The 71,527-nt window shown below is 37.6% G+C and overlaps 5 protein-coding genes across 5 annotated transcripts; 3 read left to right on the forward strand and 2 right to left on the reverse strand.

Moving 5' to 3' along the window:
• Positions 1-1,507: 1,507 nt before the first annotated feature.
• fjx1 (four-jointed box kinase 1) lies at positions 1,508-3,350 on the reverse strand. Its single transcript, XM_043245554.1, has one exon. It carries the CDS (start codon positions 2,981-2,983, stop codon positions 1,829-1,831), a length of 1,155 nt encoding a protein of 384 aa, XP_043101489.1. The 5' UTR covers positions 2,984-3,350; the 3' UTR covers positions 1,508-1,828.
• A 3,989-nt stretch (positions 3,351-7,339) lies between these two features.
• pamr1a (peptidase domain containing associated with muscle regeneration 1a) lies at positions 7,340-14,555 on the forward strand. The gene is made up of 11 exons (XM_043245534.1): positions 7,340-7,597; positions 9,203-9,379; positions 9,575-9,700; positions 9,817-9,931; positions 10,056-10,273; positions 10,660-10,851; positions 11,117-11,308; positions 11,394-11,460; positions 11,529-11,758; positions 12,510-12,877; positions 13,239-14,555. Exons 1-11 carry the CDS (start codon positions 7,462-7,464, stop codon positions 13,815-13,817), a joined length of 2,400 nt encoding a protein of 799 aa, XP_043101469.1. The 5' UTR covers positions 7,340-7,461; the 3' UTR covers positions 13,818-14,555.
• A 2,321-nt stretch (positions 14,556-16,876) lies between these two features.
• slc1a2a (solute carrier family 1 member 2a) lies at positions 16,877-28,946 on the forward strand. The gene is given in 11 exon segments (XM_043245547.1): positions 16,877-16,908; positions 21,635-21,771; positions 22,792-22,944; positions 23,378-23,628; positions 23,773-23,908; positions 23,998-24,124; positions 24,906-25,139; positions 25,308-25,502; positions 26,307-26,441; positions 26,679-26,898; positions 27,832-28,946. Coding segments are annotated over 11 exon segments (1,692 nt in total). The 3' UTR covers positions 27,904-28,946.
• Positions 28,947-29,882: 936 nt separating this feature from the next.
• Positions 29,883-34,722, reverse strand: cd44a (CD44 molecule (Indian blood group) a). Its single transcript, XM_043245552.1, has 8 exons — positions 34,528-34,722; positions 33,037-33,202; positions 32,764-32,903; positions 32,589-32,663; positions 31,611-32,054; positions 30,781-30,843; positions 30,613-30,691; positions 29,883-30,508 (listed from the first exon to the last, which is right to left on the reverse strand). Exons 1-8 carry the CDS (start codon positions 34,595-34,597, stop codon positions 30,313-30,315), a joined length of 1,233 nt encoding a protein of 410 aa, XP_043101487.1. The 5' UTR covers positions 34,598-34,722; the 3' UTR covers positions 29,883-30,312.
• Positions 34,723-39,266: 4,544 nt separating this feature from the next.
• LOC122349495 (APAF1 interacting protein) lies at positions 39,267-41,503 on the forward strand. Its single transcript, XM_043245558.1, has 7 exons — positions 39,267-39,447; positions 39,633-39,733; positions 40,460-40,508; positions 40,593-40,710; positions 40,785-40,920; positions 41,078-41,245; positions 41,326-41,503. Exons 1-7 carry the CDS (start codon positions 39,394-39,396, stop codon positions 41,423-41,425), a joined length of 726 nt encoding a protein of 241 aa, XP_043101493.1. The 5' UTR covers positions 39,267-39,393; the 3' UTR covers positions 41,426-41,503.
• The last annotated feature ends 30,024 nt before the right edge of the window (positions 41,504-71,527 follow it).

Below are 71,527 nucleotides of genomic sequence, written 5' to 3' on the forward strand. Positions count from 1 at the left end.
TTTTAGCGTTTTTGTTTATACCATGCATTCTTCTTCTTCATGATTCTTCGATGAATAGAAAGTTATTGGAAAAAAATCTTTACAGTCACTTTTGATAAATTTAATTCGCACAGAATTTAGTTCTGACCATAAACTTTCAACAAAAAAAACCCCTGCACATTTACATAAATTACTGTTTATAATGAATTGAATTAAACAGCTTGTTATCTATATTAAACACGCCACCAGCATCCTACAGCTAGAGTTTCACTGAAGAAGACTTACTGATATAGTTTACGATCTGCAAACTGTAAGAGTAAACATATTCAGCTGTGGTTGTGGGGTGTGTTTGACATGGAAAGTGAGCGATAGGGCAGGTGGCTGATCTGGTATAAACATTCCCCTCTGCTTAACCTCTGACCTCCGCTTAATAACTTCTGCCGCTCCCTCTACTGCATGTAAGCCATAGGACTCCAAATCACCGACATGAAATATTCAAAAGATATGTGGCATAGAAAAGCATTTAAAAAAGCTCACTTTGTTGTTGAGGTTCCTGATCCCCAAGCAGTCAAGATAAAATAGCTTAAAGAGGCCATGAGTGATGCTGATGAAAGCTGCAAATGTCTTTGAAACCGAGTCTCCCTCGACACAGGCCATGAAAGGACCGACGGTCCGTAGGGGAATGCGGGAATGGGGCCCTCTGTTCTACCATATTTGTTTCAAGACCCTCTCCCCAATTCTCGCAAAATGGCATTTCTTCCACGACTAAAAGATGCGCATCGCATTTGTACATCGCAAAGACGAGCTCTCGTGAAAATGTGCTACACGATCGCTTTAATATTTAGAGACAGTTCACCCTGCCTCCATCAGATCCGATTTATGAAACCAAACGTAACTGACAGATTTAATAATATAAATAAAAACATTACATTTGCAATTTTTTGCAGACAAGTCCGAATGCTTGAATGAATTTCTTCGCTGACACTACACCAATAACAATGTGGGGAAATATTGTAATAGAGCATAATTCTGAACTAGGAAAATAAAGCGTGTTCTTGTTTTTCAGGAAGGGTCTTGTAGAGTATATCAATCACGCAGATCAATATTACTGATAAAGATGATGGCATAGGAACGCGTTGCTGTCTCAGCATTCATAATAAGGTGCATCGAACAGTCATACATCATTCTGTCAGGCCTGTTCACATTCGGCCCATGCTAAGATGATCTCATCTACATGTAACAGGAATGAGAAGAATCACGGCGGGTGAATCATACAGATCGGGAGGGTTGCAACTCTTAAAAAATTCAATTCTACTGGAGCTATTGAACAAAGTTGAAAAAAAAAATAATAAGGCAATTTCAGTTAATGTTCTGTTACGACTCACCTGGGTATGGAGAAACAACAAAACTCAACAACTGACCTTCATACAGTTAGAGATAAACAAATGAATGAATTAATTCATAGCATGAAAGATATGAAACATCCAAAGTTTAGGACACAAGAAAATATGAGACGTGATAGACTGTAAAGATCCATTTACTCTTTATTACCGATTAATTTTTTGGACCCTCGTGAAAACAAAACATCTTAAACCAGCTTGCTGCCCGTCCGGCCCAAAAAGTGTCCCAAACTCAAAAGAGCAGCCTGGGAAACCAGTACATTTGCTTAAGCTGGTTTTTAGCAGGAGAGGGGGAATGTCTCAACCCATAGGCTAAACAATAGCGGCCTTTGTTAATATCCCTATTCTGCCACCGTGAATTCTACCGAGCAGTGTGTAAGTTCGCATCGGAATGACACGGCGACGTATTTATAGCACCTACAGAAAGAAACACCTGAGCTGGCGAACGCCTACGTGTTTTCTGTGCACTGCTTAACGTGTTTGTAAACCACGTCAATCCTGTTCTGCAGCGTAAGCGCGTGCTCTTCGGACAGAGAGCCCAGCTCGCGCGCCAACGGTTCCCTCGCGCGGCACAGTTCACGCAGCAGCCTCGCGCCGCTTCCGGAGCGCTTCAACTCAGAAATACGCCGGACCGTACTTCTGCGAAACACACACGACGAGCTCAGCAGCAGTCTGTGGTACCGTTCCCACAGGTCAAGCACCCTGTATCCGTGAACAAGCCCCGCCTCGTTGTCGATAAAAAGCAAATGCCCGTTGATCGTTTTGAGAAGGTTATTAGTCGTCCTCTCCATCACGCGCGCGTCCCACTGGAGACTGAAAATGTGACTGACGACTCGATCGAAGTTGGCTGTTAAATAATCGAATATAATTAGATCGCTCCACTGCATTAATTCAACCAGATACGTCGCGGTCATGTTAGATAAAGCCTCGGCAGTGAGTTGCAGACCTCCTCCTCCTTGCTGTTTCCGCAAATGCAGTGGAATAAACACTCCAGTGACATTTGGGACGAACTCGGTGAGAGACACAATGGCATTCGGCGACCACTCCAACGCCTCGATATTTCCTCGCACGCTCGCCCACTGCTCACTGGACAGGTTGAGTTTGGAAAGCGCCAAGGGAGGAAGGTTGGAAATCCCGAGCAGCTCCGCTAGATAATACGAGAGCGTTTCTCCCAGCACTTGATCCGCGTCGATGCCGTATCGCACGCATGCTCTCGTGCCGTCGGCGAAGGTCGCGAGGCGGTTCGTGGGTCTGCCGCAGCCCGCTTCCAGCACAACCACCCGAGCGTCCCGAACCCGCTCTCTCCACTTCCTCTCGTGCTCCACGCCAAAAACACGAGTGGAGAGACCGTCCAGCCACGCGCTCCAGAAGACCCGGCGCTCGATCGCGTTATCCACAGTATTAAAAGTTTTCAATCCCGCGTTCACCGGCGCGTGCCTTTTAGAAACATTCACCTGCTCGTCTGCAGCAGAAAAAACGACGTCCTGTACGAACACGAACCAAAGGTGCAACTTCACATTTCCAACCCAGGTGACTATTCCGAGCCACATGCAAAGCGACGCGCACAATTTCACCTTGTCGGCTTTCATGATTTCAAAACGCATTCAGTCCATTTCGCTTTCCATTTACCTCCGCTTACACGAGTCTCCCACGGCTAAATGTGATCATAATGAATTCTCCTCTCCTGTGCGATGTTCCCTGCATCTCCTCCCAAACTCTTCCAGCCTCCAGTACAGCTACAATCGCGTGGACGCGAATCATGTGACCAAAATCAGATCGTGAGACTCGACAAATGTGGTTTCATATTTCTCCGGGTGGGAACGCCAATGCCGAAAAGGTTAGACGAGGATGTTTGGACCTCTCTGGTAAATGCACAGGAAATAATTCAGATTAGATATATTTACAAACTTGTCCTTTAACGGTAGCTGGTAAACGACTCCAGAGACCTACGTAGCGTGATTAGTTGGGGGTTACTTAAAGGAACACTCAGTAACTTTTGCTTATTAAAAAAAGTTTTAGACAGAGGGATATTATATAACTAGCCATGCACTGGCCAGACCTAAATGTTCCTATCACCATTGCTTATCAAAAGCAAGGGATACAAGATGGAAAGCAGCCTCTAGTGAATGGTGTAAAAAAAAGTAAATCAATCAGCTTTGGCAGCTTGTGTAACCAAGTTATGTATAAATAAGTGATAAAAGTGTGAATGTTTCATTATTTTGAATTCAGAGAGTTCGAGTTCACTGTTAAAAGTACAATTCTTGAATGTGTGTCATGAAACAAGGTGCACATTCCCCAGGTGCATTTGAAGGCGGCGTTATTAGTACGTATAATGATGCTCTCTTTCTATACTGCTTTCAGCTAGTGCTCAAGGCGTTTTAACAAGCTTAAGCACGAGGAGTCATCTAAGTCAAACTAGCAAATTGGATAATGTAATAAACGTACACACAACAGACATTATTGAGTCTGGGTCAACAGGAAAGAACAGAGTGATACGGGTTGGCCCACCAGAAGGAAAAAATGAAATGTCCAAGGCGAAGTCATGAAACCAACGGCAATGATTTGCAGCTCTCGCACCACAGATTGGGAACAAATGTGGGGACACCGAGCGCCAATCATAAACACAGCTGCCACACTGCGAAAGGCATCCAGCAGAGCTACTGCAGTGAGAAAACTCACGGCGCACCAGTGACGTAGCATTTATTCGTATAGCACGTTCAAAAAGTCACCTTTAAACAACGCATTGTTGTCAGCGGTGACATTTTCAACAATGACATTTTCAGCGTTCATTTTGATGTGGTGCTGTTTGGTCACGACGTTCTGGGTTGTTTTGTCTGTTTTGACTTGTTACTTAGTACTTGAATGCGCCGCCAGACGTACAGCTGGTCAGACCATGTTCCCAAAATGTCTGGCCAGGAGCATGAAAAAGCTGCAGGTGTTGTGCCTAAATCCTCCCCTTGCCACCATTCTGTCACTCTTCACATGAATGCACACATACTGATTTTGGAGCTTTGCACCTGCTCAGAAGACTAGGATATGTTGTGGTCTGGGTGTTGGAAACCTGTTTGCAGGGCCCAGAAATTGGATGTTGGCTTAGGGGAACAAAGCCAAACCAGGAGAATTGTTAGCCAACTGATCGCTAGAGGCTATGTCACACATAGTTAAACTATTTTTTTTCCCAAAAACCATAGTTCAGATGTTACTTGTGTTAAGTTCTGCAATAAATAAAACCGTGGGGTAGTCAAAGTATTACACTGAAAACAGTTTGGAACATATTTATTTAATGATATGGTTTATCTGTAAAAACCTTAACAGGGTTGTGTGCCCTTTAGATATCAAGTGTGCACTGAAAAGTTGCTAGAAAACCAAATAAGCATATCTGTATAGAGCTGTTGTTATGTTTTATGACTATAAGGGTAGACCAGGATTGTCTTTGGTAGGTTGGGTTACAGGTGTTGTTCTTGCATTCTAGACAATTTGTCTGAAAGGGGTTTGGTGCAGAGACAGTGAGCTGGTCTTTGAGAACATGTTTTTTCATGTTGGATGAGCTCTACGTCATTAGCTTCAAATGCAGGGGAGGCAGCCTGGCCCGCTGCAGGATTTCATTGAGATCAGTGCAGCTTACCGTATGTGGAATGTCCACTTTTGGAGCCAGATGCAAGCTGTTCGTGGAAGAAAGTTAGAGACCTGAATGTCAACAACTCAAAAATGAACATTAATAAAATATTTAAAAAGAATGTTCGTGTGCTTCAGGCTGATTCATCACTGTGCCAGCTCAAACATAACCAGAAGAATCATATTAATCACTTAGACTTGTAATTTAGCAAAGCAAATAATCAAAGTAAGAAACTTTACTTTAGGTGATTTTGGCAATTAATCTAAAAAAAGTTTTACTTGCATCCAAAGGTTCCATAACAAGGGACGTTGTAAGCAATTTGTCAAATATTAAAACCATTACTTATACTTTATGTACACGAAAACTCACATTATGCAGACACTTCGTTCCATTTTTCATTCCACTCTATTGAAATGCATTTAATGGTTCATTAATCTTTTAGTTTGTGAATGCATCTTAATTACGCAGCTGGTATAAAAAGGACCAACATTAAAGTATAGTGACTAAATTGCAGAGCTGGCCAGAGCGTGTGCCAAAATGGCAAAGTACCGAAGTGTCTGTTCCCTCGGTGCTCCTTCTCCTTGCAAATGCACGTTTTAGCGAACTTTGTCCAGAATGTCCATGAATATTTTAGAGAGAAGCCCTTTTCCCTTCAGAGTGCCCTCGAGCAAGAGATGCTAAGTAGAACACACCATCAGCAATGCTTCTTGAATGTTTCTTATTTGGTAGTTGACTCTAACTCAAAATATCCAGAGGCAAGTCTAGGTTTTCAATAAGTGATTACGGTCTTCTTCTATCATAAGATATACAGCTGTGCAAGGATGTAATCCAATATTGCTTAGACGCTGATGGATTGTGACTGCCCCTGAACAGGAGTAAAAAGTTTGCGATAATCGAAGCAATCGTTCAAATGTCCCTTTAAACCTGACAGTGTGATTTAGTAATATTTGTCCAAGATAAACACTCCGTTTGGAAAGAGATGCTTATTTGAAAATATCTCTGAGACTCTGCTCTTTCTGTGGGATGGTGTTTGTATGTAGCTGCCACAGCTGAAACAAATTAAATGTCAGAGTTGCATGTAAAACGTCTCTGACAACCCCTCAAAAAACAAAACAAACAAAAAACGTGAATCATTTTAGTAAGCGTATTGTACTCATATGCTGTTTGCCTGCTGTTGGACACGTTGATGTTTGACTGCAATAGTCGTAAAACTGCTAAACGTTCTGGGGACATAAACAAAGTAGAATTTGTTTTCAATATGCACACAATCATGAACACGCAGAGCTGATGCGGTGTATGCATTTGGGTACGGATTTTATTGTTTGGAGGGTTTATATGGAAAATGAATACTGTATGGCGTAGAGAGGGTGGAAACAGGCGGTAATAAAAAAATAAACTGGAAAACAGTTAAGGGTTTTGGCAGAGATCCTATTTTGAACAAAAGTATCGTTATACTTGTCTTATGACAAATGTTGATGGGTACGATCAACTGTTGTTCAGCAGCAGGATCATTTTTCGCACTGTGTTCGTGCATTGTGTCGTCTGACACATTTGTTAATCATCACAGTCACAAGAGCCGGGGGTTTTCTTCATTCAGGCAGAATGAGTGTATTTGGGAACAGTTAAGAACATGGAAACTCGGTTTCCATGGGAACTCAAAACAAACGGGGGAAATGTTTTCCTCTTTAGTCTGTGCTGCTATACCGTTCTACCAAGCTAGAAAACATCTCGCGTCTGTCTTCGTGACACCGGCCGTAGAGGATATTCATTCTCAAATCAAACATTTTTCTCATATCGAAAGTGAAGGTTTTAGCAGAAGGCTGAGTTTCTAAAAGCAATGTAAAGAAAATAAACCGAGAGTATCAGTCGAATGGAGAAACAGATGGGGGAGGGGTTAGAGAGAGAGGCCATGAAAGAGAGCTCTCAAAGTCAGTCATTTGTAGAATACATTTCCACATCCTATTATCTGCTTGATCAGTCAAATGGTGCCAATTTATTATATATTTATTTATATAGGCCTATATTTCCTCGCAAAAATGCATTGTCAGTGCGTACATTATAACCTAAGCTATTACAACATAAGACTCCACTCCACTTCTCTAGAAACTACATGTGCAGTTTTTTGCATTTGCAACTTTTGTTCCAAGCCGCCACAACAATTCGGTTTGCTGGCAGAGTACGCTTAGAATATTAAGAAGTCACTTAGTAACTGTATCTGACAAATATACAAACATGGCATTGGTAAGAGAATGGGTTAAAGGTTTCCCCTCGCTCTGTATCAAACGACTTACGTCACAGCAACAGTTTAGCAGTGAAACTGCAACAGACTGTAAATTGAGGGAGAGAGCGGAGCAAGAGGAACTGTCTGAGAGAGTGGGAGAGGAAAGACAGAGAGACTGGGGGGCTCTAATCACTGGCCTCATGTTGCAGGAGCTCATTTGACACAACAGAAGTCTTGGCAGAAGAATGCTCTTTCCCTCAGGCCAGCTGGCTGTGAGCACAGGGATATGGATGTCCCCTAAGTGTGGATGCCATGCTGTTTCTCTCCATATCTTTCTTTATCTTCTTCAGCTTTTAGGCTTTGGAGCATCTTGGCCCAATGGTAAGAGCTTTGTAAAAAAAAGCTGTAACGTTTGCTTTTAAGAATAATGACTGTGTTTTTCTACCACAGACACTGTTGTTGAAATGCACTGTGTAATTTAAATACCACAGCCACTGGAAAGTGTGTTTATCTGACTGCGTGTTTAGTCCTTTAACACCACTTAATGTTATTCCGCAGGTTACATTCCATTAAAATGTGCTTTAAATAACAGCTTTAGATGAATGTTCCTTAAGTCTCAGCTGGCTTTTGTCATATGAGTGTCATTATGACTTGAAAATCGTGAATCTGTTTAAATAGTCATCAGCTGTCCTTGTGTTGCTTGCTAATTTGATATAATCCAAATTTCCAAAACAAATCCAAAACATATATACATACGTGTGCTTGATGTGCATGAATCTCTTTGGACATTTTTTTTTTCACAAATGAGAAAAACAGACTTGAAATAAATGTGCCAGGAAATGACTATAGGAACCTTTTTTTTTTGCAAACTCAAAGATAGCAAGACACAGACGGGAATCCTGCTCCCTCAAAAACAGAAGCAGTGTTATAATTATAGCAACGTTGCACAATTATCACAGTCACTCATCTTTTATCTGTATAAATTTAAACGTCTGAGGGGCGATGAAAGACCACAAACTGTAATTACAAGTCTGGCAATCAGATCTGTGACAAAAGCATGACTTGAACCTGCCAAGACATAGTTGAGAGCGTTAACGAAAAGGTAACCCAAAATGCAAATTTGGTGAAAATCTCTTTACACTCGTGCCACCCAAGATATGTGTGTGTGTGTGTGTGTGTGTGTGTGTGTGTGTGTTGCTTTCTTCCATTTGAACCTCTGAAAGGAATGGGTGCCGTCAAAATGTCTGAACAGCTGAACAGTTTAAACTTTAAACCATTTTGAATCCATAACCCATAAGACTTCCTCCAGTGAGGAAGTGAATCCCTTGCTCTTTTTCACATCAACTAACATGTTTGTTTAGTTTTCACTTGTAAACAGTGCTTGATCTGAGCATATTTCTCTCCTTATTCAGACAGAAGTGAGTTTTTCACTGGAGAAATCAATATTATGAATTATAGACACAGAAAGGTTAAAGGTTTAAAATGATCATCTCAGATTTGTTTACAAACACAATTGATGAACCAGAGTCATGTGTGTTATTGTGACGCTTTTATTAATGTTTGGACTCATTTCGATGGCACCCATTCACTGCAGAGGATCCATTTGGTGAGCAAATGATGTGATGCCAAATTTCAAAACCTGTTCCAATGAAGAAACAAACTCATCTACATCTTCAATGGCCTGAGGTCGAGTACAATGTCGGCACATTTTCATTTTTTGGGTGAACTGTTTCTCTAAAGGCGGTCTTTCTTGTCTTAACATTTTTCTCTGCCTCACAAACCCTCGCATTAGCTTTCGCTGACTGACTGTAAAATGTAATGACTATTCACTGTCTGAATAGGAAGATAAATTGACTTACTTTTTACCTCTAACATGCCAACTGAAACACTTCATTAGAAGAAGACTGCTCACTTAACGTCAGTCACATGAATTCTAGACAAGCGTGCAAGACATTATGTCTCTGACTTGTCGTCTGCTTGATTTAGTTTTTAGGTTGCAGGAGGATAAATGTCCCGGCCCACAGTGGAACGCCATGTGCCGTACCTGCTGTGAGTATGAGCGGATTTCATGTAAGTGCCCATCTCAGGGAACGAAAGTGGGCTACGCTGTACCTTGCTGTCGAAACGTTTTGGATGAGTGTGACCCCTGCATCCTTCACCAGGGTAAGAGGAAACTTTTTCAACTTTAGATTACCTAAAGTGTCATTTTCAACTTCATATTATGGATTTGTTTTTTTATTTTTATATATGAGCTTCAGCATACAGTAGCCTACTTCATTTGTGTAGTATTTATTTATGCTTTCTATTTGCTGTTTTCATTAACTTTATTTATGTATTAAATATATAATTTCCAATAAGGTTGCAGCATTTTTGATAACTGCAAGACTTGCAACAATGGCACCTGGCAGGCCAAGGATGATTTCTACATCGGAGGCAGGTACTGCACGTCGTGTCGTCGAGGGTGGTCCGGTGGAGACTGTCTCAGTGAGTTATCTGTTACTTTATAGAATCCTTTAAATACATTACATTTACCTTTATTGCTTTTTATTGTCAATTATATACCAATCATTTTACATACACCCTCTTTTCACCGATTTTAGCATGTGGAGGAGTTATACAGAGACCGCATGGTCATGTGACTTTAGAAAGTTATCCGATCAATGCCAAATGTGAATGGACACTACAAGTGGGCAAAGGAGCAACAATGGAACTCAGGTATAGACTAATGAATGATTTGTGATTTAAACATTTCTCAGCTGAATCACGGTTGCAGTTGTATTGCAAATTTGTACTATATGTTTTCTCAATACAGTTTTTCTCAATATTCACATGTGTTCAGGTTTTCAACAATCAGCCTGGAACCTGACCATAGTTGTCAATATGACTATGTCGAGGTGCGGGATGGGGACAGTCAGAAGTCACCTGTGATTGGCAGATACTGTGGGGATGAAAGCCCTTTACCAATCAGAAGTTCTGGAAACTCTCTGCATATTCGTTTTGTGTCAGATGGCTATAATAATTACGACGGGTTTTTTGCAACTTTCGAGGAAGTCTCAGGTACAAATTTAAAATAAATCATTGTATTTTTACATTTTATTAATTAATTAATAAAATTATTATTAGTTAGTTACGTATTATACACACGCACACGCAGTTAACAGATCCTGAAGCTTTTATATTATAATTTAAAATAATTTAATGACATTTTTATCACACACATTTTAAATATTAAAATATTGGAATAATTTGTTTACACATACTGCAGGATATAGCTCCTGTCCTTTCCTCAGTCTAGGTGTATGTTTTCCCTCATTTTAAGGACCTCTTTACTGGCTGTTTATTGTTCTTGCTGAGCGGGCTTCATGGATTCATGCTCGTTTAAAATGTGGTTTAGTTTTTAATGCTTACACATTGCATCGTAATATTTTACTGCTTTCCACAAGGACAAGCACCACCTCTCTGTGCAACCCCCAAGAAGCCTGCCCACGGAGACCTCTTCCTGCGGTACAAGGAAGGTGACATCCTCACCTCAGTTCAGTATCTGTGCTATAAACCGTACAAGCTCAAGGGAGCGTCTCAGCGGGCATGCCTTCCCAATGGAACTTGGAGTGGCAGTGCTCCTGTGTGCATAAAGGGTACGCTGACACTCGTGTTGTTATGACAACTGTTTTTTGTATAACACCCTTTGAGACTGACAAAGCTGCTTACAATCAAAGTCAGGTGTGCGTGTAATGCCTGGGAGTCATGCTTCTTTAAACCTGAGTTCACAGAACATCAGCTTCCACTGAGATCTTTCAGCATTTTAAAATGTATGGATTTTAAATGTAAAAAATGGTGTGGAAATCAGTTTTGTTGTTGAACCATTGCAAATTTTAGTGACCAGTGCTGATTGAATTACAGAAGTGGCCATAAAAGACTGTCCATCTCCACCGCAACTCAACAATGGATACTACTCTGAGGTTTCAGGCTCTGATGGCAGAATAAAATATGTTGAATACTTCTGTAACGGTACATACATTCTCAGTGGAGACTCAAAAAGAACATGCCAGAAGAACGGGACCTGGAGTGGCAGTCAGCCCCTGTGTGTCAGAGGTACCATCTTTACTTCAATGCAAAGCCTTTATGAAATACCTTTTGCAAACATGCTGTCAACACTAAAATCGAAACTGTTTCACAGCTTGTAAAGAACCTAGAGTTTCTAAACTCGTGCGGCAGAAGGTCTTGAAAAATCAACCTCCTCCCAGGTAAAATTTTTTTTCATTTTTCGTACTGTATAAAATTTGCATCTTAATTTTATACCTTGTAATGATAGGAAAAGTCCAGTCCACAAGCTGTACTCCGCTTCCAGTCAGGGAAGGACTGAAGCAGATGCGCTGGAGAAAGCCTTTTCTGTTTTTGGAGATTTGCCACCAACTTTCCACCATGTTTACACCACCATAGAATTTGAGTGTGTTTCGGCGCTTTACAAGCATTCTGGCAGCGCACGCCGCACATGCCTGAAGACTGGAAAATGGAGTGGTCGCCATTTCTCCTGTTTACCAGGTGGGGGAAGCACTAACACATGCACAGCACGCTATGGATTTTGTTCTCTTTTTTGCAAATATTTTCTATGCACTAATAACCCTGACAACTGTAACCCTGACAACTGGCTGATAAAACTGATTTACACAATTTGTCCAATAATCAAAAATACAAAAATTGTGTTCTACAATATTTACTTTTTATGTAATAGTAGTAATAAAAGCAATGTTTATTATATAGAGTATAGAGTATATTAGAAGATCGTATTTCAGTATTTCAATCTTTCTGCTTCAGAATTTCACATTTTCTTGCTATTTAATTGTTAATTCGTGTCATTATTTGTGAAATTTACTACCAGTTTCTAAATTTTCAGCATGTGTATATATATGAGTTTCTAAAGTTAAATGCAGCAAATATGTAAAAGATAAATAAATAATTATTATATTATAAATATTATTATTATTAAAAATTATATTATTATATTATTATTATTATTATTATTATTATTGTTACTACTACTACTACTACTTTTGTTTTATTTCACATTTAAAACATATTGTGGATGCTGTTTTCCTGTTTACAAATACATTAATAACCCTTAGAGATGAATATTCTGATAAAGCAGAATTGCACATTATTCCATTAATAGCTAACCCTAATTTTTATTTGATTTTATTTGATTTCACATCTAGCACTCACTAATAATCTGATATAATTAGAAATTTGTGCCAGAACTCACTCACTCACAGAACTGGCATTCGTTCTCTTCTAGTATGCGGTAAATTACCAGCTGCCAGTCCCCTGAATTTCACAGAGGTCCACTGGCCATGGCATGCTGCCATATATACCCGTCTGTACAATGCCAGCCCTCTTATGGCAAGGACCAAAAGACGGGGGGACACATTTGTCATAGATGAAGAAGAGGAGGGCGAGGAAGAAAAAGAATGGGTTAAGAAGGACCAGAGATGGCAGCTGATCTGCAGCGGGGCTCTGGTCAACCAGCACTGGGTCGTGGTGGCTGCTCATTGTGTGACGGAGCCTGGACAGACTGAAGCGCTCAGTACTGATGATCTAAATGTAGTGCTGGGGAAACATTACCTCACTGACCTTAGAGAGAACAAGAGACTACAACACATACAGGTAAGAGCTGTTCCTCTACAGATGTTCCTCTAAATTACCAATGCATTTCATGCTCCATTTGTGAGTTGCATATAAATTGCATGTAATAATTCTTAAAACACTAAATAGCTCCTGCCATTAACAGAATGAGACCTTTCCATAAAGCAAACAACAGTATCATATTTTATGTCTTCAAAAGTTCTTGGAAAGCCCAAAGCCATACTGAAGATACTGCAGACTAAATATACGCATTAAAACTCAAGGCACATTCTTATCGATAATCTATGATTAGGCTTTGCCAGGTAGTCTGTAGGATTATTCGCTTCTCAGAGCGACCAGCCTCTTTCAGTTCAAGTCTTTCATCATCTCTGCTCCCACACAGATCGCTCAGATCTCGATCCACCCGAACTACGATCCGCACATCTTAGACTCCGACCTGGCCCTACTGAAGCTGGCGGACAAAGCTCGAATCAGTGAGTATGTGTCCCCTGTGTGCCTGCCGCGTCTGCAGGGTGGAGAGGTCACTGCAAAGCAGGCCTTCCTCACCGGCTGGCCCGTAGCAGGCCAGCACGGGGCGCACACAGACTCCGAGGCCGTCCGGACCGGACTGGTAGAATTAGCCGATGTGGTGAAATGCGAAAGGCAATTCAGCAAACACGGCGCGCCGATCAGTATGACTGACAACATGCTGTGTGGACGCCAACACGCGCTCAGCCCGTCCATGATCTGCCCTTCTGAAACCGGAGGAATTATTCTTTCACTCTCTGCCGATTTCCAACCCGCTTTAGGGCTGGAGCCTCCCCCCCCCAGCAGATCAGAAGATGCTGATTCTCATCATGCTTGGGAACTGCTGGGGCTAGTGAGCCTCGGATATGATCTGCGGGGCTGTAATCCAGATTTGTACACTATCTACACACGGGTAGCGAACTTTAAGAATTGGGTCGAAAAGAACATTACATAGAGCTTTAGATGAAATATTATATAGCATGATTGTCTGTATAGCTTTTACAGTCATACTTTATTTTAAGGTCCGATTCTCACATTAACAAACCGTTAACTATGACTTTTGCCTCAATGAACTCCTGATTCGCTGCTTATTAATTATTAATAGTTAGTAAGGTAGTTGTTAAGTTTAGGTATTGGATTGGATTAGGGATGTAGAACACGGGCCATATGTGCTTTATAAGTACAGTCAATATGTCAATAATAGCTATAATAATGATCATTTAGTTAGTGGTGAGAATTGGTCCCTAAATTAAAGTATTACTGCATTTTCCATGTTGCAAATCATAAAAAATGGAGATGATGCACGTTGCATTGTCCTTTCAGATTACTTACTTATTTGACAGAGAACTTCTCTTTTTTCGTATTCAATCAAATAGTTTCGTATTCAAAAAATGTGATGTTAATTGATGAGAGAAAGTCTGAAACTTGAGATTTCCCAACTAGTTTATGGCCTTGCGTGTGTATGAGGATATGTTTTTGCATGGTAAAATGAACAGGAAGCGTTCCATCTGAATTTAGTCACTTGGTTTGCAGGCCTTAGCTTGTCTTTGCTCTGTCTTCGAGATGTTTCACAATCCGATTTGCTCATACTTTTTACACCATCGATATGTATGCAGTCCATGGCAACTAAAACCAGGACAGTGTATTTATTTTTCAAAAGTCTTTTAAATAAATGAAATTCTGGGGGAAAAAATACGAATTTAGTGTTTCTATGAACAAATGTTTCTTATTTTTGTAGTCATTTTATTCACTTTATCCAAATATTATAGTACACTTACGAGGATGGCCTCCTCGAGGACACACTAGTTCACAATGGCTGATTCCTTACTGGGATCAAACCAGCTACCTAACTAATATTGACCACTGGTGATATTTTAATTTTTTTAATTAATTGTTTGCGTTTCTCAAATCTATCAAAATCCTTAGTTTTATGCACATCATACATACAGAACCATTCAAAGTTTTGAGGTTTGTTCACATATTCTCACTGAAAAATGTGTTTGATTTAAAATAAAATGATGTGGTGAAATATTATTACAATTTAAAATATCTGCTCTCTGTTATTCTCGTTTGAATGGCAAAGCTTCATTTTAAGCAGTCCTATGATGTGTGAAGGATCTGAAGACTGGAGGAATGTGTTGGAGGAATCATGCTGATTCGGTGCTCAAGAAACATTTTGTGCTGTTATTATTGGGAACCGTTTCATTTTTGATGACATTATTGTGAGGATTCTTTAATTAGTAGGTTTATTGAATAGAACACCATTTATTTGAATTATATTGTAATAATATTTTGTAACATTAAAATGATTTTATTGTCACATGTGAGCAATTTAATACACCCTTGCTAAAAAAAAAGTATTAGCATATACATAATACATTATTTGTGTGTTTGTGTGTGTGTGTGTGTGTGTTATAGATAAAGACAGATACATAATATAGATAATGCAGATAAAGACAGAATGATCAGTGTAATATGCACTATTAGTATGACGCTTTTTTATTATTATGTTTTTGTAATATGTAATATTTGTAATATGTAAACCTAAATAAAAAATGTCATGCTAGATAAGTGTGAATCATGATATTGGATATTCCTGGAGATTGTTCTCTGTTTTCCGTGCTCTTCTGTGATGTTGTGTGTCTGAAAATAGAGGGTGTAGAAGCTAATCTGTTACTGCCTATAAACTGCAAGGTAGGATCCTGACCTTATGCTTGTGCATGTAGCTACTTGTGTGTGTGTGTGTGTGTGTGTGTGTGTGTGTGTGTTGTGTGTGTGTGTGTATGTGTGTGTGTGTGTGTGTGTGTGTGTGTGTGTGTGTGTGTGTGTGTGTGTGTGCGTGTGTGTGTGTGTGTGTGTGTGTGTGTGTGTGTGTGTGTGTGTGTGTGTGTGTACGTGTTTGTGTGTGTGTGTGTGTGTGTGTGTGTGTGTGTGTGTTGTGTGTGTGTGTGTGTGTGTGTGTGTGTGTGTGTGTGTGTGTGTGTGTGTGTGTGTGTGTGTGTGTGTGTGTGTGTGTGTGTGTGTGTGTGCGTGTGTGTGTGTGTGTGTTTGTGTTATGAATGCCGACAATCTGTTGGATGTTATTAGTGAAAGGGGGTTCTTGATGTCGGGCAAGCCTAGGCAGAGCTGTATGTTTATGTGTATGGTTTCTAGGTTTGTCTGTTTATCTAACTTATTTTGCAAGATAATCTGAGGAACAATGATAGATGTTGCTCTTCATACTAAGATTCAACTTTAAAGTCTTTCTCCTTTGCAAACATGTGCTTCATTTATGTACTTAGTTGACTCATACTTTGTAAATAGCATTTAAATGCATTTACTGAGAATTGTGAAAAGCGTGTTAAAGTATTAAAGCCGTCCTCTCAGTAATGACAAACATTGCAGAATTTATTTATGCTGACTAAGCATCACATGCGCGCCTGTTGCATTGTGGGAGGTGGAGGGAGCGGTTGCAGTTAAAACCTACAAAAAGTGTTTAAGCTGAAAGATTAAGATTAAGCAAAAAATCAATACAAGTATCGTCAAATCGTAGGTAAAATAATGAAAAAGTTTAAAATTTACAAAAGCTGTCACTAGGGTGGCACCTTTTCAAAAGGTACGCCTTTGTTCTCTTTTAAAGGCAGCCTTTTTGGTACCTTAAAGGTACATTTTAGTGCCTACTGTGTACATATTAGTATCTAAAAGGTACAGTACATATTAGTACATTTTATTACTTGTGTACCTTTGTTAAGAGCACAGGCAATACTCAAAACCTATCCAACTAGTTGACAATAATATGGATGTGAACTTTTTTTAACAAGGATTTACAGGTTAAAATGTATTAATGCATATGCAGTAATTTGAGGTAACCATTTCTATTTAGTCAATCTTAATTATGTATGTATGTAATCAATTGTTTTAACAATTTTAATCAATTTCTAGCTTGCTGAAGTTTACTTAAAACTGCCATTGAGCACTCTCCTATGTGATTTTTAGTTGCATATTATATGCAGTACATCTTTGAATTATTCATCCATGTATATTTCCTCTTGACCTCCTAATGTTCAGTCATAAAGTCATAACTTGATCTTCTGGTGAAAACAGTCTTCTCCTGTACAATGGGCTGATTAGTTAGTTTGCTTAAACCCAACTGACTACAAGTATTTGTGTTTGTGTGTGACATCTCGAAGTCTATTCTATTTTTTTGGCTTATCAGTTTCACTTGGATGCATGCCACAATATGCTGAATGATCCGTGGCTTCTCATAGTCCTGTGGTGTCACAAACAATATATTTAGTGTAATCAGATGTCGTATAATTAAACCTTTAATACCTGTACAAAAACAAAAAAAAAAAACAATACATACAACAATATCATATCAACCACATATTCCTGTAGCACTTGTTCAGCTTTAGGCTTACTGTAGCATGCTTGGTTCTTGTTCAGTGAAGTGTATTTATCTTGAAATTTATTTTTTATTTATTTCCACTGATGCAAGATTCATGAGTAACACAGACCACTGACCTCAGTGTGGCTGTCGAGGCTGGTACAGACCTGTCGGTTTTCTGAAATGATCCTCCATTACCTCTGAAACCGGTGAGTGGGGAAAGTCTGCACTTTACCCAAATTAGTTATTTTCTTTAAGGTGTCTTGTTAAAGTGGAGGCCTACTTATGGGTTACTGTTAAAAATATAGTTTAGTTTAGGGTTAGTTGCGTGCAATTGTGCATAATAACTATTATTACCATAGTATATTTCACAGTACAGTTTTTTTTAACCCAAATCAAATGAATTAAATTCCTATTATAAATACAGTAAATCATTCATTATACAGATGCACATACATTATTGGTAAAACTTTATTTTAAAGTGTTTTTGTTACGTACTACTATAGCAACAATAAAGTTTACATAATTACGTGCAAGCAACCCTAACCATACAGTAAGTGAATTCAGTGAATTAATATGACTCAGTTCTTAACTGTATAATTACGCTGTAAAAGGGACACATTCAAATGAAGTGTTACCAAATTATTTTATATATATGTAATGCTATACATAAACGATTAACTTTGATTGCAGAGAGGTTTGTGCAGTTTTAGTCGTAGCTAAGGTCAAATATCCAAGTCAGGTGGACAACACAAAGATTCACACGCATGTGATGCGCCGCATGCCGGCATTACTTAACCAAGTGCATGACCCTTGAGAACGGTAGTAACTGTACTTATTCTTTCCTAATAGGCAGAGCCATTTTCCACATAAAACATTGAGAGAAAATCTTTTTTTGGCAGTAGATTATTTGTTAGTCATGTTCAAAATGAATTTCATATTCCCAGAGATACGTATTATTGCACATCCTTCAACATAAGACCACATGATCAAGGTCATTTTAAAGTCTTATGTTTCCAATGCAATTATGTGCAAGAATATATAACATAATTGCATGCGAGTGAAGCTTTAAAAGTGACACTCATGCAGTACATGCATGTACTTTCACCTGAGAATGTGTGTGTTTGTGCGAACCATGTCTATGTATGAGGGATTAGAGAGGTTTGGAACAGATTAGTTAATTATAGACACCTGTCTGCTAAGCATGGAGACTGGAGTCAGGTGGATGAGCTCGAAGAGTGTGTTGGACGGCATTCAGCGTGGTGCAGCACAGGTGGGGGCAGACAGCAGATGTGAGACCATGTGCCCGTGCACATTCCTTGCATGTGGCCTCAGTCCAACCTTTTCACTTGCACAAAATAAGATTCAGTCTCAAGTAGGACTTGCAGACTGACTACAGACAGATTAAAATAGTGGCAGTGTTTTTTTTTTGGAATTTTAAAGGACACATTTGACAGGACGTCTTACGTATTTAGTCATTAATCATTAATGTCATGATTAATAACAAAAAGTAATGCTTCATTAAATGTGAAGTTTTGAAGTAAATAATGTTTCAATAAGAAAACATTTAATTAGTAAGCAGAAGTTAGGATTTTTTTAATATCATTATAAAAGGGCTCTCAGAGAAGGCCACTGTTCTCATGCACTACTAATCGTTTGATCTGTTAGCGTCTGTGCTTAGAGGTCATGAGAAGCCCCTGTCTATTTCTGTCATTTTAGGCCTGCATGCAACTGAGCGGTCATCACAGGTCAAGACGTTTAGGCAATGCTGTCTCCGTGGAAAGTAGTCTGTATAAATTTATACTATACAATCTGCAAATAATCACATATACAGCATGCACTTCCTGATTTTGCTGAGTCAGATGTGTTCCTAGGTCAACCATATCCCTACATCTAAACCTAACCTTAACCATGAGTAACTCTTAAAATCAGAGGAAACGATAGATGAATGATACTGATGTACAAACACCAAACCGTGATTTTGTAAACCTAAAACTATGAACTGGTTCTTCAAATCTGATTGGTTAATCACAATGTTGTCCCAGGGTCAACAAAGATGTTGATGCAGGGACACGTCAGACTCGGTAAAATCAGATTCTGCTATAAAGTACAAGTAATACATTTGTCCTGTTATGGTTGGGGTCTCATTCAAAGGACTCTGAACCCATTTTGCATGAAAGTTATAGTTTTACAGCTTGCCTGAATCTGTATCCATGTATCACTCTTTGATTCCATTCATTCGTTTCAGAGCTCATTAAAGAAGATCAGACCTTGGGAGTGAGATGGAGGAGGTGAAACAATGAGAGAGAGAGGACGAGGAGTCTCAAGCATATTAACTGGTACTTACACATAATCTCGGTGCTAGACTCCTCCTCCGTGTTGCCCCACGGAGCCCTTAGCAGCACCTCTTCGCCCATTTCTCTACTACTAATGGTGGGATAAGATCAATTTAAAGACAGAGGATTGTGCATTGATTCTCCTATCCGTCAATTCCATTGATCTTGCGAGGAAGTGTTGCAGATTGCATCCGAGCAATCACTTATTATATTGCTGTTCACCTGGTGCTTGGAGTTTTGACTGACTTTTCTAATGACCTGGAACGGATTTCCTGATGGATAAACTGTAGATTGACAGCGTTTCATTCAGAGCCATTTCTATCGCCCATGGCTGTCTAGCAAACTGCTGTGAAACTCTTCCTTTTCAATAACTGCACTTCAACAGGTAAGATGGGTGATAAAAATCCTCTTAGGATCTTCGTATTTTCATTTAGTAACTTTTGAATAGCCCGATGAATATTATAAGCTTTACTATTACATTTAGCCTACAAAGCTAGCATTTTGCTTAACTTTTGTAGGATTCTGTAGGCATTTGCAGCAAGTCAGTAAGAAGTCTGTAAGAAATGCCTGTGCAATAATAGTGTTGCTTCACATAATTAACTGCCTTAAATGAACTGATTTCTAAAAAAGACCCAAAGGACAAGCACTTAATCTGTAAATAACCTGCAGACAAGCTCTTATCGCTCACCTCAGACTTAATGTCAGTGAGATGGAGCTAATGTAGTCACTAATGAGATTCAACTGGTTTTACATAAAAGAATAATCAATTATCAGAATCAATTATTACGGATGAAATCGGGCTTGTTTTGCATCATTTCAATTAGTTGTGCTATTATAAACCAACGCTCGTTCGCACCCTTACTTTTCCTAAATGCTCTCAAACACAACACAATCACTGATGTGCTCAATGGCTAAAATTAACCAGTTAGCAGGCTTTTATCTAATTAGGACTGGAGCTGTTTGTATCAGACAGTCTCTGATTTCCTTGGCATCATTCAGCTTTTTAATCTTGTTCAGATGAGCCTGAGTGCAGCTACTCTACACAAACACTAAAAGATTTCTGTTGTTTTCCTGAGTATTTTGTTGGTTGTTGATTTTGTTCCATGTGTAGTAATAGTTTTTCTTTGCATTTCTTTTTTTTCATGCAGGTAATGATTACTGGATAATGCTGGCCCAAAAAAGGCCATTTGAGATGTATATATTAATTGTCATCCCGGTGCACTACTGCAAGAATGGCATGCAACTTGATTTAAACTTATCTGGACATAATAAAACACACTGTTGCATGCATGTGACTAATTACTGCAAGGATACAGGTTATGTAACTAAACAAGGTTATCTCTGTTGGGTGGGGAGGGGTGACTTTTAAGAACCTTTTAATCCAGACCGCAAGCTAAACAACTCTTGTGTCATGTGACACTGCATGACCGCTGGTAGTTGGTTTTCAAGCACGATCGCAGGCGTCTTGAAGTCATGGTATTCCTAGAAAGCACATTCCCCATACCGCTGATGTGATCTGTACACATTTTTAACTATTCCTAAATTTCAATAAGTTTAGGAAAAACCATTACAATTAAACTAGTTTAATATTTCAGTGCAATATTAGAAATCCACCAAATTCACTGTACAAAATATGTTGTGCTACTTTTTACCTTGTGGTTACGGTTTTACATTAAATATACCTGGACAGACCAGCCAAAACATACATCGTTTGGCACGTTTTGTTCAGTTTTGAAATGCGTATTTGCATTCCACTCTGTGGTTCGCAGACTTTGATTGCATCTTTGCAGAACATGCAGATAAAAACGTTAGATGTAAATGCAAGAATTGCGCAGCATTGTAATTCGGTGTCGTTGCACAAACATGTGTTGAAACAGTCTTGACACCAACGACGATTTACGTTTATAACACGAAGGAATGAATTTTTCATAAAGTGGTCATTTTTGGAAGGACGTGAAATGACAAACCAGCATAACCAGTACTGCTTATGTTTCTTGATTAGATATTTTATATTTTATAGATTTTATATTTACATACCTTACTTCACGCTCTACTTCTTTTATCCACCAGTGCCAACAATATGCAGAAGCAAGTGGAGATCAGAATGCATGAGAGTCATCTGGATCCTCCACCACCTGAAGAGTCCATGTGTGGAGGCTTCTGTGACAAAATCATGAAGAATCTGTTACTTACGCTCACAATTCTTGGTAAGTTCCTTCAGCATTTTTGTTTGTTTGTGCTGTGCTTTAGTTTGTATGGATGTATGTAGCTCCAGTGTGTCAATTTGCTAATGAAAGAAAATATTCATGCATATTGTAATTATAATAACCTGATTTTACAGCCATGCATTGCCATGCCATGCATATAAGGCTCATTAAAGCAGGCGTTCTCAACTGGTTTGGCCTTGGGACCCACGTCATCATGCCACGACCAACATATATACACACACACACACACACACACACACATGTAATTTAAATATCGGTCCCAAACTAGTTTTTGTTATTAAGCTGCTTTGAGCCACCACAGTCAGCACAAACATACAAAATGACAGTTAAAATAGGAAACAACAGTTTTTATGGAAACAACAGTTACCATGGTGAAGAGGATACAATACTGACATGAACTGTTAAGTAAACATGGAAACTGCTCTTGAAGAGAATGAATATCATACCTTCATGCAAATCCTTCCCAGCTAGCAAACGCAGTACCTGTTATGTGATTTATTGGTATTTTACGTTTGTTTCACGTGTTGCATGCTCATAGATTCTGCGCTTTAGTGAAGTGATACACAGCGCATCAGTGCAACAGTTTTCTTGAGAATAAATAATTAAATGGAATATTGAAAATATATTTTAGCTTCAGCTGACTGGTTCTTTCTGACTTAAATATCTTTAAATATGTCCTAAAAGCAAAATTCGATATCACGCTTAAATACAATTTTGCCAACATTCTTGCATCAATGCTCCTCAACCTTTAGGGATCCGTATATAAAAAATATATTAAAACAAAATCTATTGTTTGAGCTATTAAAAGTACACAAATGTTATATGCATGTATCAGAGTACATTTAAATGAGAAGGTTATTTTATATGGCTTAAATCCCCTACATTCTGGCCCTGTTCTGTGATCGTTATACTTCACAAAAGGTTTATTTAGTATTATTTCTCAGTGAAATGTCCCATTCCTGTACCCTGAGGTTCACTGTGATGGCTGTCTTTGTTCAGGTGTGATCACTGGGTCAGTAGCTGGTATTCTACTGCGTTACGCATCACCACTCCCCGCTGATGTCATTATGGTCATTGCCTTCCCGGGTGACATTCTCATGAGGATGTTAAAAATGGTGATTTTGCCTCTGATTGTCTCAAGTTTGATCACAGGTAATCTTATTGCTTCTTGCTTTGCTAAACACAATGCTATCTCACAATATTACCATTTTTTATTTGTTCAACAATGGACATTATTAAATAAAAAAAAAAAGAGCTGTAGAGTCAAAGTTATAGAATCAAAGTGTTTGTCCTTTCAACCTTTTCTTCATAATCCAGTATATTTGGAAAAAAAATTAGGGTGGATCAGTTTCAGAAGCTCATCAGCAGAAAACATGTCTAAACGCGTTACTAAAAAAGAAATGCAATAAAAGAAAAGCTTTCCAAATTCATTATTCATTTAGTAATCACAGCAACAATTATGAAACTTAACCCTGGGAAATAACTTTTGTGTGTAACTTTCAGTGATAAAGCTTGAAAAAGAAATGCTGCTTATTCTGTTATATTATTACATAGTTTAAATGCCGTTCTGTTCTTTACTTTTTAGGTTTAGCAGGGTTGGATGCCAAGTCCAGTGGTCGTCTGGGCACAAGGGCCATGGTGTATTACATGTCTACCACTATCATCGCAGCTGTGTTGGGGGTGATCTTAGTGCTCCTCATCCACCCTGGTAACCCCAAACTGAAGGCAAACCTAGGCGAGGGCAAAAAGAACGACGAAGTGTCCAGTTTAGATGCCTTCTTTGATCTCATCAGAAATCTGTTTCCAGAAAATCTCGTTCAGGCTTGTTTTCAGCAGGTGTGTGCATCCATGCTTTTGATTTCAGATAATTTCATCCATTTAATGTCAATCATAGCTTAATTTCTGTTGATCTTTCATCTGCTAATTTTAAATAGTCCTTTATAAGTATTTCATTAACAGTTCTTATATTTCTTTGTGTAGATCCAGACAATTTCTAACAAGGTGGAAGTAGCTCCACCTCCAAATCCAACTCGGTTTGGACGAAATGCTACCAAGGGGGCAGCAAAATATGTAATCAAGAAGACTCTTCAGTTTAAGAGTGGCATGAACGTTTTAGGTAATAAATGGTTTTGATCACATGGTATATGCATGAAGCTGTCATTTATAATCTTCAAATTAACATGGTGGCAATGTGTGTCTCTGTAGGTCTCATTGGGTTCTTTGTGGCGTTCGGGATTTGCATGGGAAAGATGGGAGAAAGAGCCAAGCTGATGCTTGAGTTCTTCAATGTGCTCAACGAGATTGTTATGAGGCTTGTCGGCATGATCATGTGGTCAGCTGTTACTATTGATTATTCAATGACTAGAGTGGTTACACTTTATCTTGACAGTCCACTTTAGACTTTCTACTAACTTATAAGTACCTTTCTAACTACATGTCTACTGTTTCTCAGAGTTAGGGTGGTTTTGGGTTAGTAGAATTTGACACACAGTTTTTCACAGTGAGTACATTGTATGCTGTGGACCCATCAAAATAAAGTGTTAGAGGATATTAAGAAGACAGTCTACCAAAACCCTAAGGACTGCTAGTTGACATGTAGTTGCAAAGTTACATACTGTTAGCAGAATGGCTAAAGTGGACTATTGAAATAAAGTGTTACCAAAGTTTTCATGATTTCCATTCCCAGCAATAGTAATCTGTTTGGTAAATTATTTGTTAAATGTGACAAATATAATGTATGTTCACTGCTATAAAGTTTGGGTTAGTAAGAAAATATTTTTCGTAAGAATACTCATCAAGGTTGTATTTAGTTGATCAAACATACAGGAGAAATGTCAATATTTAAAATGTTGCTTTTGAGTTTTTAAAAATGGTTTTCTGTGGTATTTTGTGGTAACTGTGACACTATAAATATAAATTCAAAATAACTACAAATATAAGCATAAATAATTTCTAATTTTATAAATGTACTGTCACTTCTGTTTTATTATTATTATTGACTCTAATTGAACCCAAACTTTTGAACAGTAGTGTAATGATGGTGAAATTAACTGTACTTAACTGTCTGATTAACCTGTTAGTTGACTTTGCTGCATGTCTGTGTCCTGTAACAGGTATTCCCCCGTTGGTATTGCTTGTCTGATCTGTGGAAAGATCATTTCAATTAATGATTTGGAAGTGGTGGCCAAGCAGCTGGGAATGTACATGGTCACTGTTATCATTGGACTCATTATTCACGGAGCCATCTTCCTTCCCTTAATATATTTTGTTATTGTTCGGAAAAACCCATTCACATTCTTCATGGGAGTTTTCCAGGCATGGGTCACAGCTTTAGGAACAGCTTCGAGGTAAAGTACTACAATAACTTGTACCTTAATTTTTGTAAAACTTTGGGAATTAGGACACATACGGAGTAAAATAAAGGGAAGGCAATGATTTCATTTGACCTGTTTGGAGGTTGAGTTATAAATAATGACAAGAATGGGTTCTGAAATCTAGAGATGTGTCTTTTGTAGTGCTGGAACATTACCAGTCACTTTCCGCTGTCTGGAGGAAAATTTGGGCATTGACAAGAGAGTGACTCGATTTGTGTTACCTGTTGGAGCGACGATCAACATGGACGGTACAGCGCTTTACGAGGCCGTAGCAGCCATCTTTATTGCACAGATGAACGGAATAGAACTTGATCCTGGTCAGATCGTCACAGTCAGGTAAGACCAGTGTCCGGATACAGAAATGAACATATACTTTACAAAAAAGTCATTCTGATGGCCTGCTGATTCACTGCAGGAAGTTGACTTTAAGTCCTTATTTCCTCATCTTCACATTGTTCTAAACTTGTTCAGTTTTATTGTTTCTGTTAAACACAATGACAGTACATTGTTATCATGCCTTTAAGCTGTTATAATGATATCAAAAAAGCACCAGGGTCCATAGGATTGTGCTCTGTATTCCTAATAGCGTTCCTGGGTAGATCTGGATCATTGAGTCAGGAAAGAACAATACAATCTGATTTATGAATTCTGTTAACTGGTATATTGAAAAGTGGTTTCTTTTAACAATTGGACTGATTCTGAATAATTGGACTGGACTAAATAATTGGTTCTCCTGTTCAGCTTTTTGACTCAGTGGATCAAGAAGCAACCGATTAGCGTGAATGAACAAAAAAATAACATGTGTTTGTTATATAAAACTGTTGCATTGTTTCAGAAGACTTGAAAATATAGTATTATTTCTGGTTAGATCTGGTCATTATGAGCTGTTTAATTTACTCTTTAAAAGTCCCTTTTCTCAGTTCTACGGAAAATCAAATCAATAAGGTTTGGAACCGAAATTCATAAATAATAACAAATTAGAATTCTTTAGCAGAACTATTCATTTATTCATCAGAACTACTACTGTGTGAAACAAAATATCACATTGTACTGTATTCAAAGGAAGGAGAGTGTGTGGTGTGTTATTTTTAAAGTTCGCATTTAATCTTATTAAATCAAATAATTCTGTTTTGTTTGTAGCCTTACAGCGACTCTTGCTAGCGTTGGAGCTGCCAGTATTCCCAGTGCTGGTCTGGTGACAATGCTCCTGATCTTAACAGCCGTGGGACTACCGACTCAAGACATCAGTTTATTGGTAGCAGTCGACTGGCTCCTGTAAGTCTAACCAATTTCTCTCTCTCTGCTCTTTTAGTGGTACAATCACTCTCATTGAATCCTTGTCAGAATCAAGGATTCAATCAATAGGTCTGTATTATATAATTGAGATGTGATACGTAAACTTTGTCGAAGTATTTGTTTGCCATGTTAGAACAAGCCCTCAATGGCATTTCGAGTCGTTTAGCCTTGAGAGACGTGGCAACTTTCTTTGTTTCTTTTTGCTTTATCAAACAGGGACCGCTTCCGAACATCAGTCAATGTGGTTGGTGACTCGTACGGGGCTGGAATCGTGTACCACCTTTCCAAAGATGAGCTTGACATGTTTGATGCGCAGCAGATAAGGCCAGATGACTTTGAGATGGCCAAGACACAATCCTTTTTTGAGAATAACACTAACCACGGTGTATATGCATCTCACAACTCCTGTCAGCCGGTCCAAATAGATGACTGCAAGGTACATTTTACTCTCACAGACATAGAAACCTGTATGTAGATGCTTTTATTTATTTCCCCCGACATTGTATGTACCATTGTGATTTTTTTTAATTTTTATTTGACACTTTTTTTTGTATTTTTCGGTCATTCCTGATGTGAATGCATAAGACATAAACAGAATGAAGGAATAAATAAATATGGTTTATTTATTTGTTCTGGTACTTGGTGAAATAGCAGTTTTTGTACAGATTTTAGATAACCATATCAGTATCTGAACACCATAAATTTGGCAATTATACACATGTGTACAGTAAATCCTTCAAATGTTTGTATAGTATTTATGCCAAGATGCCTATGGCTGCTCTCAAATATAAAAAAATGAAAGTGAAACAGAGCAGCTCATAAAGGCACACCTCATTTTTGCCAGCTATATTTTGAGACCACCAAGGCTGCTATTTCATTTCTTTCAACCTCAGTGTTTATAAGCTTGACAGAAAAGTGTTTGTTTTCCATCAGTAAGAGAACAGCAGTTGTGTTCTTTCTTTTTTGCAAATTTTATGCCTCTTTTTGACCCCGTGTTTCACAAATGCATAGGTCTGTGTGGTAGCACGTGTGGCACTTTTTCACAACCCCTTTAGAAGATTAGCTTTGGGCAGAGATTCACTGTAATTAGTAAAAAATGGACGTTTATATTGACAAACTGCAACAAATCAAATGATTTTCTCTATCTGTATCCAGTCTTTCAGCATTCTGTAAGGAATCCCGCTGCAGCTAATTATTATCTCTCTTGTGGTGGGTACATTTCTGTGAATTTGGACATAAATTGTGCTGTTAAAATAACAAACTACCTGGATTCTCTGCTCCAAACCATAAACAGTTTAGTTAGCAGCGGTTAATGCATTTTGACTGTGCCTTGGTTCAACAGTTAGTTGTCCCTGATAATTGCTTTCAGGTAACCTTGGCCTCAAATGGCTCCCCTGCGGAGTTCTCACTTGTTGAGGAGGAACCATGGATACGCGAGTAACACAGCACACAGATCCAGCTCCGCCTTATCCTGAGTCCCGCAAGCTTATCCTTTCTGGTGAAAACCAAATGCTAATGTTGTTCATATAAACAGTCAGAAGTTACCACAGAACGTTTCATATGCACAAGCATTGACTTTTGTATGACAATCTCTGTACATCTGATAGCCTACACAAAGAGAAGAGAACGTAGTTTGAAGTAGCGGGTGGTTCAGTCACAGACTGCGTATTATTTACACTCAAGGATCACGATAGTTAGAATTCTAGGCCTTGGGTTGGAGGATCAGTCTGAAACCTGCTGCCTTAAGGCTACCGCATAGAAGGATCGCAATGGTGTTATTAACCCTAGAGCACTACTAGTGGCAGGAGGAGAGAAGTGCGGCTTGTTTGCTGGAGGTACCTTTGACTGGCTTGTCTTTGGTGGATTAACCCTTGGTGGCGGTACTCCAGATCAGCCTCTTATAAGAGCTTACCAATGTACTTAGAGGTTCTGAAATAGTGGTTTGCCTCCAAATGCTGCCACTTATTTTTAGATGCTACCCAACGCAAATGCCACGTCAGCAATTACAGAGCAATCAGACATCGAGTATGACATTGACGCTATCTGCAAGGACGGTTAATATCCCGTTTACTGGAGTGAATAGTTTGCATTCAAACATTAATAAGTCTCCACGCGTGTTTATGTTTGAGGGAAGGGACTTGCTTGTGTGTAGGTTTTGTGTGTATCTGTGTGCTTTGTTAAGTTGTTGATTTATTTATGTGTTTATTTGCTAAGTTACAATCTTGCCTTGAAGATATCAACTGCAAACTGCAGACAGAAGACTTTTTGACATTAATATTAAATGCAATCCCGTTTTCTTGGATCTTAGACCACTAATAGTGTTTGAACCTCTGGGGAGCCTTCTTGGATACTCAGATATTAAGTCCAGTTCAATGGATTCTATATTCACGCTGATAAGAGAGGCCCTCAAGTTATTTGGTGCTCAGGTTGTTAGCATGTAACGGAAAAGAGATGGCAGAATTGAGATCTATCATTACATCTCCACCATTTATTTGGTAGTCTGTAATAGCAACACGATCAGCATTCCTCTTTGCACCAGAATCTTAAAATGCTCTCATTAAAGTGCCTCCTTGCACTTTCTGTACATATATATAAATACACATATGTATGCTATCATATTTTAGATGTATTTTTCATGTAGTTTTTACTTCATGACTTTTTGCCTATTGTTTTATAAAACAACGGCAGTTTATGTATTCAATATTTTACTAAGTAGATTAAAGCGTAACAGGTTGTCTTAAATAGTTATTCCTATCATATACTGTATAAGTCACATGGAAGAGGTGGCTCTGAAACATTGACTGATGAGTAAAAATGTATGTATATGAATGTAAGCATATTTTTCACTGTTACAATTCATGATATTGTGTCTCAAATATTGTTAAACATTTTGGTAGGAATAGTGACACTAGGGGAAAAATTCAAATGACTAATCATTATAAACCAGACTTGCTACTGATTTAACAGCCTTAGAGTGCTTGAGTTTGTATCTTGAGGAAATTGTACACAACCTAGGTACGGTATCTATAACGTAAAAGTGTACACTGTTGGAATATCTGTTCAGGCAGGGCCTGACACATCTGTAGAGGTACAGTGATGTATGTTAACAAATTATTATATGACCATCCTGCTCTTTTTATTTTTGCAGCCCTGTTTGGTTTCAAAGACATTGTATTACTTGTCTACCAAACTTGATTTTGCATCCACTTTTTAAATTTGTCTTTTTCCTCTATTTTTCTATGAAACACCTATAACGAATTGTAAATAAAGGCAATGCTTCTTGTCTCAGTGGTGTTACTCTTTCTTTCTTTCTCTCTTACTTTCTTTTTTTTTTCCAAGGTTATGATAATTTTTACACGCTTATTAAGTCCAGCTCGAATTGGACAAATAATAATAACAATAATAACACTAAATTCAATACCTTGTTCAAATTTCATGTTTTATTGAAAGACTCATCCCACACAAATGTGCTCTAAGAGCTGACAAAATACATCTACTTGGAAAGATTTAAACTTGCTTCATTGCTTCACAAACTGCACAGGGTTTCTCTATTCAAATAAAAACTTTCTATTCCAAAATGCGTTATACCTCACACAGTACATAGTACTTACGAACAGATGTTTTCTCACCATATCATTATTAACCATCAGTCATTAAGACATAATAAGCATTTTCTATTATTGGAGAAAAAAATAATACTTTACACTAGAAAAGAAATGTGAAATACGGAAATCTTTTTTTTTTTTTCTGAAGCATCAAAAACGGAAGCAGAAACTAAATATTATTAGTGCAAATAAAAAGTACAGAAGAGTTCAAACCTGTTAATACACAGTATGCAGGATTTAAAACATTACATTAAATACTCTTTCTCATGCTCATCCAGACTGGTAGCAGTAATCCCGTCCGTTTTACCATTCAGTTTCTCAATTCTCATCAGTGCCACTATCTCCTGCTCTTTATCTGACAGTGGCAGTGTCTCTGTTTTACTGTAGTCTTTGTTGTGCACTTCAGTTGTGATGTTCCTGCTCTCCCTCGGTCCGTACCACCTAGGTAAAGGATTACAATCGGTAAACCGAAGCCGAACTCCTATGGCTGATGAATGCGATGGATTTGCTTAATGAAATAAATAAAAGCTAAAGAGCAAACTTACTTGTCTCTAGTAGCAATAGCAGCAAGTATGCATACTACGGCTCCAACAACGACACAGAATGCGAAGATTATCAGCCAGGCTGTAGAAGGAGAAAAGATTCATTAGCAGGCTTACATTATGTCCCATAAATGAAAAGTCAAGAAACTGATGTTAGTGCTGTCAACTTACTAGATGGTCCATCATCTTTTCGAACATTTGGTGAAGGATTGACTTCTTCTACATTCGATGTACCTGCAGAAGATACATTTGTAATGAGACCTGATGACTTTACATACTGTATTATGTATTAACATCAACATTTTCATCAACAGATTAAGCAAGTACTATATGTATCACGTCATGATGGGGAGTAACTTACATGTATAGAGTTCATGTAATTTAAGTATAAAATAAATATAATTGTAACTGTGGAAGGTGGAAGCTTTAAAAAACTTTAAAATGATTTGCATTAAATATTTATGTGGCGAAACGTGGCATGACATCACCGTATACCTTAAATTTCTGTCTAGTTTGAACTTGCCACTTGATAGAAATTACTTTCTTCACAGAAGCTTTGCGTTCAAATATTTTAACTTAAATTTTAATGTTTTGCGTTTAATTATTTACTTTGTGGCAAACAGCAGTGTCACACGTGGTATACATCCAGCCGGTCGCAAAATAAAGATGTATTATCATTTCACTTATTATAATCTTTATTCGAGTGCTGAAGGATTTTGAAAGTCTGACAGTATTCAGTGTTGATTACTACTGTAAGGTTAACCCTGTCTGGTTTAATTGTTTTAAAATGATTAACAGTTGAAAACATTATAAATTTAAAAAAAGAAATAAACGGTAATCAGTTACATTACATTAAAGTAATTCAAAAGTTACACCACTTACTAAATTTTAAATAGGGTCATTTGTAATCTATTACAACTGTGAAACACAAATTCAGATTTATGAGAAATGTGTAAAGTTGCGATTCATTTTTAAGGGACAGGATTGGTAATAATATTTACCTTCCATACCGATGTCCACATTTTGCCTCCTCTTTGGATTAATGGGCCTCTCCTTAATGTTTTCTGACATGGATATACCCTTAGCTGACTTTGTGACTATCTCTGTTGTTGTGAATTGACTAGGCTCAGGAGCTGCAAACAATGTCTCAATATCTGATGCTGATCCACTGCCCTCTGAATCAAAAAATAAAACACTAGGGGTAACAGTGGATGAGCTCTTCCCAAAACTGGGCTTGCTTGTAGGGCCTTTGCTGTCTTCATTGTGAGTTGTTACAGAGGGTTCCTCCAAGGCTGGCGCAGCTGAGGGTTTCACGTCAGTACTGGGGACCTCCATGTCATTCAGAACAGAAGTTTCTCTTTTCACCCCTCCCATGATCTCTTCCAAATCTACTAGAAACCCTTCAGTCTCGACCTCCGTAAGAATGTCGTCATGGCTTTTTTCATCTTTGTGAGAAAACAGATAAAGGATTACTTCCCAAAAGCTTAAATATGTTAATGATGCATGAGTGTTTTGCATTTCTGTGCTGATACCAAAGCAAAATAAAAGAGTGGAATGTCGAGTTAAACCGCACAGATACTTTGCAATGTTGGTTCACAGTGAATGGTTAAACGAGAAACAATAATCACTTCCTGAGTATTCAAATACAATCAGCTTTTTTGTTTCTCCTTCATTGTGGTACTGCAGGTGCGTAAAAATGCATGAGGTCACAGAGATGTGACTAATGCTTTGGATTAGGTGTGGTTGGATAATGAACAATGCAGTGCATGTCTGCTGCATGTCTTGCTTCTTCACAATACACACCCCTCAACTCAAAAAGTAAAGTTAATGCCCCTATAAGTCTAAGCCGTTAATGCACAAAAAGTCTGCATTGATATCAAAATCCAATTCTAGGTACCGCAGGGAACAAAAGAGGGAAGCTGAGGTTAACATTGTCTGGTTTAAATGTTTCAAAATGATTAACAGCTGAGGGAACTTACTTGCTGAGGCTGTGTTCCCATTGGTTAAGCCCTCAGAGTTAGATTTACCAGTATCATCACTGTTCAGTAATGCATCTTTGTAGAAGGGAAAAAAAGTTTGAAAAAGTCAATAAGCAAAACCTGTTTTGTCAATTTTTTTGTCAAGTAATACTACCCAGGTTCTTTATACTCTCACCTGACGGGTTAAAGCAGTAGACATCAGAGAGATAATCTGCTGCTTCGGGACGGAAGGTGATATCGGTAGAACTGGAGTCACAATTTGGACCATTAACGTGTGGGAGGAACATGACATTTTGTCCATCTATCCAGCCGTATCTAAACAAAGGTGTGGGATTCATTTAAGAAATTAAGTTCTGGCACTAGGTAATATCAAAAGAAGAGCATTTATGTCTGAACATGTTATTTAGCTCTAGGCCAAGTCTATCGTAATCAGCTTGCATTTGTTTACCTGCATGTTCTCAGTCCTGTTTTAAAAGCGTCTTTGACCTGTTCCTGCGTTGCGAGTTTGTAACCTAAACTCTGACACGATTCTGAAGCCTGTTGGAAAGTAAGAGAGTAACGGCTGGTTCCCTCAACATGGAAAACACTGGCAATGCTGGATCTGCCACTGGAACCTGTCAAAAGAGAAATATTCAAAGTCAGAAAATTTCATTTATTTATTAATTCTTTTCCATGTACAATCGCACTAATGATCGGCCTGTAAATGAGGGCCAGATGTGTGTGTGACAGATGAGCAATTTAGCATTAGGTATCATTAGATAAATCTCTTAATGATTCATTGCGTGTGCAGACGTGGGCACATCTGTAACACATCTAGGCCATCTGTAATCCACTGACTTTGTAAACGACCTCTCGTTTTTGTCTGAAAATAACACGTTGAGACCAGCATATGGTTTTAAGGACATCAATTAGTGGAGCAAGTGATAAATAGTGCGCAGAAGAGGGAATAAGTGAGTTTCATTGGACTTGAAACCAGGTGGATTGATTTCCAGACTGTCTTGATATCCACATACATTACTAAAGAAGCAAAATGGTGCTTAAAACAGAAAAAAAAAATATTTTAACTAAATTAGTATGATGATTTAAGAAAGATATTTGAGAGATTTGCACTGGAAAACAAGAAAAAAATAAGAGTAAGAAAATCCTTTTGGCACTGAAGTTAAAGTCTGAGATAGGAAGCATAGGTGATCAAATAACTCTTGAAAGAGAGAGAAAAAAATTATACATACAATAAACGTAACAATCCATGGGCTGTATTACAGAAAGATCATTACTCCGGCATGCTGTCTTATCTGTAGCCATACTGATATCGGTTAAAACCTGTCAGAACGTAATTCGTTTATAAAGATATAAAGTTTATGTAATACAGCCTCAGGCCTTTATCTTAAACCATAACATATGAAATCTATCTACAAAGGACATCATCAATGCAGTAAAAGTAAGCGGGAAAAGACAAGAAAAAGCCTGCAAAAAAAAAAAAATCAGCTGATCCAAGAGCCACGTAAAGTTAAGTTCATCTTTAATAACACTAATAACTTATTAGCACTGTTGAATGTAATTTTTAGCTGTTCTCAATTTATAAATACATTTTACAATGTACTTTAAAAATATTGTGGCGTGCAAATCCATTTGTGGCATTTGCACTGATTAGAATAATTAAAGTGATTAGCTACTAGTGTAAATGTGCGGCAACTTTCTATTCCTCAACGGTTATCGTCTTTAAAGTCTCGCAGATAAGAGAAGTCAGATTAATAGTGGGGTTTATATCCATAGCCTGCGTTGTGAAAAGCAAAAGAGGGTTAGTCTCACTACTACGGTCATATCAGTATCGCAAATGTGACCTTTCGAACGCGCCTTGACCAAGACGATACGGTATGTGAGCCAACCGCCACCAAAGACACCTCTGAGATAAATCCATAACACATTCACCATCACTCACCCTGTACCGGGGCTGCCTGGAGTAGAGCCGGTGATCCAGAAGTAAATACTACAAGTAACAAAGTCCACATGTTCTGTGCTGTGTCATGTGCTAGACAAAGGGAAGTACTGGATACCTGTTTGTTGGCCCTTAACCGGTTCTTACAATGCTTTGATTCTCTTCCAGTCTTTGTAATTTTCTGAACCCTCTGGAGATGTACCTGGCCTCTTTTATACGCTCAGGCTTGGTGACACATTCTGAGCAATGATGGGTGGTGCTTTGAAGAACACACCCTCGTCATTGTCTCCCACACTTCCTCTTGATCTGCGTCTGTGCAGCCAGCATTAACATGCCAGACAACTTTGCATAATCCACTTCAGGGAAAACCACAGTTCTGGAGATTCTCATGGAGTGACAGAGATCAGTTTGTTTATGTGCGCTGCAATTTAAGTGTTGCTGCAAGTGCATGTAGTAATTTTGTACTATACTTGTTAGTGCACAATTCGCACTGACCTAAATAAAATTATTCATGTGCTCACTTACAGAACATTGCGTAAAATACTAGACCACAACGTTATATTAAGTGCCTTGAACTACTACGTACTAAGTAATAAAGTCAAAATTTGATGCATTTACCTTACTGCGTAAAATATGTTTACTTTTCATGTCATTGGTGGAAATATGGAACTATGGTTTTGTAATACAAAAATGTAATTTCTCAATTAAGAGAATGCTATATATATTTCATGCACTCGGTTCTTCACTTGGCTTTAAATGCGTTTATGTCTCTTAAATGACAGTTTCTGCACCGCTTGTTTAATTGAGTCTTGAGTTCAAAATAATGAATAAAAATGTTAAGGGCAAGATTACTTTAAGTTTCGGGTTTATTTCTACATTCTAAACCTCAGAAAAATATGCTTAGTTTAAATTGAACCGTGTTAACTAAATAACAAATATCCCTCTAAAAAAATGGTTTAACATAAAACTGTCAATTTTCTTCTGTGGTTGACCTTAATGAATACATTATGGTATTTATTTCTATATATTTGAGCTACAATTACATATTTTCAAGGAGTAATAATATCCTGTCAACTACGTTAGGTACATATTTATGGTTTGTAATTTCCTTATGATTTTAGTTGAAATATAGATTAACCTGATCAAGAAAATGTTATTATTTTATTTGACTGGCCAGCTATGTTACCGGTCTCACAGCTTGTCTGGAAAATATAGCTGACAAGCTTTTTTTCATAATATCAAAATAGAATTTACTGATTAGCCTTCGAAAAGCATATTGTTTTTGCCATTTTTTTTTTATGTGAAATGTACCCTAAATTATACAAATACTGCATGCACCCCTAAACCCAGCTTTAACTACACCAACCTGTCCCTATCCTTACCTGTATCCCATCTCAGCAGCACCAAAAAGTGTTTCGTCATTCAACACAAGTACATTCTAATATATACACCTAATATTAAGCAGAAACGAGCAATATATATGTTTCTATATAATTGATGTTTTGATAAATAAATAGCGCTGCTCTTCTCAAGATGAAAAAAAGCTGAGCAGTGGGAGTAAATAGCCTATTTTGCGGTGAGGAGGGTGGCCTCAGGTATTACGGTGAGTCAGTCTGAACATTGCTGTGGTGAGCGTGACTCAGGTGTGTGAAAAAAAGCCTCGCCCTCATGTGTGCTCATACACGTTCACTTCCTGATTCAAAAGGGGGAAGAAAGTGAAGGTGGCTGGTAAAAGTTTATCACCTTTTTTATTCTCATGTTGGATCTTGTGGATATTAAATGGAACTCAAGAATAACTTTTACCTATGAAACTTATCAGTAGCGTGAGTCTCTTCAGGCAGTTCAGTCTGTGACGTTGGAACATATTGAGAAATGGTGTTTTTTTTTTTTACTTAAAGAATAATAAGGATATTTGTTTATCTGGAGATATCACAACATTACACGTTAATGAAAGACCAGGAGCTGCAATATCACAAATGTGACTGTGTGGCAGAACAGGATAAACGGAGTCCCGTTCTTGAGCTTAGTGTTGAAGCTGTGAACTACAGCCTGCGCACTAACTGCATTACATTATAATCATTTCAATAGTAACACACGATTTTTATGCACATAGAGGAGCTAAAACAATGCATCAGGCCAGATACACATTTCCTGGATACTACAAAGTGCAGACGTGCAAGGTGTATCACTGCGTGACATCACTATGATATCACACTGTGATACTGGAGTACTAGTTATTGTCCAATAAAGCAATTGTGGTAATCCCTACAAGGACAGTAAAGGCTAAAATTCTTGACACTTTGAGGACATAAATCATGTTTTCGCAGCGTATTAACATGAAAGATTTTCTGTAAGATCCGGGAAACTCTCACATAATGATATTGCATGTAATACCCTGGAAACTGAGCAAGAGAGAGAGAGAGAGAAGCCCTGTTTCCAGGGAATTAGTGATGCTGTAACAAACGTCCACTGAACGGTTCATTCACAAATGTGACAAAAGAAAAGAACAACTTTCCGGAAGAGAAGTTCATCAGGCGAGATGAAGCGTTGGCTTTGTCGAGTCTTCCAGTTTAGCGGTGAGTATGTCTAATGCCTTTATATATATTTTGTTAGAATTGAATACAGGTGTAAAAAGACTTCACTGATGCTTTATTCAACTGCTGAATAAGGATGAGTCTGTAGCGCATGTCGTAATGGCAAAACAACTGGTTTAATACAATTCTCACTAAACTTTAGGTATAATAAAACATCAACAATAGCATCAGCATCAGTACATTTTTTATAATTTAATAAACAAAATTGCACTGAATATACTGTGTGTTTGTTTCTAGGTGAGGGTCAACCCCTAACTGACATGATGAATAAAAAAAATCATTGAAAAGTGTTCTTTGCAGCAGAAGAAGCATTAGTAAAGAGGAGAGAGAAACAGATGTCGGTGAGACTTTATTTGTGGACATCCATTAAATACATTAAGACAAACCTGATTTAAATTAGTTCAATATCTCAGCTACTTGTAGGCCTACACTACACTGCACTGTATATTTCATACATATATATATATATATATAACTGATCTCTAAACTAAACATAATTTCTCCCAAGGTTTTGTTTACACCATTCTGTCACCTGTGTTTGGGTTTCTTGCCACTGTCATCTTTTGGCTTGCTTGTTTGGGGACACATATTTAGCAATATTATTAATCTGACGGACTGAACTGAGTTGATGAGATGATGACACCCCTGTTTTCTACAGAACTGCTATGTAGAAGATAACGGCTGTGGTGAAACAATCTTTATATAGTTTAGAATAATATATATATATATATATATATATATATATATATATATATATATATATATATATATATATATATATATATATATATATATATATAACTGCTATTGTATGTCAGGAATCAAGTGCCCTCTGTCTTCTCGGACATGTAAGAAAGGGATTCAATGAAGTCAAAGTCCTAAAGGTAGATTTACACATGATTGTTTCTATGATTTTTTCCATAAACGCATGATATTGTGCAATGGGTAGATTAATGGACTGTCAGTGGATGGGCAGTAAGCTCTGAGAGTTCATTATAAAGGTCTTCTTTTGTGTTGTGAAGATGAGCGCAAGACTTTTGCGTTTGGAACAACATGAGGGTGAGTATATGCTGAAAGAATTTTCATTTTTGGGTGAAACGACCTGTTAACTTTCTTTTTTTACCCGGCGTGTTCAAAGACATTGTTAATGCATGCCACAAGAAATAAACTGGAAGTAGTACGAATACTTTTCACAAACACTTGGTTACATCACAAGTAAGATTTACTTCAAACATACTAAATATGCCTTTAGTAAAAATGGTAACTGAAGTTGAGAATTTCTGTTTTTGTTTCTTTGTTTTTTCAAACTACAGTGTTTCCTGAGATAAAGAGAGTCATAAGAACCAAGCGGAACAATACAAAAATGAAACCTGCCTGAATAATGAGGGAAGTGATTGCGTGATTTGTAGATAAACACTAAGTACATTAAGTGCAACTCTTAGCCTGTTAATTTAAGTATGAAAAAAGTAAAATCATTTATTGTTGTATTGCTGCTTGAGACATTCACTGTTGTTTTGTACTTTAATTTATTGTATTGCAGATGTGTGCAAATAAAACTTGTAATTCTGAATATTTTGGTTGCATTCCAGCGTTACTGTCCAGGGCTTTATTAGTATTGCACTTTGTTTGTGTTGAATTGTAGTTCAGTTGTATTATATATTGCAGCACTACTGCAGTTTTATTAGTGTACTTCAGCTGAAGTGCAGTAAAATTCTATTGCAGTTGTTTATTAGTAACAGCTCAACTGTAATTGTGTTTCACTATTACTTCATATGTATCGCAGTACAACAATGCTGTAACGGTAACAAAACATGTAACAAAAACCCCAGTCATTTTTGTAAGGGTATCAAATTAAAAAAAGTAGAACAGATGTTATATCTAATTACTGACATCCAAACTCTTTTATTTTGCTCATATTCCTGCATACAATTAATTAATGTACCTCTTGTTTATCCGTACGTATACCTTTTTTTTTTTTATTAGAACAATTTTTTAAGTTAGGCTTAGGTTACAGTTTATCGAGCGATATGCACATAAAGTCTAGACAAGGTACGCAATTAGGTAGCAAAGCAAAACGCCGGTTTGTGTGAGTTTGACATTTTTACACGCGCCCATCTCCTTGTTTGGGGGGGTCTTTTGTCTTTAAAAGATCTGCACTTCCGTCTTCCGCTGCTGTTGAGTCACGTGTTGGTTTGTGTCGTTTTGGGCTGTTCGGTTCCTCGAGATATTCACCATAAAAGTTTTTCAGCGTTATTTTTACAGTCTTGTATTAGGGATGTCGTCGGTAATAAATATCGTACAAGCGGAGTGCAACGGAAAGGAAATAGGGGTAAAACTGTGCATTGCATATGATGTCCACGTGCCTGGTTTTGCATAATCTGAAATGTCGTCGTTTCTTCCGAATCTTATAAGCTTCCTTCTTATCGAGACAGGAATTAAAGCATTAAAGATTTGATCAGGAGTGTGCGTTATGAGGGTAACCGTGCAGTAACAGATGTTATGATACTGTTTAAGGATAAGGACCATCCTCGCGTGCTGATCCCAGAGCTCTGCAGACTCTTCTATAAGCTGGGTTGGGTGACAGGAACCGGGGGAGGAATAAGCCTGCGGCATGGGTTAGTCAAGGCATTTTACATCAGTAAAATAAAATGCACTGCGTTTCGCAAATTCGCTTGCTATGTGGATTAGTGACTTGAAAAGTGTTCGTGATAAAGATATGCAAAAAGGTCTTAAATGCAGACCACGACCCAGTCTCTTTTTTTAATAAATGGATGAATTAATGTATCCCAATAATTGATCCATGATGTTTGTTGCTTAAACCCAAGAATGCATGTCTTGTCAATAATTACCTTCATGTTCTTCAAAACCCCACAAAACCGTTTCTGTCTCTCCGTGGAGGTAACCAAAACTAAAAAGTTAAGTTAAGACACGCGCGAGCTTCCTTGTGTAATGCACTCAGTGCGCGCGCGCGTGCTTCAACCATTGCTTAGATCCAAATAAAGGCTTAAAGCTGTCCATTTTATAAAGCGATCATACTTCACAAATTTGAATTAAACCACACGATTCATAATGAATACATTTTACAATGATTTTATAACCTTTTTGGTTACCTCAAACTTCAACAGAGGGACAGAAACCTCTTGTGTTTTCAATAATAATAATGAAAAATGTACAGTCATACAAGTTTGAAACATGAGGGCCAGTAAACAATGACCCATTTTTCATTCATAGGTTATTTGAATGCCTATCAAAATAATTTGTATTTGAGGAATTAAAACATGCTTCTACCATACGCTTGCAAATGTATAAAATTTATGGTCGCGTATTATTCTTTTTTTCAGTGAGCATATTTATATAGCTCCCTCGGGTGTTCAAAAGGAGAGAATACAAGTAAGTTTTTTTATTACTATTATTTCTTCATACTAGCATGTTGCAGCACGCAATGAAATAACGCCAACAAACTTCTGTTTATAGCAGGAGGACTTGTTTGTGTGTGATATTGACGAGAAGGACATCAGTTGTCCACCTCCACAGAAGAAGCTGAAGAAAAGCCAATGCACTCCCCTCTTCATGAACGCCTACACAATGAGAGGTGCTTGTTCACACACAGTGGGTTGCCTCTGTTCCATACTCCATTTACAAGACCTCGTCCTTTCTTTTTCACAGGAGCCCAGGCAGTTATCCATACGCACTCGAAGGCTGCTGTTATGGCGACCCTCATGTTTCCTGGCAAGGAATTTCGCATCACGCATCAAGAGATGATCAAGGGGATTCGGAAAGGAAACTCCGGTACAAACTACAGGTTGTACTTGTTGCTAAGAGGCTTCGCTCTTGCCAGTTTGTGTTAGTAATACGCACCACTTTCTTGTCGCGTAGTAGCTGATCCAAAAAAAACGAACAGCTGTGATGCCAGCCTCTTGATATTTGCGGTTATTTACTGTTTGTGTGTTTTGACTCAGGTACGACGACACTCTAGTTGTTCCAATTATTGAGAACACCCCAGAGGAGAAAGACTTAAAAGAGCGCATGGCCCGAGCCATGGACGTGTACCCCGACTCCTGCGCTGTTCTCGTCCGCAGACATGGGGTCTACGTCTGGGGAGAGACCTGGGAGAAAGCAAAGACGATGTGAGCTATAGGGAATGTGTGGATGCTATATTTTATGCAAGTCTACAGTATTTATCTGTTAAATCTGTGTTATTTTTCAGGTGTGAATGTTACGACTACTTATTTGACATCGCTGTGCAGATGAAACGGTGTGGCCTGGATCCCTCTGCTCTTCCCACTGAAGATAAAGGCATTGTTTGATACATTTAAGTCCCTGAAGTTACCAGATGTTACTTCTATGATTTCAAAATAATAAATGCTAATTGCACTTTTGCACAATTTATGACGTTCACAATGATATGCTTTTCAGCATTCTCTTTTTTTTTCAATTACCTGCAAAGAGAATGAATTGTAATACTGATCAGAACGGCTAGCAGCTTTCTGATACTAATTAATGTCATTCTTCTTTTTGTCTGGTTGCTATGATGCTTAGCAACAATGGCATCATAATGTCATGATTAGCATTTGTTGCCTAATTTGGCAGCTGTTTGTATTCAAATGAAATTGCTATAAAAATGGAAGTGCTTATAAGTCAAAAGCGCTCAGAAATACAGAGTTATTACCATATATCTGTTGGTTTTGTGATTAAAAAGTGTTTTGTTAAAAAAAAGTGTTATTCCAGAAGACAAAAAAAACAGGTTATATTGATTTAAAGAATTATAAATGATGTTAACGGTGTACTTTTTTTGACAGAATTGCTCAGCAAGGCTACATTTTCTCAAAAATACACTATAATATAGTGATATATTACTGTCATTTAAAATAGCTGTTTTGTATTTAATATATTAAAATATTTTAAAACTTCATAGTTACATGGTCCTTCAAGAACAATCTGTTTTCAATGCTCAAGAAATATTTATTGTTTTCTCTAGAATTCTTTGATGAATAAAAAGTTTAAAAGAGCAGCTTTTGAAATGTAAATGCTTTCTAATGTTATAAATGCCCTAGAAATATAACTGAACACACACACACACACACAATATTTCTGTCGCATTTGTGTCTTGACTTGTGTTCAACAAACTCTTCAACGGTAACAGTAATATATATTTCATATAGTTCATGAACTGATCAGAATGGTTGTGTCATTTATTTAATTACTTAAAGCTGCTGCTGTATAAGTTTAACAGATCTCACTAAATGTTACGCTTTTGATTTATGATTTTATTAACCCCGATACTGTGCGTACTGCTAGACATCCGATTGGGATTCAACCCCATATATACAGCATCATACACGGGTAATATTGCCAGGAGATGGCACTGTTGTCTCAATGGCCTTTTGTACTTTGCATGAATTCTCGTGGATGTGCCCTCTGCAACTTCAAACATGTTTGTGTTAGTCATTTTTAGCATGTCTGCATTTAACAGCTTGAGTGTCAGTGGAATATGAAAACAATTGTATTGTGTCAGAGCCAGGGCTCAGGGAAAGACTCTCTCAGATGATGTTTGAGGCGACCCATGCAGGCATGTTTTACTGCCATCCATTTTGTACCGCCTCTGCCTGCCCATCCATTTGAACGAACATTATTCTCGAAGGCCCTGTAATTCACAAGCTGCCCCGTAACTGCTATGAGCTGCGGGGCTGGTCTGAACTGAGCCTGGGCGATTCGAACCCTCTCGGAGGCAGGTCTCATCATCCCTCCGTATGCTGTTGCAGTTAACATCTCTGAGGCGATGCCTTATGTTGTCGAGCAGGTTTCGTCAGCTCGTGATCGAATCTGATACACCTTCCTTTTCAGAACTGCTGCAGACCATCGCTGGCGCAGATATGCATGCAACTGAAGCCGAGTAAAGAAAGTCCATAATTCTAACCAGGCTATCTTATTAATTATTTATTGATTTATTTTGCGATGTCTTAAAATTGACGCGATCATTAAACATATCGAATATAATTTAAGCAAATGGATTCCAGTTACTTCTGAATGTGTATTTGATGGAGTGCAGTCATTTACATCAATGTTTATTTATATGAATAAAGCGTGTCATCTTCATTAGCGGTGCATTTCAGTGAAACCCAGGGATAACGTTCAGATACACTTTAAATGTAAATGTCTCGGCTCTCAGAAGGATTATATGCAGTATATGCTTTATTCTATAGCATAGTTCAGTTATTTTTGGGAATACTTTGGAAATATTTTGCAGATTTTAATGGATGATCATTTTAGCAGAATTCAGAAAGCCTTTATTAGCGGCAGTTAAAGGAAGATGGCAACTTATTACAGGCTCTTTTTCGGTTCTTTGCTTAGAATTAAAAGGAAGTTATAAACGCACTTGAAGCGAAAGTGTTTACGTACATCCAGGCGCAATCCACGCTCATATGGGAACGACGTTTGGATAGGTAGACGATGCACACTAACAAAATAAACACGCAACAAAAGCGAATTAATCTTGAAATGTATGTTAAACGATACACTAACTTACTAAAATGTTTAACCACTCATCCACATTTGCCATTTATCTACATACGCTTCAATCCAATCACTGTAGTTTGTTGAGTGTTGATGTTTAGTGCAGTATAGGCCCGTTTCATTTTAACCCTTTAATATAAGAGAGTAATATACCAAATGAGAAGGTTCTCCATGGGCTGCTGTAGTTCACAAGATTTCTGAGAGATTGTTTACCTCAGCATTAAATCAAAATCAGAATTCAGTCAAACTCAACCAAGCGTTTGCGAATCAAACCAAACAGTGAAATATGTACTTCTCATATTTGTTCTTCTATTTGAGAAAAACGTCTCATACAGGTGTCTGCCTGGATCAAAGCAAAAAAATAAAATAGAAATTCTGCCTGCATAGAGGTCCCAAACTGCAGAGGAAAATGTTGGCTACTTGTTGAAAACAGCAGGGCCGTATTGCAGGCAATCAGGGGTCAAGCGTAATTTGCTGTCTTTGTGTGTTGCTCCCACTGAGCTCTGTCTATCAAGATGGACGACTAATTCTCTCTCTCTCTCTTTCTCTCTCTTTCTATAAGGGACAACTGCACTGTTGAATGAATCCAAGAGAAAAGAACGTGGCTAATGACCTGAATATCCTGGGGAGGACGTTATAAGACTGCCAAACCTGTTCATCAAAAGGCTGAAAATGTCCGATGTGGGCTGAAATGAAACACGGAAATCTGTGAGCTAGAGTGCAGTGAACCGAAGCCGACTAAATTGAGTATGTGTGTACGCAGGTACTTTGAACATAAGTTGCTCTTATTGATTTCAAGCACATAACCTTCTCTGACAGGTTTTAGAGGATTTAGTGTGGGCGCATATAAAGAGTGGGGTAACAATGGTATAGACACAGGTCGGCCTCTGTGTATCCTGTAGTGCATCGTGTGTTCGGTTTTATGTTTAACAGTTATGACTAAAGGGTAGAACATCATCAAATGAGTCTGAGCAACACTTGAATTACAACTTATTACCAGGTGCATAATACTCAGCTTCTGTTATTTTGATTTGTTTGATGCTGCGGTGGGAAAAACAACCCGTCTAGAATAAGGTATTTATATCTGAATTGTTTTTGATTTATTTTGGTATAACTGAATTAATGTTCCCGCACCGTTTGTGTTAAGAAAAAAATCAAGGTCACGTGATGCATCGAGATGTTTGAGGTTTTATAACGACCCGATGAGTCTTCAGTATAGAGGAATATAATATAACACGCAACGTAATAGTCTTACTGTTAATAATAATTTCAGAAGAAGGGAATATTTTGCAAAGTAAAAACATTATTTGCTGTACTTTTTTTTAGATGCGCGACATAGAGCTCAATACATAACGCACAAACATCAATCACTGTGACAATCAAAAAACATCATTAAGTAAAAAGATGAGCTCTGAACATCAGCACATCACAAATAACTTACAGTGACAATGAAAAAACAATAACAACGGCATAAATTAAGTCAGCAAAAAGCAAAACAATATTAACAGTAGGCAAATAATTCATTCATGCTGCAGTGCATGCTGGGAGCTCCCTAGACAAATCAGCTATATTCTTGAATCTGAAATAGTTTGCGCAGACATTTGGAGGAATACTGTTGGGCTAACATGTTTTTTATGTAGATTCAAGGTAATTTCTGTGACTCGACATTTTTTTGATATTTTTTTCATCAACACTGTAAAATACCTTTGAGCCACATTGAAACATTTTGAGTTGCACATGTCACAAGGTGAGCAATGAATATACAACGGAATATGTGATGTTTTATCTGTTTGTAAGGAAGGTCTGATGCATATAACTCATGCATGGCTGGTGGAATGGGTGTAAGCACTGGGGTACATTAAGCAGGTAATCACTATGCTTTTTTGGCTATGCTTCGTCAATGCCTAACAGTGGAAAATCAGGATATTCAGCTCTCCCTGAGCTGCGTCTCTAGAGACATCGATCATCACAGGCCCCTTCCACAAGCTTTGCTTGTTTTGCACACATGCTCATTTGCAGATTGATTCAGACCCCATCGATTCAAAGCCTTGAATCAACCAGCTATGTCCTCACAATTACAAGAGTGACATCTTATATCCCTGGCCATCGCTGAAATAAAACACGATCTAAAGCACCGATGATTAAAGCTGCGAGACAAGTAGGCATGTGTGAATTAGCAGTGTGAAAAAATTTGTGATTCATGTTTTTATTTATTTTAGTGAGTATATTTGCAAATAAGCCATTAGAGGTGTGTGATGTAAAAGTCGCAGAGAGTTCTTGATGGAAAATTGGTTTTTCAGTGAGACTTCTATTTCAAGAGTCAGGTGTGTCTGAGAGCAGTCAAATTGCAGCTAACAATGCTCACATCTCTTCATAGAGGCAGCTATAGCAACAGAGATATGCAGCTGAGTGAACAAGCCTGCATTATAAATATCCTAAAATACGCTGAAAGTAATTCCAGGATACGGGGCCATAACCCCATACAGACATATGGGCAAATTATTATATATATATATATATATATATATATATATATATATATATATATATATATATATATATATATATATATATATATATATATATATAGTGTTTTTAAAAATGCTAATTAGAAAAAAAGAATAAAGAAAATTGGTTTGTGATGTTAATTTATTTAGGGGGTCAATATTTCAGTCCTTTATTTCTTTAAATACATTAACCCACATAATCAACAGCTTTTCCCCCCAAAAGAAGTTTATGGCCTTGCCTGAACAATATGATGGCCATGTGTATTTGAACATACTGAAGTCTTGCCATTTTTATGATTTGAGGTTTGACCCGGGGTCAGTTGCATAAAAGGTTTAGACTAGTCTTACAAGTTAGTCGTCTATTTTTTGTCTTTAAGACTGGTTATATATATATTTTTAATTCAGTTATATAAAATGATAGATTAGTCTAATTTGAATCCAAAAATAAGACTGATTAATAAGACTCATGCTTAAGTCAAACTCGTACTTAAGACGCCTTCTTAATAGAGGCTTTTTCGTGCTCTAGTTTATGCAAGCGGCCCCTGGTCTTAGGGACAGTGAAGTAGGGTTTGTTCCATCCGAGTGTTTATTGCGAAAAAAGCAATTTTGCAAGGTGTCAGGAGGCACAACAGCTGTGTGAGTCATCTTAATATTACTTCAAGCTTTGCAAATGGTTGTGAGATATTTTTTTTTTTGCTCTCTAATCCAAATTTGATCTCCTTATTTTTGATGAGTCACTGCCTGAAACCATGCAACATTTGATGCTTTGCTTTATGTCAAGACGATCCGAATCAGTTCCATCAAGCAAAATGGCTCAGATTGGTTTTAAAGGGATCAATCTGTCTTCATTTACTCCCCCTCATGTCATTCCTAACATGTATGACTTTCTTTCTTCTGTGAAACAGAAAAAAAAAAAAAAAAAAAAAAAAAAAAAAAAAAAAAAAATATATATATATATATATATATATATATATATATATATATATATATATATATATATGAAAATGTCTTTTAACAAAGTTGAGGAGGTTAAATGCAGTTTGGACACCAACATTCTGCAAAATATCTTTTAAATATAACAGAATTTTCAGTTTTATAACAAGAGATGATATAATGACACCAGCATGTCTGTTATATACCCAGCTTTTTTAAAAAGCTGATATATGATTTGACAAACTAGGTGATTCGATGGCCCTTTTCTCTCGCTCTCCTCACTCACTCTCTTTTTTCCCATCCTCCTGTCTTTTTCCTGCCCACTGCTCCTCTCGCCGCTCTCTTTGTATTTCTTTGAAATTGCTGGCTATTGCTGGGAGATTCCTATCAGAACAGGTTTTGAACTGAGGGGAGACACAGAGCACTTGTAGAATAACAATGAGGCCATGGCTCCGGCTCTAATATTAACTTATTGAAAGAGTCCCCAAGAATTGTGTTGTCATTGCTGTCTTTAGGATACGTCAGCGTGAACATTAGTCCTTTGATTTTGAAGCTATTAATAAAGGCCATGGAAAGGTTAGTCCATCAGCGGAAGCAATGAGTAACAATCGGGAGTCTCAGATGTTTCAATTTCGTGTTAGGAAGATAACGTCTTTAAACTCTGAAATTGAAGGGGGTGGGGTTCTGCGGAGCTCTGTATTTCACAAATTCACTGAAAGCATTTTATTATCCTTAGTTTTATTCAATAAACTGTCATTGCATCATGCATAACTGCAGGGAATTGTGTTCACACAGTGCTCTGTTATGCAGTGCAAGCCAGTTGCTGGTGCTTAGATACACCACTCTCATTTTGCAGAGAGTTTTTCCAGACACAAAAATAAACCAGGATTGAAATAAACCCAGTGTTACATAACATCAGACAAATAACTCTTGCAGTCTCTCAGTCTGTGCCTGCCTTCCAATTTGTTGTTCATGATGTTCTGTTAGTTTTGCTCTTCGCTTCTTAACAAGGACGCAGGTGCCTTGACGGAAATTCAATTTGATACCATTAATGAGAAGATTCCCTTTGTATCAAGGCGCAGAAGTGCTTAAGGGAATTTTTTTGTGTGTAGGTTTTGTGCTACGGTTTAATAATGAAACATCATGCACACTGCAGAGTTTCTCTGCCATGCTAAGCTGGAAGCGCTCGTTGCTTTCCAAGGAGAGGTCCACCCTAAAGTGGGCATCGTTTAAGCCAAAACACTTCGAGAAGAAGGACTACCTAGTCATGAAATCCAACAGCGAGCACTCGAGCATAAATCACACTCTTAAGATTCTAAGCCTTTCAGTTAGTGAGGTGCCTGTGCGATTTGTTTCCCATTAAGCCTAGTTTCTTGTGTCTATTCGGGCTTAATTCTGGAATTCGGAGGGTTTTAAAGGTAATAATGTATTGATCTGAAGACTGCATGCTGATGTTTTCAATTTTAGAGGCTTCTCTCCGAAGACAACTCAGAAGAACTGATTCAAAGTTGTGTGTTTCATAACACTCCTTTATTGCTAATTATGGGACTGTGACAGCGTTCCGCGGTCAAATCATTACGGAAGCACTGGATTACCGAGAGAACTCCATAGCAGCAGAGATGAAGGTGTTGTGACTTTCCTAGTAGTGACAATGTTTGCCAAGTATAGTCATTGCCTGCGGCAAACTGCACCAGCAGGTTGTGAAGACGGGAGCTCATTGAGTGATAGGGGGGTGACGTCAATTTGTGAGTCCTTTGGGAGCTATTCTCCTGAGCTCCTTATTTTTAACATTCCATATAGTGCCGTAAGTCTTCTGACGGGTCGGTTTGTTCTTATTTCGAGAGGGATAGGTATCAAGTGTGAGGAGTCAGGCAACAGAGAGATTGGTCCCCTTTTGCTAAGCGGATAAAACACTGTTGTCGACATTGCCAGTTCCTTTCATCCAGACTTTTTTTCCCGCATGCGATCTTTGCAGCGAACAGGAGGATAGATGGTCCTACATCCTGCAATTTGCTGAGTCTTAATCAGACTAAACAGAGACGCCTTGGGAAGTCATTACCCTTCTATTATTTGAAAGGACATGAAGGAATGGCTACATGGGCAAAGCTCCTGCAGAGAGCCCTTCCATTCAGCCTTGTAAATCAGACAATCCATAGAGGAAGTGTCACAGGAGCATTGAAATACTCTGCCTGTGATTAGCCTTTGACCATGTGGCCACATATTTGCTTAAAAACCACTCTGGGCCATTATATTTCACAGCTCTTTGAAAACACTCTTACATCTCGAATGCAAGATGGCGCTTAGATTCAAGCACAGTATTGAAGATGAAATGTATTTGTTTCAGTCTGAAATGCTCTGATCAGCATGACATCTCAGTAAACTGCCCAAGAGAGATATAAAAGAGAAATAAATCGAAATGCAAATACAGAACGACATGATGGTGTCCTTGAAGTCAGTGGCTGTTTTTTTCCTAATATCATATCATGCATGTTTTGGTTGAGGAATGAGATGAGTCAGCAATTTAATTAATGAGCAATTTTACTTCGCTGTTTGCACAGGCATTTTGAGCTTACCTTCTGATATCCAGGCTTACAGTTAAACATCCGATAGGATGACTTCCTTGACTTTGGGTCCAGCCCAAGAGACGATTCGTTACATGTGTTTTCGTAGGTTTAAAAAGGGAGCACAAACAAAAATAAACATGTCTCCTCAAGATGAATTACAAGCCCGGATCATTTTTCCCCTCAAGCCCCTTGAGATAGCGCTCGCTGACAGTATAAAGGAGTTTTTGTACTTATTGTTATTGTTATGTCCACTTCATGTGTAGTTATTTTTTGCTTTCGCTTACCATGGGACTCATTCTTTTAATCTTACCCAAATATTGCTAGAGCAAATACATTTCTCTGCTGCATCCTGTATTTTAATGCTTCTTATCGCAGTTAAAAAAAAAAGTCCCAGCTGTGGTTTGCGGTTACCAAGATAAAAGGTACTTTAATGGCATTTAGCTGAATTAAATACGGAGGAACTAGGCTGGATAAGTTGTATTTTGTTGATTCATGATGCAACTTGGCACATCGATTTCCGGGCATGCTGCTTGCAACCGTCTCAGCAGCCGTCATCTGCTTCTGGCTGGGTTCTTATAGCACTTAAAGCTGGAGAGAAGCGAATGCATGAAATGATTCGCATGAATATATTTCCTTTCCTTGATGAGCCTTCCATAATTTTCAATCTGTTTTAAATAACGATGCTCAGGCGCACATTTAAAAAGTCGCCGTCCAAATGAAAACAAAGGAGCAGCTAACGTTGAGAGTGAAATGAATAAAAATGACTGCTCCGTATGCATTTGCTTTCTCAGCTTGCTAAACACCCTGAATGATAACAAACACAGTCTCTCATTTGGCTAATGACAGGCATATTGTTCTTGACACTGGCACATGAATGCTGACTCTGTTCCATCTTTGTATTTTGAACCCTCTTTCACCATCAGCTCGACCAGCCGATCACGTTTGCAATGGTTGGGTAGCTTTCTCTGTAGGAGGGGAAATGAGGACAGTTTGTCATTATCAGAGCAGGCTTGAGAGGAATTTAATCACAACTGCACATTCAGCAAGTCTCTGACGTTATTGAATGGGAAAAAAAATGTTAAAAAAAAAAAAAGAAAGAGAAATATTAATACAGAGAAGCAGACAGATCACTCTCATTAATCAGAAAGCAGTGTGCCTTCCTCCAAATGCATGCTGTGCACGCTGCAGGTTCACGGGACAGTACTGCTGTTAGTGTCCTTCCCATTCAGTGAGGTGAGACCAGCCACATGAAAATAGCTTGTGGATTTAGGACCGGTGCCATCCTTGGACTTGTGACATATTCTCTGTTTCAGATAATGAATTGGATTCAATTTGTTCCAATTTATAGAGAACGGATCAAAAGGTGCAGAGTAAGTAGGAGAATTAATAAATAAGGATGGAGTCATGAGAGGAAATGCGCGTGTAGAGGGATGATGTGTGACTCAACAGACAAAGATAAGCAGTTTTAGACCTTATAATCGTTTAACGGCAGCGATTTAATAATGTTTGACTTTTTTATCTGGATTTGAGTTCAGGCAATTGCCTGGACCACAATTTGCTATCAAACTGGGACAAGCCCTTCCTTGTAGGAAGGATAGAGGATATTTCTAATGCCAGTAATTCCATCTTGGAGTATTACGCTGCCACACCTCTTTCTTTTGCCACAGCATAAGAGATACTGAAACACAGCCCAGAGACAGCTGACTGAAAGCAGTCTTCTGGTATATTTTGTTGAATCTTTGTCTTGCTCTGCAGTTTGTAGTCAGCATTAAACACTATTAAATCCTCCAGTAGGTCCTCTGTCAATGTTCGTAAGGTCAAGGAAATGTGTTTCCAACATGTAATTCATATCTATCTATCTATCTATCTATCTATCTATCTATCTATCTATCTATCTATCTATCTATCTATCTATCTATCTATCTATCTATCTATAACAAAACAAAAGGCTGCTTTATACACAAAGGATGTTTGGAAATCATGTTGGAAATATGCCCTACACCAAATCCAATCTTAAACCTACCTGGGTGTTAAAAGCTAAACTGATATAAAAATGCATTTGTTGATGCAACCGTGCCATTTCAACTTCCTTTTACCCAGATTTAAACTTTTGTCGAACCGTAGTTAGACAGGATTCAAACAGGAGCTTCTCACCTTATAAGTACGTCTCTGTACTCTGTCAGCTACCAAACGAACCTATCATCTATTAAAACCCGTAGATATGAAGCTGGATATGTGTGATGCTAACTTTCAAAAGCATTCATTTTCAAATATCCCAGCATATTAATAATATCATATTAATACTGAATAAGTCATAACACGATATTCTTCAAATAAATGTGTGAAAATTGCACCTTATTGATAAAAATGGTAAAGTTGTGTACTCTAGTGTACATTTATCTTGGAAACTGCAGTTAAATGCACTTGTTAGTACATTTTTCGTGTGTCCCTAAAAAGTGCACCAATGTATGTTTATGCCATGAGACCAGGTAAACTGACACACTAAAAGAGCAAACCATTAAAACCATTAAAACCATTTTAGCTGGTGAAAATACTAGTGGCTAACACTATATATATATATGTATATATATATATATATATATATATATATATATATATATATATATATATATATATATATATATATATATATATATATATAGTAACACTTTAGAATACTGTTTCTTACTGCATAACTAATAAGAAATTATTGATGAACTAAAGTGTAATTATTCATTAACACTTAACTCACTACTGTTAATTACTAAGGAATCTGTGTTAACTAATCAATATGCACTACAATTTTATGACGGTGTTAAGTAACAGCTAGCTAATCAATAACTAATGTATTCTGTCATACCTTCTGAAGAACTAATAATAATCATCTACCAATTAAGTTTCAAGAAAAATAACTATGAACTAACTGATAATGAACAGTCATACACAGTTACATTGAATTATGACCCTTTCATATAAATGTTATTAGTTCGAACTTAAAACAGTAGGCCTATTTTAAAGTGAAAAGACAGTAATTAATAAAGAATTATCAGATAATTCCACAGGAATTACCCGGAACGTGAAACAATGTTCTAAAGTGAAAATATAGGGAACCCATTAATAAATAATTCACAAATATTTCTCCAGGGCCTATTTTGAACCTGAAACTGAAAAGATTAGAGAGGTTAAAAGAGTTTAAAAGACTCTCTCTTTTTAGAGACACAGTCATAAATCTGTATTACATACTGATTAGTTAAAGCAATTCCTTAGTAGTGAGTTTAATGAATAAAAAGCCTGTTAATTCTTCAGTAATTTCTTTTTAGTGATGTAGTAAGAAAGAAACAGTATTCTAAAGTTATTTATATATAGTTATTATATATATATATATATATATATATATATGAGATGATGACATAAAGCATTAGTTATTAGAATAGTCACTGGGTTAACTGCACCTGCTCCTGTTCCTTCTCTCAGAGGACTCACTAATCTGTTGTAGGAAGACAGCTTTAAAGATACATCCACACACTCCTCATAGCCACAGAGCGTCTCCTCCACTGTGCTTCCATTTCAGGTGAATCAGGCAGACCATGTGCCGGGGTCTCGCAGGATCCACTGGTGCATAACATTGTTGACTGGCCAGTTTTAAGCAAGAAAATCTGTTGCGGAGGAGGGCGTTTTAAAAGAAAATAAGGCTCAGTCTCCAGCAGCGTGTTTTGTTACACTTGTGGATGTGAATTAATGTCATTTGTAGATGAAGGGACAGTGAACTTAGGATGACAAGCAGCAGACAAGCCTTGCAAATTCTTTTTGCACAATTTTCAAGAACATGAAGGACCTGGTTTAATATTAATGGTTTAGGATTTGGGCTACCTGCATAAAAGCAGCTCAGTCTCTCTAATTATAGCTGACACGGTTCCTCTGCTCATAATACACATGCGTGTTCACCACACACTCCTCCTTCATGAATATTCATTCCTGTGATATTATCATACTCTGAGCGGTGACTCATTGTGCTTCACATCTGACTGACATGAACAAGATTGAAAGTGAGGTCCCTCATGAATATTCATATAGCCCTAACAAAAAAGTAATTATGCATAATGTCAGATGGAGTATTTCGTAAATGTGAATGTAAAACGAAGGGGGGAAAACTCAGTCGTATTAACTTCAATTTGCTTCTCTAATGGTGGAGCACGTTTAGCCTTCAAATAACCTCCAAACAAAAATATACATAAACATATTTATATATAATCAAGTATAATTATGTATACATACATACACACGCGCACAGTACACGATACAGTATATACAGACGTTTTGCTGGACAAGAAATGGGATAAGAAAAAGCGTCTGCCATGCTTACACATCAAACAATATGGCAATATCTGCAGTGCAGCATCTACCCTGCTGTATTAGATTTACAGCAACAGTGCCTGACATGGAACATGGTGAGACTAGGAAATAACAGTGTTCCATCAAAGCTGTATCTTTGGGGTGCTTAAAAAGCATGTGCCTTGCAGAGACACACATATCCTAGCAAAAATGTAGACAGCTTCTGCCCTCCTTTGCTCTTTTTTGTTCTCTTTCTATATTCTTGTGTCCTTACTCCTTGCCAAATCTATTATTCATTCAAGCAAGTTTTTCAGCTGTTATGATTAAGCCATTACATCTGATACCCTGAACAAACTTTTCAGTCTTGCCTGCGGTGTTTTCTATGAACCTACTCTCTTTCATTCATTATGGATTGAATTTGAACTTTTTTTTTTTAAGGACAAACCACTACGGTTTCATTCACTCGTGGCTTATTTAGGTGGTGCTTAACATCTCGAGCTCTCGGATTTCTATCCGGTTGTGAGTGCAAATTCCACATGGCCACATAAACGTGTCTCCGGAAAATAGATATAAGTCTGATCTGCTATTCCTGCGCAGTATGCAAATATTCACTTCTGCGTTGATGCTAATAGCAGGCAGCAGAATTTTGCTGCACTTGATGTGGCTCATTAAAACTAAAAACAGCAGGCGGCTAAAACTGTTTATCAATGATTACTCGCTCACATGTGGAATACAAGGCTTCTCAGCTTCCACATGTGCTGACTAACAGGTCTGTTAGGGGAGAAGTGAAGGTTATGCCCTGAACAACCAGATGCATTTACCCTCTTGCATCTTGTATGCGTCCCAAACCACCTCCTGAGGTTATTGAGCGATTGGATTGCTATCCATCTTGAATGCTTCTCTGAGGGCATTTGCGTTAAATACATTTTCATGACGGGATAGTTATGCAACCGGTAAAAATGCAGTAGGTTTAAATACCACCTCTGAAATAATGCACGAAATGCAAAACACGGCTTCCTCTCCAATGTAAATATGAACATGTAAATCTAAGCACGCATAATAAATGACCAAATCATGATAAGTGGAGAAAACTGGTTGTCCTTGATCATTTTTATATAGTAGAGCACTGATAAATGGCTCAATGTGTTATGAGCATCAGGTTGGTTAAAAGCATCTTGACAGGCCAAATTGTCAAGTACATTTTCATGTAAATCCAAAATCGAGTCTTATTTTCAGCCAGACTTTAATGAAAATGTTTGCTGCAGCAGATGCTGGCAGACTGAAACAGAAAACAAAGCCTGTTGTTAAAATAACCGTGCGAGGGGAATCCAGGAACAATAGCTAGGTGCCCTAAAGTCTACCAAACATGCATCTAACAAGAAACCAATGTATACTGCTCCCAGCTTTTCAAGTATTTTCTTTTGTCAACAAAATGTAGCCCAGGCTTTCTGCGCTGTGAATACCAGGATGAAGAGAACGTTTCTAAAGGGTATCATTGTACAAATGGCATAGCGGGGTCTTTAAATGGCTATAAACTGTGAATACCTATAAAGTCAATCTTTTCAATATCATAAAACTCGAGCCCCCAGCAGCACTCTTTATCAAGTGAACGGGAAGGAATGTTTACCGTTTTATTTGCATAACATGTTTTCTTCTTAATGGAATCGTAAACTAGCCAATGCCCATATGCACATGACATTAGCACGCTTGAGAAATCAAAGCCAATGATGTCATCAAAAAGCTCCCAGCTGGACACTGTTACTCTCATTACAGTCCGCTACAAAAGCTCGTCGCTCTCAGACATGCATCAAAGCATTTGTTCTCCTTACTCTCTCCACTGGCCCTCTCTTTTAATTATCGGTTAATGAGACAAATGCTTTGTCAGATGTAGTTGGGATCAAATCATGACATGGGGCGTAGTGCACAAGTGACCGTCCTAGACCGCATGATACCTGCTTAACCCGAAGACAGACAGGCTGTGCTCCTCTCTGCTGGCTTGCTGAGTGGATTAGCCCGCAGACAAGCTCCTAAAATTAGCCTTCTGTCCAGTCCATCAGCCGTTGGATAAACAGGTTTAATTCTGTTTGGCAACATAATCCAAAACATAGCTTTAATTAATGGAAAATGAATGCACCTTTAGCGGAGGTTGGGTTTTGTAAATGGACAGGTAAATGTAGCATCTCTGCATTCGTAAGCATGTTTGTCTAAAAACTTATGTTGTGCTTAGGGGTGTTGCAGTATACTGGTACTGGCAATTAATGACGATGTTAAAATATGAAATAAAGCAAATAAAACTGAAAATCTGTCCTACTAATGAGAACTTTTTTTTAAAGTTTAAAAAGTTTTTAGTTTTTTTAAAGAGAATATGATTGTTTCACGTAGTCGTCAAAAATAAGCAGGCATTGCTATTCGAGCTGTGTGAGCTGAAGCTGGAGGGTGAATAAACACGTAATTAACGGAGGAGCTTTGATGAACTGCACTCAATGCATTCAAATGCATCCAACATTAGATATTAACAGTATACAGAATTATGTTTGTAGCATTAAAACTGATAGCATTATTTTAGAATTGGCATTTTTAAAAAATGGTACACAAGTACCACATAATCTGATGTTGTGACATTCTAACTTGTCGCATCTATATAGAAAGACAGGGTGAGCATCACCGAGTACATCCTTGTTGATCCTGGAACAACATTCCAATCAACCAATCAGATTTGAGGGATCATTTTTCAGGAAATATCTGTTTTAGGCTTATGATCAGGGTGCTTCTACACACTTCTTAATCACCTATTATTTCCCAATGATTTTAGGTGGGGTTAGGTTTAGCGGTAGGAATTGGCATAAGTCTATATTTTTGAACAGCAATGTTGATCCAGGATCATGTCTCACTTGACAAAATCACAGCGACCAGATTTTATTTTAGAGTTTCAGAGTTTATTTTATCACAGAATCTAATGAAATATACAATTTATACCAACAAAACCAATATATTTAATTTATATAACAAACCAATGTATATTTACCAATTTATATTATATAACTGTTCTAGTAACCTATGTAAAACTTGCCTCAGAGTGGAATAAGATTCCCTTAAATGTACTATTCTTTGCTAGGTTCATTGTCTAAATACCGTGGGGCTCTATATGTCTTCAGCTAAAAGTTCAGGAAAGCTCAGCCGGGTCGGGGGAAATTATTTGACATCAGCCATTGGAGCAGACCCAGTGCATTTTACATATTTAATTTAAGAGAGCCTTGCAGGCATAACATGGTCTCCAGACAGCGTCGGCTATTGTGCTATCCACTGAAACGTTCTGCTTCTGCAAGCGACAACTGTACTGCTACTTAAAAACAGTTTCGCAACATCTTGATACACACGATCTTGGAAGCATCGCTGCAATATGGATTCAGAGGCTGCACTCACAATCCATTACTATCCATCTTTGCATGGCTTGTGCCAGGCAGGAGATATATCTACGTTGCCTTCATCGCCGAGGTCTGTCAATGCTGCTGTGTGATTTGGTTGAAATCCTTCCGTGCTCTTGCTGTTTGAGGCCTGTGCAACTCTCCAGTCTGCCAAAGCTGCGACTTCAAGTCAGCTCTTAACACAATTGTCGTCTCAAAGACAAAAGGTTCTTGTCACATCCGTGAGACGCAATCGCATCGTAATTCAGTCACAGTGGCGCAGTTGCATCCGCAACCTGATCTGTGCTTTCAACAACTTGTGTCCTTGAGTGGTAGATGTGCTCTTCTTAGCTTTCCTCTTTTCTATTCAAGACCACCATTTTGCCAATCCTCAGTAGGTCGGATGTTTCTCCTTTTATTCTTTTACCTTCACTGTCCCTCTGTTTTGTTTTTGTGGATAGTTTGCACATTTTGCATTTTGGTCTGTGTGTTGTTTTCCCCAAATGCTATATATAAACGCACGCTTTTCAGGGCAATGCAGATGCAGGATGTCAGTGAACCCAATCTTTTTTTTTTGCATGTTTGGAAAATTATTTTGGTGAGTAAACAGATCAACAGTGGTACTGGAAATGACTTGCCTGGATGTATGGCCCCATCTTTTTGCAGAACAGTCAGCAAAAAACTCTTTAAGTATCATGCAAAGATAACAAGGAAGAAAACAATAATAAAGACGGGCGAATGCAAATACAGGTAAACTGTGCAGTCTTTGGGGTAACAAGAAAGAGACCACAAACTAAATTTGTGTACATGCAGCACAAATCAACATTATGTTATTTTGCGCCGCTCAGGAAGTATATTACATCAAAAAAAGCCATACATATGGAACTTATTATTTTTAAAACATGCAATATGGCAGATGTGTTACACATGAACTGTGCATGAAGTCTTTAACATAATTGTCGGTATAATCATAATTTGTGTAAAAAGGGGAAGAAATAGAGTCTGTAATGTGCAATATTTTATTGTGCAATATGTAAATGTTCAATTGCCCTGTGGTAAACACCAACTAACTAATGGCAGCCAGGTAATTTTAGCTTTTTTATTATTAGACATTTATATTAGACACCCCTTTCAATCAAATGTATTGGCTTTAAATTACAAAACAGAAACAATAAAAGGAGTTTAATGGATTTCATTTAAACTGAATATCCTGAATTTGGAGTAGCAAGAAAGCTAATTAAAATGTTATTGTTTAATGTTTTAATATCGCAACTTGCCTAGAGTATAAGCAAGTTGCATCAAATAAGACAAAATGTGGAGGCTTATATAATATGAAGCAATATAATTCAGCATTTCTCTGAAGTCTGCAGATTCATCTGATAGCTGTCTGTTATCAGCAGTCTGAAGCTTCATGGGTAAATTCATTGCTCAGTTTGAATCTTGATTCAACTCTCAGGTGAGAGGTCCTGATGGGCTCCTCCAGCGCCTTATTTAGAAGTTTTATCATCGCTTTAGGGTAAAGAAACACAGACAGAGATAAAGCGGGAAAGACACATCTCTGTTTCCCCACCACCGAGACATGTTGTCTTTTAAGCAGATGCCTGTTTTAGCTGCATGCATTGGAATCCCTTACTAAACAATAGGAGATAAATGGATTGCGGCTTTTTCTTGCCCGTGATTATTTACTGTATTTAAAAGAGTGTTTATTATTCTGCCATTGTTGCATTTATGTCAAAAAACTGTTTAAGTGTCAGATATGAAAGTGCTGCTTTATTTTTGCTATATCAAGCATAAAATTCACAAGCTGGTCAGAGCTGTTCGGGTTGCTTTGACTTTGGGCGCTCCGGTGTTGTATGGTTGAGTCTGTATTTTTTACTGCGTCTACCGAAATCAAGGCCAAATGCAGATGAACAAATCTTTTAAAAAGACAAGACTGTACAAACCAGTGGTGAGTGATTTAAAATTCTGTTGAATGGCCTACTTGAAAATAATGCAGTGAGCATTAACATAAAACAGATTGGTCCTGGGGAGTGCTAGTGGTCGTTGACTCAATCTTTTTTCTCTTGTAATGGTGCTTTTATACATAATTTAATCCGACATTGACTGTTTTTTATTGCTCTGCTTGTCAAACAAGTCGTTATAAATATTTCATACTTGTCTGTTCTTTAGCCAAAACTACGAGGCTGTATGTTTTAAGGACTTTAGAGAAATATCAGTAGTGATGTTACTCTTGAAAGAGTAACTGAGTAATTGCCTGGCACATTCTCCATTGGTTTTAATGCTAATTATTTCAGCTTGAAGAATGGAGCTCCAGAGGATAAGCACCAGCACAATGAGCAAATGCTGGTGAAAAACACAAAATGTCTGCATTTATAATACTGTGAGCAGTGCTGCAATCGCTCAGCTAAATCCATTTGCGCTTTATGCACGGGGACGGTAATGGGAAATGAGCTGAGATAGTGCAAACATATTGCATAAATCTTATGAACCAGACATTTTGTGCAACATATTGTCTCAGGGGTGATTTCGCTCTAATGTTTGATTTCCCTTAAAGTGCAGATTTGTCCAAATGAAAATCCAATTGCTTAAATATAACAGGTTCCTAAGTGCCATTTGTGGCTAAATGTAATCTAGGGTGTAAAGATGCATTGTGTGTCAACGTGTCTCCCAGTAAGCCCTCTGACATGCTGTCGATAGCGTGCTGTCAAAAGATTATCTATCCGTCAAGGTGGAGCCAAGGTCAAGATAGCACACATGTTCACAGGAGGTTGAACAAACGAGACAGGACCGAGGGGACTGTCCGTGGTTGCTTCGCATGTGAAGAAGCAGAGTGTCATGCGCTGAGAGCCATCATGTCCATCTGCGACACGCAGACCTCCGTTTGGCAACTTCCTTTCACACTCTTGTGTCTTTGAACAACAGCCAGAGGAGTTGGATGGGTTAGCTGTGAATAGGATACTTAGAAAATTCAGCTTGACCTTCTGCTTAAGTAAACTGTGTTACATTTTCATAGGTCATGCTGATCTGTCTATTTAACAATGGCATTTGTTATAATAAGTGAGTTTATTATACAGCTCTCTACTTAATTCCAGTTTGTTAATTGAGACGTTTGTTGGTTAGATATTTTCTTATATTCTTGACAGCAATGCTATATTTCAGTCCGCTCATCCAGATAACTGAAATCAATGGCACTTTCATGTCCCGCGTATCACCTTGCAGACTCACAATCTTTTATTTCTTAGAAATCCAATGGGGCACCATCATTTAGCAATTGCATTGGTTTGATTTCGACATTTGTGGGGTATACGAGTATCCAACCTTTATTTTTCCAAATTGTTTTCTTGATGTAGTGCATCACTTTATTTTAAAGGTGCCGATTATGTCCTTTTAGAGTTTTTTTCATGCATTTTCCCTAGAAAATAAGGCATGATGCACATTTCTTGATTTTAAGCCTGAAATATGTTTTAATGTCACCATTGATGAGGATTGTAAAGGCTGCGAATAATATTGTATTTAAACGAAGATACTGATGCATTGAAACTTTTATTTGGACTGCAGGACAATTAAAGTATAATTAGTACACAAAATGTGTTTGTGTTTTTTTAATTCATAAATGTCTATATGTATTTTTTATATGCTTAGCGTGGAACAAATCTATTTAAAATACATTTTAGTATATTTATTTTTCACTAGTGTTTAACTTCAGTGGTTGCATATAAATATGTATTATTTCCTTGATAAAAAAAAATTATAGTAATATTGTTGCAGTTTTGTCTAATTGCTCATTGTTTTATATTTATTAATTTATTTGTCGGAATTTTACATTTTGGTCCTGAGAACCCTTTGGGTGATAATTATATGCTGACTATACATCATCCACATGAACTAGTGGCTATCAGTTTTCTACAGTTTACAGTAAAGCAAAGAAATGCTCACCCTTTTATTGTAATGGAAAAAGCACAGATCTTCCTCTTTTGATACATCACAGCTCACGCTGCGCTCTCTACAACCCTATACTGTACACCCGGTCCTAACCATCTGTTTCTGTGGAATTATCTCTAATCTACAAAACTTCTTGAATGTAATTCCTCATTCAACTGCTGTTATTTCTACGCCGCCTGGTTCCATACCGCCATGGTTCAATATATAGTGTTTTCCCTCGGCTATAAGGAAAGAAGAGTCCCAGAGCATGAATTTGTTGTTAATAATAAATCTTGTCACTCACTGTGTCATGCATAGCCTCATGGGTCTGTATGTCACTGATGACTGACACAGGGAATCACACTATTGCATTTCTTAGCGCGCTTGCAGGAAACTACTATATGTTTTTATTATTTGTGCTCAGCATACTCAGCATGGTGGAAGACACATTTTAAAGTGAATGTTTGGACCTGCTTTCAATTAAGCGTCTTTAATTAGCCTATACTGTATGTACTACAATACTTACTACAGTATGTACATTATGTTATGTTTAGAAGATGATTACATCGGTAAATAATATGTAATTGCATCTATAATTACACTTTTACCACTGCTCCTACCCCTTAACCCAATTTTAAACCTGTTTGTAACTTATAGGCTACCTTACCCAACTATTTATTTATTTACAGTGCATAATAGTTAAAGACACCTATGGTGAATATTCAGAAAATTAATTGGAATTAAATTTTCACCTTGTATTTTTATCACCCACATTTACTCAGACATATTTGTATGCCTAGGAAGGGGTCCCAATCTCAAGACATATATTTCTTGGCACCATTTCAAATTTAAAAGAGAAGTATGCCAAAAAACAGGTAAAAGCCTTCTTGAAAATGTTCCAGTTTTGCTTTCCGTAATGAGAACGCTGAACAAATAGAGCCTCTACAGAGTTCATTAAGTTTGCCTCACAACAATAACTTCCTATCAGGCTTCACTACAAAACACAAATCGGCTTTTCCACATTTCTGTGGGGTTTGAGAGCAGCTATATAAATAGAGGTGACTGCTGAGCAATGGGTCTGTGATTTGACCTGGTTTACTTGTGTTCAGGCTAAATAGTGCAGTTATCTTCTGCCTGCACCATATGATGGCCATATGCTTTTCTATGAGAAGCCATGCCAAGAACCCTACAGTTTCACCCTAGAGGCTGTGCTTTTTGATGGCCTACTTCACACATTTAAATGCTTAAATCATATATTTAAATGAGTATATTCTCATTGGACATAATGAATTTTATGGTTCATATCTACTGCATTACAGTACTGTAGGTATGTTTTGGAAGTGAAAAGATGAATGGATTATGCCATTATAATCTCTCTCTCTCTCTCTCTCTGTGTGTGTGTGTGTGTGTGTGTGTGTGTATATATATATATATATATATATATATATATATATATATATATATATATATATATATATATATTGTGTAATTACATATAAAAAAAAATACTATTACTTCCTACATTTTACAAAGATCTCGCAATTAAAGGATTGTTATTAAGGTTGTGAAAATGACTGAAATGCAGAAAATAAAAATGAGGCAGAGTGAAGCAAAGACAAGGTCATGGGTTCAATTCCCAGGGAATGTATAAACTAATAACATGCAACGCTTGAATGCAATGTCAGCCACTTTGAATAAATGTTTCTGCCAAATACATAAATGTAAATATACATATTTAGATGCCCCAATAGACTCTGTTTGTTCAATTACAAGGAAGTGGAAGCTACATTAAACCACCTACACACCGTCTGGATGATGATGTTAGCTGTCACTCACTATTTTGAGAATTTAAAATCACTGTTTTCTATGTATATATATGTGAAATGTAAAATGTAATGCATTCCTGTGATAACAAAATTGGATACTTCAAATGTATTCAGCTTTCAAAATATTATGAAATGTTTCTTTGGAGCAAATGAGCATATTGGAAAGATTTCTATATGATCACGAGACCAGAGATAACATTTTAGTATTATGTTTTTTGCTCGTTTGAGTGTGTATGTGTGTGTGTGTGTCTGTACTTGTTTATGCTACATTGTGGGGACCAAACGTCCCCACAGGGATAGTAAAACCTGAAATTTGACCTGCAGTCCCCACAAGCAAAAACAATAATAAAACAACAATTAATAAAAAATAGTGAATTATGAAAAAATTATGTTAAGCGACAGTGCAACAATGCAAAGAGATTAGGGGATAGAAAATATTGTTTGGTCAGTATAAAAATAATAGAAGTCTATGGAAAGTCCCTACAATTCACAGAAAATGTTCCATGTTCCCAAAAATACAAAAAAATAAAAAAAATATTTAGAAGGTTTCAAAATGATTAGATAATTAGATATATTCGTGCAAAACTATAATGACCGTAGTTAGCCAATTAGCCAAATAAATGGGATTTGTTTTAAAACATTTTCTAGCATGTTCATTTTTTTATACCATTTAGAACTATATACTTAATTAATCGTTTCTGTACTTTTGCAATAAATTGCTACACATCTCAAACAAGATTTCACCATACTTTACCTAATAAATCATTAAAAAAAATAATAATGGTGGATAGTATGTATATACTGGAATCACAAATGTTGTGCACATATTGATGTGATGATGCCACGTCTGCTTCTCAGCACTGACACTCACCAATCTCTATCATGGCTGCCGTTTCTCACAGCCTGTCATAAACACATTTATCAGGAAAGTGAAAGGACATGATAAATATTCGAATTTGTTTGCCTCTCACCGCAGTCTCTTTCAGCATGTAAACCAAAGGAGAGCAGCTTCACCCATGACAGAGAGATCTGTCTGCTGAGTTCACGTTCTGCCCATCTATGCCTGCGCTGTGTTGAATGTGCATTTTTTGTGAGATTTATATCAGTCTTTCTGTGAATCTCTGAAGTGGAGAAAAAGAGTAAAGGTGCCTTTCATTCCCCAGGCAAATGGAAGGAGGGAGATTCAATGACAGATAGTTACGGTTCACAGCAGACAAGACACTAAATAGATTTATAGAAGTCTACAGATGTCAGGTTGAGCCAGACTCCTGAACATTATGATTGTGGCAATTTTGTGATGATATAGTAGATGACACCCTGATTTAATGAGTCAGATCTTATCACTGATATCTTCATGCTTTTGTTTCAAAAGCAGACAAGACCTGAATCTAATTCCGCCCATTTCACGCTCAGACTTTTTTCATAAAGGCTGCTTTTAACGTCTGTTTGTGTGCGCTCAGATAACGCCGTGTTCACCGAACGGGAATAAACCAAATTTATGCCACATGTTATGAATCCACTCGAATCTCTCGCAAAGTTCTGGTCAAGTTAACATTACGCAATTTCATTCCTCACAGAGAAGCAATTTTGCGCTTCCTCCTTCTTCCCGACTCCACAAACGACGCCCGAAACATAAAATTTGATCTCAGAGATTGCAAACATCCAAGCAGCATCTTGAGAAAAGACAGTGATATCTATTCAGAGGCACCTATTGCGAGCGATGCACTGGAGAGCTTGATGTGTAACAATCATTTCCATCCTCTCCTCATTCAGCCTGAGGTCTGTTCTCTCCTGCTGAGAACAATGTGTTTGTCAATTAGCTTAGGAAGGTGTTTTTGCTCTGTGGGGACAATTTCTGTCTCCGGGCAGCAGACACCTTCCAGAGACCACCGTAATAAGGCTGAGATAACGCAAATGAGATCACACTGCATATGATTGTACTGATGAGTGACTGAAAGTCCCCAGGGTGTGGAAAACCTCTGAGAATATTATTCCCCTGTCTAACTTCTAAAACAAACGCTCCGTTCAGCAAGACCTTACAGAGATGTTCACACACCGTGGTAACACTGGGTAATTTCACTTGGGCACAGCAGATAATGAATAACATCTGTGTTTCTTGGCTTGATAGGATGTTACAGAACAGGTTAGCGCCTATGAATCAGACGAAAATAATTTTTAATCTTAAACTCCCTCAGCTGACCCGAACCCAAAGCAGAAATGATGGTGTATTGCTTTGAGGACTGAATGAGAAAATTATGGAATTTGTCCATTACTAAGGAGCCCCCAAAGAGACATTTGCAAGATGAAAAAAAACCCTGATGTTGAAAAGACTTTTTTATGCGGTCGAAGACAAGGCTGCGAGGTAGTCCTCACAGATTAGCAGTTACATGTTCCAATATAGGCCACGCTATTTTTGCACTGTATGTTTAGAATAAACTTTTTACAAAATAAAATAAAATAATGACTTTCAATGAAAAAATGTAATTGTGTTGAGGCAGATAGCTTGGGCGTCAGCTTGGTTGGTATCAGAATTAAAAAGACATGCAACACAACGTAATTTCAAGTTGAACTCTCACATTGTTGTTTAGAATTCTGAATGTATCTCACAAGCCCGACAGTCTGAGTTTACATCTCACATTATTTTTATTTTCAGCCACAGAATAAAAATTACATATATATATATATATATATATATATATATATATATATATATATATATATATATATATATATATATATATATATATAATTGCAAGTTTATATTTCATATTTCAGTTTGTATTTCACAATTTTGACAGAACAGAATTGTCAGAACTGTCACAGTTACCATTTTTATTCCGTGGTGGAAATGGCTTGAAGTCAGAATTGCAAGATATAGCATAAACTCAAAATTTCAAAAGAAAGTTTAATTGTTTAAATATTTCAAGCATGTATTTTCACACTTTCCTGCACAAACCTCTTTGTAGAACAACACTCCCGGTGCTCCACAGGCAACTGTCATGCTAACTTGTTAAGCCATTTAAAATTCAAAAGAAAAGTCATATTTAAGAAGACTGATGTCAGACATTGTCACAGCAACGTATGGGTGTTCTGAGGTGCTGAAGGCGCTCTATAGGTGCGCTCATACACATCTGACTGCTCTACATCAGTCGTTTTCCAACCTGCTGAGCTGGATTTGAAATTCGCTGTCAGTTTATGTCCATGTCGTTTATCTTGAACTGTGTCACCATCAGGTCTGATCAAACTGATGAAAGAGTCTTCCGTCACCAGCCCGTCCTTCCCTGTCCAGACTGAGGGGAAATGGGGGAAGAATGGGTGCCTGCGTCTTGATTTAGGCATGATGGCAGTAGGAGGACCTGACTGAGTCTCTGGGCTTTCAAAAGGCCAAGGAGGAGGACATCCATCATCTAGCGCTGAGCTCAGCCGGGGAGTCTCTCCTCCAGCCACTCCATGCTGTGATGGATGAGCATATCACATAGGATTCTTATTATTTCAAAAGAGGCCAACGGAAAGGCCAGTGAGTTCAAATACTGAGTGATCAGTCGCAGTGGTGGATCAGAGTTTTATCTCAGAATCTAATCCATTTATGGGCCACTTACACATTCTTGAAGTGGTAGTTGGTTAAGGACAGATATTGTGCTCCGAGGGGAGTCAGAGAAGTACAGTATTTTTCAGAGAAGAGGAACAATATCAGGAACAAGACCATGCCCCCTATCGTGCTACCATGTAACTGGCTTATTTTCACATTTTCACTTTAGATTTTATTACTAGTATATTACACTATGACAATGATGTTTATGTATTTATTTACATTTACTTAAGTATTTACTTACTTGCAGGTATTTTTGTTTTACATGCATTTTTCTGCTTAAAAAAGTTACATATATTCTATATTCTCAGGGCCAACTAATGTTATCCTGTTACCCTAAAAAAGTCATATATTTAAATACATTTATTCCATACTAAGTAAATTTCAAATGTATTGACATATTTGCTGACATGTCTTTCGGGACTTTAGAATAGGGAACACTCATTCACAATTAACTGTGACCTTTTTTAACTCCTAATTTGCTGCTTATTAATAGTTAGTAAGGTAGGTGTTAAGTTTAGGCATTGGGTATGATTAGGGATGTAGAAAAAGGTCACGCAGGCATTACTATGTGCTTAATTGGTACTGATAAATAGCTAGTATTCTAGCAATATGCATGCTAATAAGCAACTAGTTAAGAGACCCTAAAATAAAGTGTTACCAAAAGATTTATTAAATTGAACTTACTACTACTATGCACATTGTTTAATATTAAGCTTAAATAACACTATTGATAAAGACTGGTCCACTTTCAATAGTTTTACTTTGACCAATTCAAACACACTTAAGTAAATCTTTATTTGGACTATTTCCACACAATTAAAGTGCATTAAGTACAAAATTAGTTCCAATTTAGCAGACTTTGAGTATCAAGAGTTCAAGAGTACAATTTCAGGTACAATTTAAATTAACCACTTAATGCAAATGTATTTGCAGTATGCATGAAATAAATGTATTTCTAATGTATTCAAGTAATTTTATTTTTCACTATGAAGAATATTATGTTTAATGAAGGTGGGTTTTTGATTCATTAGTTGATTTAAAAAGAAACCCTTGCGATATATCCTATATATGTATATGTATGTATATGTATATGTATTTGCTGCTGTTTTTATTTTATTTTACCTAGTTATGCAGTAATAACATTTTTTTTTCCTTTTTAGTTTTTCCACCATTAACATTGCTGTGCAAACGCGTTTCACTTTTAAACAACCCCAGACAGCTTTGTCACAAATTGTATTATTCATGCCAGTGTATTATTTATAGAAAATTCAATAAGTTTGAAAATACAAGGAGAACAAACATAAAATAGGAATGTCTGTGAATGTATAAGAGTGTGAAATTTTTTTTAACTCATGGACCACTGAAGCTTCCATATCTGATGATCCATGAAGTCCAGTGCACTAATTAGCACCCACAGTATGTGGCGTCAGGACCCTAAAAATAGTCTATGTGCTCTAAATAAAGGCTCTTACGGTATTCTTTCGAGTCTGTTTAACGAAACAAAACATAATAGAATATCCAAATTCAATTAAGTTTGCAAATATTCCTCTTGCATTTCCGATATGATATGGCTGCGAGAAAAGCAGCCTTAGTTGTTTTTGAGGCATATGGGCCACGGGTCTGATTTGCAGTCTAGACTGTCCCCTCGCGTCCTCGCATGTTCTTGAGTGAGAGAGCGAGCAGCAGAGAGAGATAGAAAGCGGGTGATGGAGACGGCTGGGGATTTGGGGCAGAATGCAATGCAGTACTATGTCACAGAAATGATTCTCTGAGAGCCGTGGCATTCTGGAGTGCCGCAGTGCTCAGGTAACTCTGTATACCAAAGACGGACTATTCCATCGTAGTACAATGTTTCTTTCTTTCATATCTCATTTTTCTCTTCACATGCTCAATTGGGAATATCTTAGGACAAGTGTAATTCTGAGTAGCAGCAGTTCTTGTTATCTTGAGTTGTAAGGCTGTGTCACCAGAGGACTGCTTTTTGGGGGGAAGTGTTCTTTGATTCTAGTCACCATCTGGTATGCCTTCGTAGCCTGGGGATACAACTGATAAAAGGCACCATCCCAGATGAAAGTTTCATGGGCTACTGTACCTGGATGGGTGAGACAGAAAGAAAGAGAGAAGAGTTCGGAGAATGATCCATGCCCTGAGGTAAAGATTTGAATGATTTATTTTGCCAGTCTATTTAGTGGGCCGGAGAAGCCTAGTGGATTTCTTCAGGGGCTTTGTTGTGTTATTGTATGTCCTTTGCTGATGAAATTGTATGTGAAGGAGACCAACTTGTTCAGGACCAGGTACATTTCGGTTTTGAACTTAGATATGCTTTGGATTTGGAAAAAAGAGCGTGACCTGTTCGTGAAAATAGTCATGATGTTTTCGATAAATTTATCCGTTTAATCTTACCTAGATTCCAGGAGCTTCATTTTAACCTAACTCAGAAAATGAATACACTGCATCATTTTTACCTCAACAGGAAATGAATGCCAATCGAGCCATTTAGAATCTAGATATGAAATGCTTCTGTGTGAAGATAAACAGGCTTCTTCTGATTGTAACAGGAAGTATGAAGAACACAGACTTGAATCATTACAGACGATGACCAGAGAGCTTTTCTCGTGTGTGAAACATCAGTTTCACAGCCCACTTGTTCTATAATACATCGGGTACCTTTTCGAATCGGAAGGGTGATTGTGTAGTATATTACATCTCAAGGCAAACAGAATAAATCAAGGACTGAGAATGAGAGATGGAAGGTTTGCTTTTCTTTTTAAAAAGCTGCTTTAATTTCACGACTGTCTCTAGGGAATGTAAGGCATTTTTTTACCGCAGTGTAGAGCGGTCTAGATCCCCCCAAAAATGTGACTGACGACAAAAGCTAAGTGCTCCTTTCCTTAGTCCTTTTCTTGTTGTTTCATTTAGTTCATTTGGTCTTCATGCTCCAGTAGAGAGGTCACAGCTGCTGTAATTCAGAAGAACCGATAAGACAGAATGATCAAAAAAGGATGACAAAGACAACAGTAAATCTGTTCAGCCCTAGCATGGTGCAGTTATTTTTAGAAAAAAATCCACAAGAAAGGTTAGTTTTACCTCAAACAATAAGTGTTGTATCATCTAAACTGCATCAGCAAAAGTTTAGTAAATTACAGTAAACAGTAAATTAAAAAAAAAACGCAAAGTGATGATATTCAGTACCATAAAAAAAGCTGACCCAAATGAGACGTACTATAATTATAAATGCATTGAAACCTTAAACTTGGGACTTACAATAAACATAATGTAATACAAACATATCAAATCCAAACAGAATATGTGTTTTAATTTTTACTTAATAATAAATCCAACAAACTGCGGCTGATGAAAATCTCTCCAGAATTTTGAAAGCAGCAACATCAAACTTCAAAATGTCTTAAAGTTCATTATGCAATGCATGCAGTAAATATGCAAAAGACACTGGTTCAGCAAAATGAACAGAAAGGCCCTCTAGGGTCCACAGTGTGTTAGATCCAGTACTCCATTAGGATAAGATTAGAGCAAAAGCCCTGCACTTAAAATTCCAAACACTGGTTTTATTTTCGAAATTTCTTTGGCTTTTAATCAAGTTGCTAAATATTTGCAATGTTTTGATGAAGCCACAACACATCATTGGCATTCCTCTTCCACCTTAGCACAACTTTAATCTGAACTTTTTGAGAGGGTTGCCTTTAAATGAATTATAGATGAAATGTTTGGTTCTTTTGATTTGCTGCACTGTTCAGGACTAATATAATGAATGTGGCTGCTTTTTCGTGTGGTTCAGTTCTGCTTTGTGCCTTTGCTTTCCTCTCATTGCTAAACATCAAAAGTGCAAGTTTTCCTATAACATTTTCTCTAAATATAAATCCTATTGTTTAATTACAATAATTTATGTTAACACTTAGACAGCCGGTCTTTATTTGTGACTATATTTACATACAAAAAGTCACATGAAGCAATCTGAGATTTCATCTGAAAATTATAGGACCTACTCTAGAGACTGTATTTTTTCCCCCACACACACACACACACACACAAAGACTGTCATTTTAGCATTGCATAATCGTAAGAGCCTGCCTGATGAGTTAATGGCTTATTACAGGAAAAGACATATAAATGGAAGAGTGTTTCATTCTCCACTGAAAAGTCAAGCCAAGTCTAGTAGGGAATATAATTAATTTTGAGCTTATCCTCTTCAACCAACTTCAGTTTAACATGGGTCGCAGCTAATTTCCAAAGCAATTCCTATGAGGCATCACATCAGAACTTTAGTTAAAACACACACACACACACACACAACTAAGACTCCTATAGTCTTACTCAGCATAAATGATTTTTACTTAGATGAGTACAGTATTAGAGTTCTAAGGAATCTGCAGTAGATTGAGACCTTTCTCTGTTACCCAGGTGATTATTTTTAATGTCAGGGCCCATGGCCAGTCTTTCATTGCACTATTACTGTAAGTGAAATGTTCATGCCAGTACTGCAGTATTATTTTTATGTGGCATATTTTCCATGGCCGTTTTTATGTTACTTATAAACCAATGTAATTATGATAAATGAATAAGAGAATATGTGAAAGGCGTTTTAAATGAATGTAAATGAATGTAAATTCATCTATTTTGTTGGTAGATTGTGAGAACAAATACATTTACCGAAGTATCTGCGTTCAACTCAAAAAAGCGCACAGTTCATTTGTTTGGTTCCTTATTTAGGTGTAGCGGTGCACTGATTCAAACCCACGTGCCTAAGAGGCAAGTGGAGTCTTTCTACAGTGGAAAAATTAGTTATTAAATTAACAAAT

Source organism: Puntigrus tetrazona, chromosome 7 (assembly GCF_018831695.1).
Source record: "Puntigrus tetrazona isolate hp1 chromosome 7, ASM1883169v1, whole genome shotgun sequence".
Lineage (NCBI taxonomy): Eukaryota > Metazoa > Chordata > Actinopteri > Cypriniformes > Cyprinidae > Puntigrus > Puntigrus tetrazona.

Coding starts and splice junctions, on each gene's coding strand:
- fjx1 (XM_043245554.1), bottom strand. CDS start 2,983: ATGCGTTTTGAAATCATGAAAGCCGACAAGGTGAAATTGTGCGCGTCG.
- pamr1a (XM_043245534.1), top strand. CDS start 7,462: ATGCTCTTTCCCTCAGGCCAGCTGGCTGTGAGCACAGGGATATGGATG. Junction 9,701..9,816: donor GTCCGGTGGAGACTGTCTCA/GTGAGTTATCTG, acceptor CACCGATTTTAG/CATGTGGAGGAGTTATACAG. Junction 12,878..13,238: donor AGAGACTACAACACATACAG/GTAAGAGCTGTT, acceptor GCTCCCACACAG/ATCGCTCAGATCTCGATCCA.
- LOC122349495 (XM_043245558.1), top strand. CDS start 39,394: ATGTCGTCGGTAATAAATATCGTACAAGCGGAGTGCAACGGAAAGGAA. Junction 39,734..40,459: donor GGAATAAGCCTGCGGCATGG/GTTAGTCAAGGC, acceptor TCTTTTTTTCAG/TGAGCATATTTATATAGCTC. Junction 40,711..40,784: donor GAACGCCTACACAATGAGAG/GTGCTTGTTCAC, acceptor TCTTTTTCACAG/GAGCCCAGGCAGTTATCCAT.
- cd44a (XM_043245552.1), bottom strand. CDS start 34,597: ATGTGGACTTTGTTACTTGTAGTATTTACTTCTGGATCACCGGCTCTA. Junction 32,904..33,036: donor ACAGGACTGAGAACATGCAG/GTAAACAAATGC, acceptor ACCTTTGTTTAG/ATACGGCTGGATAGATGGAC. Junction 30,844..31,610: donor TGTGGACATCGGTATGGAAG/GTAAATATTATT, acceptor TATCTTCTGCAG/GTACATCGAATGTAGAAGAA.